The sequence below is a fragment of the Cupressus sempervirens genome, chromosome 11 (assembly GCF_028749045.1).
Source record: "Cupressus sempervirens isolate cs-2001-9-10 chromosome 11, ASM2874904v1, whole genome shotgun sequence".
In the NCBI taxonomy this organism is placed as follows: Eukaryota; Viridiplantae; Streptophyta; class Pinopsida; order Cupressales; family Cupressaceae; genus Cupressus; species Cupressus sempervirens.
The window spans coordinates 612,169,212-612,241,300 of NC_143128.1; the positions used below are offsets into that span (position 1 = coordinate 612,169,212).

The 72,089-nt window shown below is 31.4% G+C and overlaps 1 pseudogene; it reads left to right on the forward strand.

Moving 5' to 3' along the window:
* Window positions 1-28,058: 28,058 nt before the first annotated feature.
* LOC149531176 (cysteine-rich receptor-like protein kinase 44) lies at window positions 28,059-55,330 on the forward strand (annotated as a pseudogene).
* The last annotated feature ends 16,759 nt before the right edge of the window (window positions 55,331-72,089 follow it).

Here is a 72,089-nt window from a genome sequence, read left to right on the forward strand (position 1 = left end):
CTAATGCAATATTAGGTCTTGTATGCACTATATACTACAATTTTCCAATCATTGATCTATACACAGTCTTATCTACCTCCTTGGACTCATCAATTTTGGAAAGCTTATGTCTATTAGACATAGGAGTTCCAACTAGTCTTGAGTCTTCCATTGAAAATTTCTTTAGTATCTCCTTGATATATTTAGATTGAGTAATGTAGATACCATCTTTCTCCTACTAGATCTGCAATCCAACAAAGAATTTTATCTATCCAAGCATAGACATCTCAAATTATTTACTCATTTCTTCTAAAAATTCCTTGCAAAAGTCATCATTTTTTGTAAATAAAGTGTCATCCACAAATATTTCTAGCAACAAAATCTTCTTGGCTTGTCCTTCTTTGATATACAAACTGTTGTTATCATTTTTTCTTTGAAAGCTAATCTTTATCAAGTAGTTATGCAGTCTTTCATACCAAGCTCTGGGAGATTTCTTGAGATCATATAATGATTTGTGTGATTTACAAACCATATCTCTTTTGTTGGGATCTACAAAACCTTCAGGTTGTTCTATGTAGACTTCTTCACCAAGAATTCCATTCAAGAATGTAGATTTAACATCCATTTGATAAATTTTAAATCTTCTATGAGATGCATATCCTAGTAAAGTTCTAACACCTTCTAATATCAAAATAGGAGAAAAAGTTTCACCATAATCAATACCTTCTTCTTGAGAATAACCTTTATATACTATCCTTGTTTTGTTTCTAGAAATTTCTCTATCTTCATTTAGCTTATTTCTAAAAACCCACTTTGTGCTTATTAAATTTTTATCCTTGGGTTTAGGAACAAGAGTCAAAGTTTTATTCTTCTCTATCTCTTCTATTTTCTAATTCATTGCTTCAATCCAACTTTCATTATCCAAAGCATCTTTAACATTTCTTGGTTCAAATTCAGCAAGCAAACATGTACCTTTCAATCTATTTCTTGTCACTATTCCATTTGAGTTGTCTCTAATGATCAGATCAGGTGCATGATGTCTTCTGACATATATTTATAACATAGGTACTTTGGATTTGGAGTTGGTTTCACTAATTTCTTCACGATCTTCTATATCAAGCTTGGGTCCCACTATTTGAGATTTAGGTACATCAAACTTGGTTTACTCTAGCAACAGCTTGGTAGCTTCTAACTGTGACTTGAGTCCTTCATATTGTGACTCAGGTTGCACTGATTGCAACTAGGTAACTTTTGGTGATTTTGGGAAGTTGGCAGGTGAGGCCCTCCTATCTTTCAAGTAGATTTGGTAAAGTATCAAGTTCATAGTAAACAAATCTTCCATAATCCGTAGGTTCTTTTTTGCTTTCTTCTTCTCTCTTTTGTACAAACTCATCAATTCTCACATGAGTACTTTCTATGATCTTATGAGTAGATAGATTCAAACATTTGTATTCTTTACTTCTATGTGATCCCAAAAATTCTAGAAGGAAAAAACACAATAAATATATATTTTTTACAAGAGAGAAATATGAAGATATTGATATATAATCTATCCTTAAACTTGGAGATGATAAAGTTAGATGATGGAATGAAGTTTGTCCCACTTGGAATCTAGATTAGAAGTTCCTTATGAGGTGGTCACCTAGTTGCTAGTTACTAAATGCAAGATTAAGTTAACATTTTATTGTCATAAGCCCTTTATCTTCTGCACTTAAATTGAGACACTCTGATGTGCGAGTGAGATTCAAATTTGTGTTAATGTAATTGTAAAAGTTCTAAGGATTATGAAAAAAGATGTTTTCTAATTGACCTAAGTGCTTTATCAACAAGTTTTCCTACCCCAACCATATTCTCCCCATTAATCATCCATTTCATTATTGCATAATATATATCCCCTAAACCCCTTACACTTCACCACCTTTTTTGTCTTGATCACTTTGATATACTACTATTAAAATATTAGATGCTTCTAACCAGGCCCCGATATTAGTTATCCATTGGATTATTTTATCATTATTATTATTTTAACATATACATATCTCTATACTAGTACCTATATGTAGTTTGTTGAATTACAAATATTATCTTATAAGTCGAATGACTAATCACTATATTAAAACATTATTCTTCATTATTTATCAAGAAATCCTAATACCCTAATTAATTAAAAAAATCCCAATTATCGTTTCTAAATGACATATATTATTAGTTAGTCAACTGCAATCACATAAGAAATTCAAACATAAAAGAAAATAGTTACTTAAACATTGCTCTACCTATAAACATCTTAAATCTCATTTGATTTATTACTAGAAAATACCTATACCTTACTTAACACATTATTTAATTTACCCTAAAGTGCACTAACATTAATTAGGATTTATATTAGTTAATATTACTACTATCCCTTTCTCTCTTCCCATGTGGGAAGGAGGAGGGAAGGGTTACTTGCCTAATAAGGCTCCCTCCCCCCTTTTATTAAATGCCCCTCCTATTAAGAGAAAGGCCACCAGGTATGGGGAAGGGGGAAAAGGCTTCTCCTTTCTCCCCCCCAACTTATATATATATATATATATATATATATATATATATATATATATATATATATATATATATATATTAAAAGCAAGTTGACTTTACATTTTCTCCAACCACCTTGTATAGGGAGAATGCATTTTTTTATTTTTTTCTTCTTTTAAGGAGTACTTGTTAGTATTTAAGGCCCTGTCTCCTCATATACGAATATATATAATTTTCTTGTTGAATGCTTTCTTATTTATTGATTTGTTGACAAAGTACTAAGCCCCTTCATTTGGTTAATTTCTTGTAAGGCTATATCACTATGATTGTGACTTAATGTTTTTTTATAATGGTATAGGGTGGAAAGTGTTTATTTTATTCTATTTGTATTATTTTATTGATTGTATTTTGAGGAGAGTTTTGTTTGAAAGGCCATATATTTTCCAGCAAGCAAATATGCACCTATAGGCTACTTTTGAAGTTCTTTTTTTTTGGCTAGTTTTCTTCATGGATTCTTGTGATGGAGCTATCATATTTTAACATTGTATAATCCAATCCAAAGCATATTCAATAGAGTAAATCTATTGATTGTACTCATAACAATTATCTTATTGCTATTAACTAAATTACAAGAATACTTCTATATGAAACATAACTGAAATCTTTTTGCCTGCAACTTCAGGAATAGCAAGTATTCAAATTTCATAATGATTTCCATTTCATGATTTAAACTAAAATATATATGAAACCATTATCTACTAAATGAATACTCTACAACTACATATAAATCAAGATTGATCACAAAAAGCATCTAATTATTCTATGAGCATGGAGAATAATAGAATAACAATGGATAGCCTTATTTACATCATACTAATGCTTACATTGATTCTTAACTCTTCCCTTCAATACATTCATATTCAAGATAATGAAACAACATCAATACAAGGAATTTATCTTTCATGATCATCTCAAGCTTACATCCAAACATTTATCAAACATGCACATAAGGTGATGAAATCACCATATCAAGATATACAAATGGAGACCTTTTTACAATACATAGATGATTTAGAATTTCTTAAATGACAAATGAATGAGAATAATGAAAACACCCTTACAATACAAGCTAATGCACATAAAAAGATGGAGATTGTTTCTCTGTTTCAACACAATACAATAGAGTATTCTGTCCTATGCAATGAATAGACTACATCAATTCCTAGTTTCCAAGATCATCACGTAAAACCTAAAAAATAGAGACAAAAATGGGGAACCATGGAGGCTCACCTCCCAACCTAGGCCTCAAGGAGGCCACCCACCGAGCTTGGGGAAACAAGGCACAAATGGTTGTATACTTCACATTCACATATCATGCATAACCATATCAACACAACTCAACACAACACAATACAACCCTTCCCAAGGCTTGCACATAGATTCAAAAATAGTATCATGATATAGGGTGAAGGTGGGCTCTCACCATGAGAAGAATTTCAAATCCATGAATCTCATATAATCACATATTCCCATAAGTAAAATTCCCTTTCGAGGCTTAACAATATCTTCCCCCTTCATACACCTCCTTATACCTCCCAAGAGTGCAAGAAATCATGAAGTCCATACTCCATTGAAGCAAATCAAAATCATCTCCACACATGGGAGAGTTTCTCAACTACATGGGTGAGCCCAACTAACCCCTTCACCCAAGCATCTCCTCCCTTCCAAGGTTGAGTGATGCTTCACACCCATTTTATACAAATAATCAACATCAATAGACAAGATTCAAGAAAGAAATCTCATAAAACTTATCACATTCAACACACATACAAAGAGATTCATCACAAAACCACATCTACACCATAACAAATCTGCTATGCATTGAAGAAACATCATACCAATCCTAAAATGCAATGAAGAAATGCCATGGATCATGGATACCAACCTCACTCCAAGAAATGGCAAATGAAAGTTGTTGTTGAGCTCCTTATCCTCTTCCTCTAAACCCTAAAGGTCTCTAAAGTTAGAGAGTGGGTAAGTGGATTTCTAGTTTGGCCTTGCCTCTATATATGACTCTCATTTTCGGATTCAATATAAAATGCATTCCTTTTTAGGTCTCCTAGGTCTTCTAGGCACCCTAGTGGTCACTATTAGCCCCCTAATTTTAAGTATTATTATAGGTAGGGTTTATTTTAATCACAGATTCATCTTAGAGCTACTTTTTGGCCCTCACAATGCTAGGTAAAGTCCAATTGAAATTTCTTATGGGAGTAACCTTGTTTCCCTTACTAAATCAAGGCAATTAAGTTTTATTCTTGATTAAGGAATTTAACTTGAGATAAGGTGGCTACATGATCCATCTTAAGAGAACATGCCATTTTCACATAATAAGTACATGTGTCAAGTGACACACACAAAATTCACTATACATCACACATGACATATTCTGAATCTACTCATGAAATACATACTATACACATACATCTCATGTTTACAAAATAAACACATCACAATGAGGTTTACAAATTTTCTAAAGATTCACCTTGGCAATGTCATATTAACATGTGTTTATACCTTGTTTCCCTATTATATTTTCATGGTTCCTTTCTTGCACACTAAACTCAAGCATCACTAATGTAATAAAAGTCACATATAAAATAAATATGAAAGTAAATATACATGATAATTCTGTTATTCTACGGTTCGCATATAACACATTTCAAAATTAACTTCCTATCCTCCATCATTTTCTTACAAAAATTTAATCATTAAACTTCAAAAATCTACATATTACATTAAATCATAAATCATCATAATCATATTATCATAATCTAATTCTATCATGTCGTAAAGTTGCATCCATATGTGTTTGATCATCCCATTCACAATATTAGGTTCTAAAATCTATCCTTTAATACTAACATTATAATTTGATATTTCAAGCATTTCTACAATTTTAGTTTCTATTAAAGCAATTGAAATGATTTAGGACATGAAATAGAATCATTAATTATATCAATTAAGTCCTAATGTGTGGATCATCAAAATGCAGATATTAAAATGACATAACTTGGTAGTCTCAAAAGTGTTTCAAAATGTTGAATTAGAAGCATCATAATGAAAATTTGTCATCTATACTATGATAGTCTAGGTGAGGCCTGACATTCTACAAGAGTATCTTAGGAATATGCCTTCATCACCTTTGACATCAAATTTACCTTTCCTAGATTCTTTCAAGATATAACATCTACTACCAAATACTTTCAAATAACTTACATTAGGTATGTAGCCATACCATAGTTCATAAGGAGTTTGATTTGAATCTCTCTTCAAGTATACTCTTTTCAAGGTACGCATTGCAGTACTGATTGCTTCCATCTAGTATTTGATTGTAATATTATTTTTTATCATTAATGTTCTTGCACAATCCATGATGGATCCATTCCTTCTTTTTTCTATACCATTCTATTGAGGTGTACCAAGGGCTGATACCTATCTCTTAATTCCTTTTTCAATGTATAATTCATTGAACTCATTGGAAATAAATTCACCACCTTTGTCTGATCTCAAACATTTTAGCTTCTTTCTAGTTTCTTTTTCTACTCTTGTTAGATACCACTTAAATTTTTGAAAAGCTTTAGATTTTTTTTTAGATACATTACAGTTATTATTCTAGAATAATCATCAACAAAAAGAATGAAGAACTTATCTCCACTATAACTCTCTATTCCAATAGGTCCACATAAGTCTATATGTACAATCTCTAAGACTTCTTCACAATGATAGCTTTTCCTTTTGAAACTAGTTTTTCCCATCTTATAAATTTGACAATTTTTGCATAGACCCATATTGAGTTTTCTCAAGCTAGGAATACCTCTTACTCTTCTATTTTTTCTTATCTTGACCAGGCTATCAAAGTTTACATGACATAATCTAATGTGCCACGACCAACTTTCTTCTACTTGAGCAATAAAATATGAACTTTCACTAAAATCTAGATATAATAGGCTACCTTTTGTTTGTCTGTTAGATACAACTAGATTTCCTTTTCCATCTAGCAATTGGCCTTCCTATTCTTGAATTCTACCCTAAATCCAATGTTATTCAAATGTGCCACATTTAGTAGATTATGCTTGGTAAATGCTTAACATGAAAATCTTAAGATATTATCTATGATTGATATAACTTTAACCTAGTTGCAAACACATAAGAGAAATGACATGAATACAAGATTTTAATGTGGAAACTTAATTTGGGAAAACCACCAATTGCAACTAGTTACTAATTTTCACTTTTTTGAAGTGAGCCCTGTTAGGAGCCAACCCTATTAAAGGTTACAAAACAAAACACATTGTTAGGTGTGATCCTATTAGAGGATTTAATCACCCAATTAGGAGTGACCTTGTTAGAGGTCTTTAGACAATTCAATAGAAATGCCACCTTGTTAGATGATTTTAAAATAGTTGTTAAGCCAATTCTATTAAGAGATTTAGATCACTTCTACAATGTTTAGAGAGTAACAATGGGATGACCTGATTCCTGATGCAATTGAATTGCTTATTATAGATCTCAATTTTGGCTTGTATACTTGATCCTTATTAATTGAATGAATCTTTGCATCTCGACAAGGATATTCTTCTTATCCTTCTAATTTGCTTCCTCAAAGCATCATTAAATTTTCAATTTATGTTCCACACATTCAATGCTCAACTTGACCTTATATTTATATCTTAAACATTGTCTAGTCAACTTGAATACAACTCAGAATAATTAATATTCATCTTCTTAGTTGACTAAAACCAATAAAAAATTCAATTGAACTCAAGATGCCAAAACAAGAAAATCCTTTGTTAACCGACCCTACTCGGTAGATACTAACTCAAAGTGATTTTCCTATGTTAACCAAGTGAACTTAGTTAACACTGCATATTAATAAAGTTCCTTTGGTAACTGAGTGAGCTTGGTTAACACTTGTTCCATCCAACATTTCCTTCATTAATCAAGTGAGCTCGATTAAATTCAACTTTTGTAAGCTTTACTTTGTTACTGAGTGAACTCGTTAGACACTGTCTCTAAACTGGGCAAACTCTAGAATTCCCAGTAGACTTAGGAAACTATTTTCAATGCTCAAGTAAGCTCAACATACACTGACTAGTAATGATATGACATTTTGTGTAACATCAAATATAATACATAATTAATCAATTGTTTCCAATAGCCACATAGTTGGTGTCTAGGTACATTAGGCCTGAGTCTCCAATGGTTGCTAAATGCAATCTCATGAGTTCATGCCATGCCTTGAAGTTATCAATGTTCAGCTTAGGGATCTCCCTTCTATAAGACATCTTGATCTTTAGCTTAGGTCCTTGAAACCTTCTCTACTAGCACCAAAAGATTTGATACCAATTGTTAGAAATATAAGAATAACTGAGAGGGGAGGGGTGAATTAGTTTTTACAAAAATATATCCCAGATCCCTTAGATGTCAATACAAATAAAAACCAAACTCTACTGAAAGTAGAAAATATTGTTGTAACTTGGTTAGCACTAAATCACTAAACAAACACTAAGAATCTTTGTTACTTGGTAATTACTAAAATATTTATTTCTTAAGGTGCTTAGTGTTATTAACTAAAATTAACTAAGTTGCATAAATAGAAAGGAAATAACATGAACACATATGACACGAGGATTTAATATGGAAACCCAATTTGAGAGAAACCACCAATTGCAACTAGTAATTTTTTTTCACTCTTCTGAAGTGAGCCTTATTAGGATCCAACCAAGTTAAAGCTTACAAAAAACATTGTTAGTTGTGACCCTATTATAGGATTTAAATCACCCTATTAGGAGTGGCCTTGTTAGATGTCTTTAAAAACATTAATCTAGAAATGCCACCTTGTTAGAGGATTTGGTAAATAGTTGTTATGCTAACTCTGTTAAGATATTTAACACACTACTACAATTATTAGAGAGTAACAATGATACAACCTGATTGTTGACGCAACTGAATATGTTGACTTCAAATCTCTACTCTTGCTTGAATTCTTGATCGTCCTTGATTAGATAAAACTTTGTAGCTTAGTCAACTAAGGATAATCTATTATCCTTCAAATTTGCTTCTTTGATTTATCTTCTCAATCTCATGCCTTTCTTCAATCCTACAACTTGACTTTATACTTATATATTTTTCCTTATCAAGTCAGCTTGAATAAACTTACACATATTCAATATTCATCCTTTAAGTCATCTAGACTTAAAACATATAAATTCATCAAAATAAATATATTGATTCAAAAAATTCTTCGTTAGTCGACCCAACTCGGTCAACACTAACTCAAAAAAAACTTTCTTCAAACTTCCTTTAGTAATTGACTAAGCTCAATTTACACTAGTTCCATGTCAACTTCTCTTTGGTGCCCAAGTGAACTTGGTAGACATTTTCTTACTGCAAACTTCCTTTTGTACCCGAGTGAGCTTAGAAGATACTATCTTCAAACGTGATTAATTCTTGAATGCTCAATAGATACTAGAAACTATTTTTATTTCCTGAGTGAGCTCGAGAGACACTAACTAGTAAAGACTTGAAATTTTGTGTAACATCAAAGATAATATACAATTGAAAAATTGTTTTCAATAGGTAGCACATGATTTATGTAATATCACTTGCTAGTTTTGTGAGAGCTTAGCCCTATATAAGAAACCACAATGGTAGTTGTTGGTGTGAGAGAAAAGCACAAATGCAAAAAGGAAAGTCCAACAAGACAAGGCTTGACACATTAGCCAAGGGAGAATTTGTGAAGGTTGGAAGCATGACATGGGATGTGTGGATTCATTCTTGTTTACATGCATTTCTTGGTTGTGGCTATGGCTTTGAAGGCTTAAATGGTTGTATTGCAATGGTGTTTTTGTTGAATAATACATGGCAATAGATTCTTTTGGATGCTGGGTTTTTCCCTCAATGAGGGTTTCTTAGGATATATATCTTGTGTCACATTTGAGTATGTTATTTATTCTATTGCATGTGGATTTTAATTACATGTTTATTTCAAATCTGTTATGGGTTTTGTGGAAATGGTAATATTTGTGGTTGTAGGTTTCCTTACAATTTTAAGTATTGTGGCTACTAAAGATTTTCATTTAGAGCTACTTAACATTAAAATAAATTTTCTTCATGGTGATTTGGATGAAGAAATATATATGGTACAACCATAGGGATTTGAGATCAAAGGTAAGGAGAACTTAGTGTGCAAGTTGAAGAAAATTTCATATAGCTTAAAGGAAACACCTTGGTAATGGTATCTAAAATTTGACATTTTTAAAAATGAACATGGTTATACTCTGTGTCATTCTAACCATTGTGCTTATTTTAAGAGGCTAGATGGTGATAGTTATATTATTTTATGTTTATATGTTGATGATATGACTGTAGCTAGGTATAACATGGATCATATTAAGGGGTTAGAACAATAGTTAGCACATTCATTTACTTTGAAGTATTTGGGGATAGCAAAGAAAATCCTTTGTATGAAAATTTCTAGAGATAGAAAGAATAAAAAATTGAAATTATCACAGGTTGATTATATTGGGAAGGTGTTGCAAAATTTCTCTATGGAAAATGGAAACGTTGTTAGCACACATTTGCTTGGTCATTTGAAATTGACTACAAAGATGTTTCCAAAGATAACAAAAGAGGAGGCTAAAATTTCCAAGGTACCTTATGCTTCAACTGGAGGGAGCTTAATGTATGCCATGGTATGTACTATGATAGATATTACACATGTAGTGGGAGGTTTTAGTAGGCATATAATTAATCCAAGGATTCAACATTGGAATGCAATTAAATGGATTCTCAAGTATTTGAGAGGAACATCTAGTTATTGTTTATATCTTGGGGGCTCTACTATTGATTTATAGGGCTATGTTGACTCATATTTGGAAGGGGATATTGATACCAAGAAGAGTACTACAAGTTATGTATTTACTATTCATAGAACAACAATGAGTTGGATTCCTAGGTTGTAGAAGGTTAATGGTTTATCCACTATAGAGGTAGAGTATGTTGTTACTACAAAGCAAGCCAAGGAGATGATACAATTTTAGTTATTCATGGAAGAATTAGGACACCCATAGAGGGATACTTATTTGTTCATAGATAGCTAGATTGATGATATTCATCTTGCAAAAAATTATGCTCTACTTTCAAAGAAAAAAATATAGTTGGGGTATCATTTCATTTGGTCAATTTTTGATGATGGATAGTTAAAGCTAGAAAAGATGCACATAGATGATAATCCAAGAGATATATATACCAAGGTAGCAAAAAGGGAATAGTTGAGCTCCTCTCCAGCTTCAATTAGTCTTCTAGACTAAAATAAATAAAAGAACAATAAAGTCTAGGGTGGTTTGATATTCCAATAGGAGCTATAGGTTTAGCACTGCTAGAATCAATCTCCAAGTGGGAGATTGTTGTGATGTGGATCATAATTACACTCAAAGATATATTTTTTCCCGTTTATTCAACATAATTTCCCCCTATATTATCAATACAAAGATTTGGGGGCTACACCCTCAAGACGTGGCCTAGGGGCAACACCCTTGGTGTGCTCCCTGTTGCAGTATGGGGTGGGGTCAAGGGGTAACACTAGCACACCTAGGTTTTTTGGGAAAATGACCACAAAGAATAAAATGAATTTGATATTGTAAATGATATCAACTATTATTTTTCTATTAGATGACTCATTCAAACCCTAATTTTTCAAGTAGCAAAATACTTGTATAAAATGGCTTAGGGTTAGGGATTTCATAATGTATGATGAGATTATAGCTTCTTGCAATAGTATTGAGATGTAAGTGATTACATATTGTAATCACTTGATAATAATAGTATTAGACTTGTTGTTGGTGGACGTATGTCAGGGATTAGATGAACCATGTAAAATCTATGTGTCTTGTGTTCTCTTCTATGCAATTTATTATTTTCTGATATTGGTTATATCTGTATATAATTGTCATTTATGTTTGTGGTTAATCCTAACATGTTGAATGTGTATGCACTTGTGACTGGCTAGCTCATCAATTAGGATGAAAACTCTATTTATTTGGTGTATAGCCCATATGATAGACAACAAAATATCTCTACGATTTTGAGTTGCACAATTAATTCCTTAACTAGTTCTTATCTAGGTGGCCTTCCTTTATATTTTAGTCCTTTATATCCTTTTGAAATTTCATTATGGAAAATTTTAATCCTAAGCTAGTGGGTTGGAAAGGTTATTTTTTTGGCTACTAGTTTAGTTAGGCTCCTCAAAACCCACCAAATGTTGCAGCAAAAACATGCGCAGACAAGAAATTGGACCTAATAAACATGGGTGATTCTTTGGTCGAATCTAAGAAACATGGTTTCCTCATTAAATTGGACTTTTCCAAGTCTTATGATAGGGTGGACCAGGATCTCCTATTAAATGGTTTTTTGAATCTTTTGTGTTTGGGCTCCATACCATTCAACCAACCAACAAATTTAGTTTTACTCCTACTTCATTTTCCATTATCAATGACTCATCTTCAATGTTCTTAAAACCATATAGAGGCTTGAGATAGGGAGACACCATCTTTCTTATCCTTTTTTCCATCATGGTTGATTTCTTAGGTATATATTTGGGTCTTCTAGGGTTTAAGGGGTCATTTATGGGTTGACACCCTCTTCTTAACCTCAATATTGTAGCTATGAAAAATTTATAGATGACACTATCCTCGTGGGAGAGACTTCTATGAGGGAGTTCAAGGATGCTTAGGATTCTTTGAATTCTCATACTCTTTTGAAAGTAAATCTCATTGATTAGGATAAAATATCTGTTCATTTTGTGTATACATTAGAGGATAGATAACAAAATATCTCTACAATTTTTGGTTGCATAATTGATTGCTTGATTGGTTCTTATCTCGGCCTACTATTATAATTTAATCCCCTAAGACCTTTTGGAATGTCATTTTGGATAATTTTAATTTTAAGCTAGCAGGTTGAAAAGGTAATTTTCTTAGTTAGGATGACAAAGTTACCCTACGTATAGATATCTTTAGAACATCCCCATTTATCCTTTAATCCTTTTCAAAAATCCTTAGAGAATATGTTGTGATCTTGGAAAGGATTCAAAAGAACTTTATATGGTCATGGATGGAAGGACAAAAAGGAATTCTCCTAATGGGTTTAGATCAAATTTGTAGACATAGGGCTAAGGGTGGAGTTGGTGGTAGACCAATCAAAATCCTAAATAAGGCTTTCATCACTAAATAGATATGGCGAATGTATGGAAAGTACAATGATTTACCTCTATAGCTCTTACTCTCTTGATTCTTTCCTCTCATCCCTTAATATTTATAATGCATCTTGTATTTAGAGCTCTATGTTGGATGCTAGGCATCTAGATAGCATCAGGGATAGATCAAGATTAGGTAATATATAAAAAAGATCGAATAATGGGAAGATTCTTGTCTTAATGACATTCCATTGAGGGAAGGTTTCAAAGATCAAGTTCTGATTTATTCTTGCAAAATGTTTTATGGTAGTATGATTTCAAGCTACTGGATCAATGGTAAGTGGATGAACCTTACTTCCATCAATCTCAGTCTATCAAAGATATAGATGTGGCTTAATTCTTAGAGGATCAATATGGATGATTATGACTCTCTCATTTAGACATTTAATCACAATGGTTGTTACTTTGTTTTCTATGACACCTTGTAACTCACACCTAGTGACAACTCTCCCTTCTAGGGCTCTTGCTGGTTTATAGTGTTAATTCATAAAATTGGAAATTTCTACTAGAATGTGTTTCAAATTCAAATTATTTCTATTGATAACATCTGTAAGAGATACTCTCAATTGATAAATAGATGCTTCCACTAGAAAATTTATTTGGAGACCACCTTCTACATGTTCTTCCCCTGTCCTTTTTTCTTGGGAATTTTGGGATACTATATTGGTTGGTTGGAATTTAAATTGGGTGTTCTTGGGTAATATCAAGGATTTCACAACTCAATGGATCTATGCAGCATCAAATCACAATGCCAAGTTTATATGAAACTTGATTTTACACCATCTATTCTGGAAAATTTGCAAGGAACAAATCCCCAAAGTGTTTAGTGATTAGGAAGGGTCAACCTGGGTTACTCCAAAAATAGTATTAAAGCAATAGAGGAAAAAATTATTTCCATTAAGAAATATGGTGATTTGGATGAAAGATGAAATAGAGACAAGTTATTCTGGTTGCACCTTTTGAAGTATTGGATGAAGACTAATTTTGACATTGATGCTAAAGAAAACCATCATCAAGATGGATACAGGGGTATTATTAGGGATATTAATGTTACTATGACTATGTTTTCCCCTTTAGGTATCGAGATGAGTCATATTTTTAAAGCTAATGCTACTCTCTAGGCTAATATTGCTATGCCACTTCAATGTACATAACTTTGAACTGAGGGGGATTCCAACAAAATTATTAGATACCTACTTGGAAAATCCTTTTGGGCTAGGTAAAAGCATAAACCTATATAAAATTGGTGATATTATTCAGAATTGGAAAATGAAGTAAACCAATGAAATGTGTAGAAATTGATCAATTTTTTATTTATAATTTTTAACAATTATTTGGAATAAGAATTGATATATTTTCATATTTTTTATAGTCAATTTTTTACTTGCTAAAAAAAAGCTAAAAATTAGGGGTCTAGTTCCCACCACAAAATTATATGGACAAAAACATATTTCCCTTTGATCTTAGACTATGTTATAGGTAACATATATATCTAGAACATTAAAAAAAAAATGGCTTTAGACCTATATTATCACTTTTATAATGATTCAAATTTCAACTCACCTAAAATCAATAGTTCTCATTTCCCACCACATTTTTCAAAAAAAATCTATTCTAACTAGAATAAAAATTATACATTCTAGAAGAGGACTCTCTCCTTTAGAAAGTCATATTATTTTTAATTTTTTAATATGATTTAATATATTTTTTAATTTCTCAAAATTGACATCTTTTCGAGTGTTAAAGTGCATTCTTGTAGAATTTCTTCATTACAATATACTATATCTAATTAAAACACTATAAAAAAGCTATATGAGTATATTCTTGACTTTGAGCTCTATAAAATGGTGTTTATAAGTTATTTAAAAAAGATGATAAAAAATAGTAAGAGTTATTGAAACATCTATTTTTTGAAATAGTTATATTTCTTTAGTAATTGGATATAAAATAGTATAAAACATGCATTCAATAGACATTTCCAATTGGAAAAATGTCAGACCATATATAGCTTAGCTAGAATAAATTTATCTAGATCATATGTTTGAACAAAAATTTTTTAGATATAAATACTCAAATTTAGCTATTTTGATAAGTCAGCCTGAATGGTGGCACAGCTTTGTACTTTTACCCTTGACGACCACATGAATGGTTGATAACATAATCAAAAAAATTGAAATCTATCATTAAATTTTTTGAGAATATTATCATTTCTCATTCCTACCAGGAGGCCAACATGTCTATGGATTGGATAGAATTTTTTTTGTTTCATCCTAAGAAATTTTTCCTTTGGAAAGGGAATCTAAATTTAGATTTGAGCTTAAGGAAATAATTAAGGCAGATATGACACATAATGACATGAAAAATATAACAAATAATGATAGAAGTGATAGAAAAACCTAGGAGGTAGTGGCATGCCTTTCTCAATAATTTTGATTTGCATGTTATATCAATGATTATTAGTTTAACTACTACTATTTTTACGTTAGGGCACATTTTGAATTTGGACATTGGTAATAGAGATTTGGTTCATAAGATTGATTTTAGAGATACGGATTGTGCTCTAAAACATGAGGAACCAAGCTCTTGTAAAGAATGGAAGGATTTTTTGACTATATGGGAACAACTTGAGATGGTTAGAGTAAACATTTATCTAGAACTGGACATGGGTTCAAGTCAAAAGCTACTTCAAAGCTCTTCAAGAGCTAGAGGAAAGATACATCTATCATGTATGGTATCTCATTCACTCTTACTCTAGGCTTTATTTCAAAAAAAATTGTCCTCCCTTGTGATGTCATGGATTTTGACAAGAAAAGGAAGGCCATAGACAATATTGTTGCTTAATTTTGTAAAAGTGACAAGGAGAGGAGTGCTCTAATAAAATATGGAAATTACTACTCAATCATACAAATTAAACCTATTTGGAGTAAGGTGCTATAGAGTATTAGGTCATATCTCACCTTGGATGGAAAGTTTTCTAGAGTCCATAGTTATAAATTTTATTTTATGAATCATTTCCATAATGGTGAAAGGGTCTCTTTCCCATTTTATATTTTGAAGCCCATAAACAATAGTGTTATCAACTATAAAAAAAGGCTAGTAGGAAATTCTACCCAAAGGGCATATTATTCCTTTTTCAAAATAATATAAAGTCTCCCCCCTTAACCAACAATAATAAAATAATAAGAAGAGGAGGATCAAATGTCATATGCAGTGAACAAAAAATCCCCTTGGGGTTTGAAAGTTAATAAAGTGGGGATTGTATTGGATGACAGTAAAAGTGGGATAGAAAGTAGGAAATATTCTAATAAGGGTTTGATAGATTTTATGGATGTTGGAGACTAGGGCCCAGATGTTTGGAAGGATGGTCCCAAGGTATTGGAGACTAATGTTTAAGTTTAGGTGAAAGGTAAATCTGAGTTATGGGAACAATGAGGGATTCTATCTTTATCCTTTATAAATAAGAAGATCCAAGATAAAAGTTAAAAAGGGGAGGATGAAGAAGCTCTTTTTGATGGGTGATGCAAGGAGGGAACAAAATAGCCGGGGCCAATGGCACACCTAACTATCCAATCACTTTGTTGAGTAAACACAATGGAAGAAAAAATCAAAGAGAACAACAAGAAGGAGTGAAGGAACAAAAACACTTTATTGATTCATTCAATTATCAGCATACATGCCTAGCTATAAAGCCTTCTAGGTTACAACCAAATACAAAATACAACTTCAAATCCATAATCTAGCTTCAAAATATGATATTCTAGAAACTAAGTTCCTCTACTTTGATTTCCCATTTAGACTCTCTAAGCTATCTTAACCTAAACCAAATACCCCTTTTATAATTGCCAAAATGGCTTATAGAAGTTTCTAGATCATTACAAGAAGGAAGACCGACCCTAAAATGGTGTACACGCATCCAAAGACATAATCCTATCATTAAATTCTTGATCCAAATTAAATATATATAAGTCAACTCAAACTAGAAACCAATCACTATAGAAACTTAGTTGAAGAAGGAACTAAGCATCAGTAAATAATATGTTCACTCAACACTTGAACGAATGCTCAGTCAATAGTACTAATATGCAATTGCTATAACTTGGGTCAATACTAATAGAATGAATAGGATAACATGACAACCAACAAGAAAACATGACTCAAAAACAACTTCAACTTAGGTGATACTGAATAGACTGGCACTCGATAATGATTGCAACTTGACAACAACTCAAAGAATGAGCACATATGAGTATGATAACATGTCAAACAAGGATTTTTCTGCATCAAAATACCAAAGTAGAAAGAAATCATTCTCTTGAATCATGCAAGTATCACAACCTAAGTTGAATCAAACTCAGATTGACAAATACATGCAACATCTTGATTTGGTCTATTCTTCCATGTCCCCAAATATTCATATTAATCTTTTCCTCTTGTGCTCTTAACTATGATCCAATATATGTTCAACGTCTTCAATCTACTTCTTAAGTTAATCATCAAGCACAAGAACTCCATTTTTTGATGCATTATACACATACAAATCAACAATATTAAATATAGTAGATATATCCATGTCATCAAGAAACTCAACTTTATAAGCATTACCACTATCAAACTTCCTCAAGATCTTACAAGGTCTAGAATTCTTCATTTTTAGCTTACTATATGTTCCAACAAGAAATCTTCCTCTCTTCAAATGAATCATCACCTCATCACCAACTTCAAAAAACATGATGTCTTCTAGATTTTGTTTCTAGGGTTTTGTAGTGAAGTCAATTCTATTAGATCTACTGACTTAGTGCAAATTTAAGAGCATATTCATTGATTTGCATTGCTTCATGTCATATATATCACTACAAATTCCTACCATTGTATCTTTAGTTTAATTCAAGGTTAATTCCTAAACTAGGGTTTGACCAAGGCAAACTACCCCAATAAAAAATAAACAAACTCTGTGTTTTGCAACCTTCAAATATCCAATTGATGAATAGGTTATGTAATATAATACCCTTTTTGGCTCTTTGTGAAACTGAAAAATTAGAATTAGTGACACATACAATCAATTAGGTTTGTAGCACAACCCTAGTGATCCATTTTCCCCTGATTATCTTGTTCAACCCTCATAGATCTCTAAACAATTTTTGGGTTTTATTTTGCTTTCAATTTTTAGCCTACATTTTGGATTACAATATCTTATGACATCATTCAATAGTATATTTTCAAGTTTATATTCTACAAGGTATATCATCTATTACTTTATATTTCTATTTCCCTTATTGCATTATTATATTTATCCTTTCTGCTTCAATCCTCCTAAGGTGTGGGTGAGAGGGAATTAAACCCATGCTCTTCATTCTTCTTTTGTCCATTAGGTTTACATTGACATTTCTTCTTGTATCAATCTAATATAATCAAAAGGGGTAGATCTTTTTCTTCCCGCTTCATTTAAATGTGTGGTTGGTTTATTTGCATTTTCCAATCATACACCTGGGTATAGGTAGGCATTGTCAATCTATGCTAGTATAGGTCAACTTAGTCCACCTATAACAAGATTTTCTTGAAAGGAGATAATCATGAGGTCTCAAGGAAGTTAAAAAAAAGAATAAATAAATAAGGAATGTGCTAAAATATATTATGAAAAAGATGAAATAATTACACTTATGAGGACCATGAATAGAAATGGACAATAATCTAGAGGTTTGAGAAAAAAATGGAAGGATAGAAAAGGGCCCAAATACTAAGGAGAGAAAAAGGTATCAAAACACGTTCTTCCATTTTAATATGATATATTTATCGATCATTTTAGTGGGATTATGAGGCAAGTTATAGTCTTGATAAAGGGAGAAGAAAAGATAAAGAGATAAGTGATAAATTACAATGAGGAAAGACATCACCAAGATGAATGATCTAATCCCCTCAATCTTGGACCCTTAAGTCCATTCCCATGTACAAGAGCATGAAAAAAAGAAAGAAAGGAAAACAAGGGAAAATCATAAAAGAATGAAAATACTTAAAAGGGATTAGTACTTAAAATAGAAATCAACTAGAGAAAGAGACCCTGGTAGAAGAATCATCTTACCCACTAATATCATATTTGGAAAGCTAGTAGAGAGAGAGAGAGAGAGAGAGAGAGAGAGAGAGAGAGAGAGAGAGAGAGAGAGAGAGAGAGAGAGAGAGAGAGAGAGAGAGAGAGAGAGAGAGAGAGAGAGTATTTCTCAAGAAGATTTATGTGCCTTACTGTGCATTACAAAAACTAAAAATAAAAGGGTATGATTGAATAGTTTAGAAGGTTTGTGTGCCTCATAGTCAATCTTGTGGACAAGTTGGTGTCTTTTGTATGCATGTGTACACCCATGTATCAATTTCCTTGCATCACCATGGTGTTTAAATATGTTTGCACTCTTTATGGATGAACATGTGTCTACAATGGATATAGATACTTGTTTGTGTGAAAATGCATTTTATAGGGATGGAAAAGAGTCACTTATACACATTAGGGACTGGCATGTTTCAAAGTAAAAGTAAAAGTCCATAGAAAGTAAAATATAGTACACAGATGGTGTTGAGTAACCCTCTATCCCTCATGAATTTGTCAACATGATTGGGACATAAGACATTTTGACAGAGGCATATGTTTTAGTAGATTTGTTAAATCCCACTTGGATTTAACCCCTCTCCCTTCTTTCTTTGATTCCTCTTCTACTTTGTTGAAAACTGTATGCTACTTATAGGCATTTGTTTGGGTAAGGCCACCCATGGAGGCCCATTTATATTCTATGACAACCTAGAATGTTAAAAAAATTTAGGGTGGCTTCCAGAAATATGGAGAATCTCTATAACTTTCAAGAGAATCTTTCGTAATTACATGAAGCTTTTAATTTTTTCATGATTGTTATCATGTCACAAAATTTGTAATTTTTTCTAAGGAATTTTTTTTCTTCTTTCTCAATGTTAATGAGAAATAAAAAATCTGTAGTTTTTAAATAGGAAAAAAATAATATTAATAATTAAATAGTGTGTTTTAGTCTACTAAAATTTAATTATTTACTTTAATTGGCTCATTGGCTTAGTGAAACGAGAAAATATGCATGAAATGAATGCATAAGTTATCCAGTCATAGGTAAGAACTAGTAATATTGGCTAGAGGGACCATTCATGTTTTACAAAATAAATTTAAATCATAACCTACTTATTAATGAATAATTAGCCAACCCCTATCATGAAATGGATTTTTTAATGCATTTAAAGCAAAATATCTATCATTTATAATGCAATTAAAAAATATTCCTAAAAATATTACCAATTTTAGAAATTAGGCTTGATTAGAAATTATCAATGAATCCCTTGTAACCATTTTTAGTAAATACAATTTTTTTTCTTTTGAAACAAAATTCGTGTGTAAAAGCCTTAATTTAATATTTTTTTGAACATTTATAATAGATGATTTTGAAATAGTTTCAAAGGAAAAATTCAACGATGAAACTTTTAAGGTAAAAGTCAAGCTCATAATGGTGTGGTCACATGCAATCCTTTTCATAGCCTCTAATACAAATTTTCAAACAAAAAATATTAATGACTTTTAAGTTATTTTCAACAATTAATATTAAGAAACTTAAAATTATTAAAATAAATAAATTCAAAGTTGAGATCTACAAGTTAAAAACTTAAGCTTCATGAAGAAGGATGGATGCATCACTATCCTTCCTTTTTTAATAATGAATGAATACAATAGAAGTCTTTTTTTCATTTCAATATCTTTTTTTTAAATAGTAAAAACATTTATGTTGAGGTCTTTTACCCATTTATAACATAAGACTTTCAAATAGCTTGAAAAATAAATTCTAAGAGATGATTCTAAAATTAGGAAGTGGGGTTTCATTAGGGATGGTCAATTTCCTCACTTGTGATCAAATACTTTTTGAGAAAATATTACAATGGTATTTCCAACAAAATTAGATTCATTTTTAGCCATTTACAACATAAGACTTTCAAATAGTTGGAAAATTTCATTTCAAAGATGTCATTTTAAAATTATAAAGTCAAGTTTAATTAGAGATTATCAATGCACCACTTTACTTCCATGTTTCTTTAGGAATAATCAATATGTCACTTGTAATCCTTTTCCATAAATGTCGATTTTTTTTCAAACAATATTTGTAATGACAATTTAAGATGAACTATTTTCACCCATTTATTGCATAAATGTTTAGAAAATTAAATTCAAAGATTTTATTATCAAACTAACAAGTCAGACTTAATTAAAGATGATCAATAGTTCACTTGCAATCCTTTCTCATAAACACCAATATTTTTCAAACAAAATTTATTATGACTTTTAAGATGAACTACTTCTCATCAGTTATATCATACAACTTTCAAATAATTTGAAAAATAATAAAAAACACAACTATTAAAATGAATAACTTAATCTTTACAAAAATAACTTAATCCTTATCACAAATTTCAACAAGTTCCATATAGTGGCTTATATTTGATATAAATATTCATAATTTAATTTTTTTAAATTATTAAATAAATTTAATAAATAGAAGTAGAATATAAGTACTCAAAGTTTGATGGCAAGAATTCATTTAAATGAAATGATTATATAGTGTTAAAATAATCAATTAGTGTGTGGAATATTATTTATAGAAAAAATTAAAATTAGAATATGAAATAGTTAAACATAAAAATATAAATTAAGATGAATAGATATTAGAACAAGAAGAGAGATAATAAATCTTAAAAAAATTAAAGTTTACATATATTTTTACATATAGAAGCATCCTAGAATATTGTCTCATAATACAATAATGTTTCCTCTGAATCTGCTCCTATAACACTGAAATATATTAGCTATTATAATAGTATAGCCTATGAAAAATACAATATAGAATCATAAGATTTAAATCTAACATGCCCGGCCCACATAGTAGCTTATATTTGATATCAATTGTAATAATTTAAACTTTTTAAATTATTAATTAAATGTAATAAATAGAAGTATAACATAAGTACTAAAAGTTTGATGACAAGAATTCATTTAAATGAAATGATTATACAATGTTAAAATAATGAATTAGTGTGTGGAAAATTATTTCTAGAAAAAATAAAATTAGAATATGAAATAGTTGTACATAAAAATATAAATTAAGATGAATAGATATTAGAACTAGAAGAGGGATAATAAATCTAAAAAAAAATTAAAGTTTACATATATTTTAACATATAGGAGCATCCTAGAATATTGCCTCATAATATGGTATTGTGTTTCCTTGAAATTTGCTCCTACAACACTCAAATGTATTAGCCAATCAAATTGCATTAAATTTTTTTTAATGATTAAAGAAATAAAAATTTTGCATATATACTATAGTAAAATGAAAAGTTAAATTAACAAGTATAAATGCTTACTTGTAACTTGCTGAAATCAAAAATTTTAATCATTAATTAATCACAAGCGATTGTAATAGTATAGCCTATGACAAATATAATATAGAATCATTATATTTACATCCAACATGCTTGGCTATAAGGACTTCCAAGTTACAATGATTAAAAATAAGAATAGAACTCAATCCTCATATGTGAAGATCTACCTCCTAGCTACCATCCCTTGAGATGCTCCTAGTTTCTCCATGCTCCACTCCATGATTAATCCCCAACTGATGGAGTAACTCTAGACATCACAAGACACTCTACTCATACTAAACCAAGATTTAGGCCAGCCTAGCAAGTTACATCAAAAAAATACTTACATTAAATAAATACTCAAGCCACAAGTTGGCTTGGTAGATTAAATAACTCTTAAGACAAGCCCAAAATTTACAATCATAACTAACTCATAAGATAAAATAACATTATGCAGCCTTCAGGTGTGTCTCCAAAAGAGATGACCTATCCCCCAACAAATAACAACATAGAAGAAATATAACACAAATATTCAAATCCAAAATAACATGTATTCTCGTAATAGAATCATAAGATTTGCATCCAACATGCCTGACTATAAGGCCTTCCCAGTTACTACCAATACAAAGGAGAATACAACTCAATCCTCATATGGAAAAATCCACCCCCTAGCTACCCCATGATTGTAGACACCACAAGACCCTACACTTATACTAAACCAATCCATAGGTTGGCCTATCAAGTTACATTAAATAAATAATCACATTAAATAAACACTTAAGCCACAAGTTTGCCTAGGAGACTAAATAACACTTCAAACTGGCCCCTAGTTTACAATCATAACTACCTCATAAGATTAAAAGAAAACTATCCAACCTAATCCATAGGCCCACATGCCATCTAGTGATCCATATATAAGAGCACACAAGATCACTCCTATAGATCAATGCTCATAGAAAAAATCTCCAATTTTTTCCCAAGAAATATGAAATATGTTACTAGGAACCACCAAAAGGGCTCTAACTCAAATACGATCAGTCCAACCCTTATGTGTACATAGGAAAAGTTCCACCAATATGACTTGAATCTAAACCTAACTACAAAAAAGCTAGGGTCCAAAAAATATGATGAGTTCATGATCATGGTCTATTTATGTTGATCATTTTTATATAGGTGGAGCATACTAGGGAAAATGATATGGACTACAATAACCTAGAGAATGTAGTTTTCAAGTGGAGGAATATGGAGTGACTATTAAAGATGTAAATAATGATCCTATGGAACAAGATGATTATGTAGTAGAAAACACAACTGAAGATGATGGTACAAATACATTGATCCATGACTCATTTATTATTGGAATAGTTGAGCATGATGATCAATATGCCTTTGATATTTTTTATGATTTACCTCTACTCGAGAAAGTCTACGATTACCTTTACGAAGGCTCCCAAACAACTCTCTTTTTTTGTTGGTTAACCTAATGGTTGTGAATGGTTTATCCAACATAAAAATATCATGTGTATTAAGGTATGTCATATATGACATCTATTTTCATAGACTTTTTTTTCACCATAGTTAATAAAGGGTGAAACCTGTACCATTAATATTACTAATATTAACAATTTTGCTTGTTTGTTATAGATTGATAGACAAGTATTTTTTCACCAAAATCAAATATTGTACCTCACATGTATTAAGAACATATACCATCATGAAATATATCAAAATACATTATCAAAAAATAGATGTATATCCCAGTGCTCATATTATATATCATAAACAAGATGAATTTTCAACAAATTGTCCTAAATTTCAGATCAAGAGATATTGAATAGAGCAACTATATAAAAAAAAGGTTCCTCAGAAGGTTGTTAATTATATTCACACTAATCCATGTTTGCAACAATTATTTCTATGTGAAATCTTGAGACAAGTTATGGATTTCCATGCATGCAATACAAGTCAAGGTGACATTCTTAAAATACCTTTGGGTGATTCTACATTTATGGATTACATGAAAAATAACCACGCATAAAGAAGAATCTTGTAATCTTAGGCTCTCATTAGTTGTGGATGGTGTTAATTTATTTGGAGAGATGAGATCTATTTAATCAGTGTAGCCTATTAATTATATAAATAATAACATGCCTCCATGGATGTCGATAAAGAGGGAGTGCACAATGTTATAAATAATTGTTCTAGGTAGTTTTTCATTTAAAATTTATCTACATTCAAAAATAAATATTGTAGTAAAATGGTTAAAATAATTACAGCAATAATTTTGTTCATTCAACTAGGTAAGAACCAAGTCAAAGATATAAATGTATTTATTGAGTCTCTTATTCATGAGTTATTTGAGTTAAGGAACGGTGATACAATGAATGACACCTCCAGACCAATAATACAATGAAAATTTAAATTCCATAAAATGCTTGGATGGACAATTAATGATGTCCTAGGGATAACACATTTCTATGGTATGTTATAATTTTCAACTTGTACATACTTTTAATTATTATAATTAATAGATTTACTCAAATTATAGATGATTTTCTAGGACTTCCGACAAAGTGAAAATTTGCATGTCTATTTTGTGGTCAAAAGGTGAGATCTTGTCATTCAAAAAAATTAGAAACGAAGGTGTGTGATGTGCTCTTGGCCATTTCCTATTTTGCAAATATTCATTCTTTTGATGTAGTGTGACAAATATATGAATTCAATGGTGAATTGTGAAATGGAAAGAGGGTTATTAGAGTTACAAAGAATGATAGAAGAAAATGAATCTCAGATTTTTAAATTATTTATATTCTCTTTTACTTCCTCGAAACATGTTGGGCAAGCCTCAAATCAGAATTATCATTTCTTTTTGACTTAACACCCGAAGGGTAAGCAATTTTTTTTTCTCCACACAACCTCAATCAACTATTAATTTTTTGGTAGTTCTTTTGCTAAAACCCAAAGCATCTTGTGATTTTGTAATCCATTATTAATCTAGCAATGAGGTGATGTGTACAAAATGAACCCAATGATTGTTGAATGTACACAAAATGGATTTCTTGAAGTAGGTCTCTATAGAATTTCAAGAAAATGCACTTCACATATATAAAACCAAACCCCACAACCTTTTCTATCATCCTTCTTATGTCTATTAGAAATTCAAATGCATTTTTTTAAAACTCGCCAAATAGTTCTAGTTTATAGATATTCATGTATATGTCTATCAATATTTTAAATATATGTGTGTGCATTGCCTGGATTTTTCATTCAAAGAAATTGTATAGAACTTGGTGAGAACATGGGAGATGGATCTTTTTACATAAAACCAAACTTCAAGACTTTAATATAATTGATCCCCACAAGTTCCCGTCGAGTGTAAATGGTGAGCAACAATTTATCTTGTCTTGCAATAGTAGTGTAATATATAGCTCAAAGTATTTATGTTGTTTAGTAATGATTATGGTGAGTTGATATTAGGTGGGTTTTTTTTTCCATATTTAGTCCTTCTCTATTCAGAGAGGAGACACTAGAAGTGAGAAGGTATAATGCCTTTTTGTATTCTTCTTTTCCACAAGAGTTTCAATGCAACAAGACATCCAATGAAGCATTTGAGTACTCTCATGTGGTATTTAAGATTGCATTTCCAGCAAGTTTAGCATGGGATATAGCTGAAATTTGGGCATTGAGGTGTCATGGAGGGAAGCTTCAAAGATCATGCGCCCACTAGAAAAACAATCCAATTCAATGGAATAGCTATTGCTAAGGTTTTTCTCATCCAATTAATTTCCATACATATTTAGAAATTTTGGTTTTTGTTGGACCAGTTAAATTTCTCAAATGATTTTTATGGTAGTACTAATGTATGAAATTGTGATTATTACAAGTGAATGAGATACTAAGGATGGAGAAGGTGGACATATATCATGACCCTACCAAACTGTGTAGAGGACTTCTTAGAGGGAAGTCTAACTAAAACTATGGGTAGTATAAGACTAGGATAGACAATCTCCCTATATTTTCTTAATGTGTTACTATTTTAAGAGTAAAATACATGGTTTTCTAAGATACCACCTTTGACATGCAAAATTTGCTTCACTTTTGTTACTATTGTGAGGTTATTCTTTACTATTATGTTTACCTTTGGTAGGATGGCAATAATATGATCAAATGTGTCAATGGTCAGTATTCATGCAACTTGTGTTTATTAATTAGATTTAAAATCACAAGACCATTTTTTATATCCTCAATAGAAAATTCCTAGCCTAAACACAATGTTAATGTGTGAAATTATAATTTGGAATACAACTTTTGTTTTAAATTAATAAGGTGTATGTCTATCAATTTAAATCACATATATCAAGTGTTGATTTTGAAGCTAAAAGTGTTAAACATCTAGATTGACTATTTTTTTTCTATTTATATGTTGGTTTGTGCACTTTAAGAATAGTCCCTACTGTGTAGAATTTGGTAAGATCTTTGATCTCTTAGCCTTATGAGATCTTTGTCATGAGATTTTAGTGAGGGTTAAAGGTAGTTTGTTGAGGGATATCAATAGTTTTTGATATTAGATTCGTCTTATTGTATGTTCATTGTATGTTCAATAATGTTCCATTTTTTACAAGTAATTCAATCCAAACCACAACTCCCATTTGTGAGCATAAATATTTTATTATTCTATTGTTTAGTAATATGTTTAACTATAAAAACTCAATAGCTAATAAAAAATATAATAGCTTTTATTTGTTAATCAAATCACATTGTAGAAATTTATAGCATGCTAAGAATATTTATACTTTATTCCAGAGCATTAGTTAGAATATTAATACGAATTCTCATGAATATTTGCAGGTGAATACTCGAGAACATCAAAATATTTTAATTATGTTTGGGTGCGATTGTAATATGTACATGTCAAGTTTTAAAGTGATAATTTAGCGGTGGTATTGGTAATTTGAGTATGTGTATTACAATTTAGCTTTGTATAATTATTGAGCAAAGGAACAATAAATGAGTTAAACATCTTATTATATAAATGGGAATTAGTTTGGGATTTGATTTCATGTACAATCCTTGTTTTGAAGAGCTAGATGTAAGACTACAATGAAATGTGATGATCACTACTAAGTCCCAAACATTTTTGTTTATTGGGTTTCATATATTCTTTGCATTCTTCCATTAATCTTTGAAAAATGCCTAACAAAGATATAAGACCATGAATGTCACCTTCATTCAGTCAATGTATCCTTCAAGATTGCTTCTCATGATGCCTTCATATATCATATTCTTAACTAGCACGTGTCAACTTGGCATGTAAAATATCTTCATTTAATTATATAATGGCTTTGACCTATAACTAAGTCATTATTTTATTTAGTACCATTCAGATTTACATTGTTACATTCATCATTTAAGATTACATTGCTACCTCTTCCTCTTCATGATAGTAGAAAACCTCTTCTTTTCATTTTATTCAATTAGAAAAATCACTCCTATTGACTACTCATTGCTTATACATAAACATACAGCCACTAATCTTAATACATCCTAAGTATCATAAAATATTTGTCAAAAAAGTTAAAACCTTAGAATATGTTGTAAAATTAACACATTATATAACAACGTAAGCCTAACTATTATAAAAATGTTCTATTGTAAAATTAAAAATTATTGAATAGATAAGATCAAAGTACAACATTGACAAATCGTTCCATTTCCACCTTGACTAGAACCAAAGGAAAAGACAGAACTAAAATAATTCCTTAGATTATTAGAAACTGCATGATTGTTAGTTTTGTTAATCACAAACTAAAGTTGTCATAATTTCGACTTTTAGGAAATGTTATGCTACATGTTCAATCACTTTCTGCCACCGGCGGACACGGCAAAAAGACTAACTGGACAATTGACATGGTAAGTTAGGTTAGGTCGTATTTTCATATGAGCTAATTTTCTATTCAACAATGCCGGCTTGAATTACATCGCCGCGTGGTCCAACAGCCTACATCTCCATCTATGATTGGACTTAAACTGTCCCTATGATAAGAAAGTCATGCCCATTAAGGCCTAAATTTTCTTGCTCTGTTTAATTATTTTAATCCACAATTAGGTTTTGAAGATCTCATTTGAAACTGAAGATTTGAGGCTGACAGTCAACATTTGTATATAATTATTCTAAGGTACGTGGAAATCTCAGTGCTCACAAAACATGCATTACTAATCTGTCACCTAATATGCTGAGAAACTTCCCAACTATTTGTGAGAAGTTCACTAAATATCTAACCTTGAAAAGCCTTGTTTCTTGTGAAAATTGTGAAGGGGAAAATTTGTGAATGTCGTTTCTATATTTCATTTAACTATTCATCCATATAATTTGATTATCCCAACACGGTTTATTTTGCTTTGTGAAGAAGTCAACAGACATACCCAACACCATTTGAAAAATCACCAAACAAAATTTGCATAGTTTTGGGCTTGTTGTGAAGCCAAAAAACTATAGGATCCATGGTACGTCCACATTATGAAGCTAACTACGCAGAAATAAAACTTGAACAACAATGATCATTCCTCAAACAATGTACATGAACAATAAAAGGAAATTTGTATCATTGATGCAGGATTGTCAAAGTGCTCAAGATGCTCCTACATCAAACACCTAGACTAAATAAGAATTGTTGTCCACATCAGGAAACCTAGAAGCTCTAAGAAGTATCATAAAGATCCAACTCGACTTCATAATTCCATGAACTATCTTCAATAGATTTATTCTGCCACTCAACTAAGTACTCTCTGTAATCATTTCCTCTGGTGCTTTTATTTATTCTGGTATCCAAAATCTTATCAATTCCCTTTGTCTTCTTCTTAGGATAAGCATGTTTATCAACTATCCCTTCATTAGATTCATGATACTCAGAGATGTTTGAAATATTGAACATAGGTGAAATACCCATATCCGTGGGTAATTCAAGTTCAAAAGCATTACTGTTGTCATGTTTCTTCAAGATTTTACAAGGTCCAAACTTCTTCAATTTTATCTCACTCTACGTACCAACTGGAAATCTATTCTTCTTCAAATGTACCATTACCTTATCTCCAACCTAAAGAGTCTTATGTCTCATCTTCTTATCTTCTTTGTCTTTATAGCCTTGATTACAGTCATGTATATTATTCATCACTTCTTCATGCAAATTATTCATAAAGTCCACAAATTATTTTTCTTCAACACTATTATTCCTAATTAGTAGGTTTATCTCCAATTAAACATCTCAAAAAGGTTACCCAAAATTTTGTTACCAACTTCATTTTGTCCATCTATTTATGGATGAAATGGAACTAAACTTAAGCCTCGTATTCAACTTCTTCTATAGTGCTCTCCAAAACTAACTAGTAAACTTAGTATCTTTGTTAGAAATAATAGTCTTACAAATCCATTTAATCTTAAAATTTTCTCTAAAACATAAGTCTTCTATGTGTACTACATCTAATGTCTTCTTGTAAGGTATGAAATGTGCCACTTTAGAAAATCTATCAACCACTACAAAGAAATAATAATTACTTCTTTGAGTTCTAGGTAATCCCAAAATAAAGTCCATACAGATATCATCTCAAGGTCTACAAGGAATTGGAAAAGGTGTATAAAATTCAACATTCTAACTACTTCCTTTGGCAGCTTGACATATTTTACATCCTCTTTACCATCTTTTGAACATACTTATATATATGTGGCCAAAAGCATCTCTTTGAAATCAACTTCACTGTCTTATCAATCCCAGAATGTCTTACAAGTCCACCAATATGTTTTTCTTTAATGACATTCTCCTTCATAGACCGTTTAGATATACACACCTAAACTCTTTTAAAACAACATGTCTTCTGAAATGAAATTATCAACCCATTTATCTTGTTCATCAATTACAAGGTACTTACAAGCTTTCCAAGGTCCTGTAAAACTAGGGCTAGTTTCATACAAGTTCTTCAAATTTTTGAATCCAAGCACTTCAATTCTCATCTCTATAAACAAGAATCTTCTTTCTCTCCATGTATTTTCTACATTATTTGACTATCCACTCTTATGTTTCGATACAAAATAAAATTTATGCATGTATTCAACCCACTTTACATGTCTTTGATTTAACTATTTTTGACTTCCCAAATACTTCAAAGCTTGATAATCAATATAGAAAACATATTCTCTAGGAATCAAATAATGTCTCCATCTTCAAACATGAAATAATTTTATAATTTTATTTTTTTTTGTCACAGATTGGATATTTTCTCTTAGCATCATTCACCTTTTCACTCTAGAAAGCTATAGGCTTACCTTCTTGACTCAAAACAATGCCAATCTATGAAATGATCTAAGTTCTCCAACATTCTTAGGTGTAGGCCAATCAAGAATAAATTTTACTTTTTTCAAACTCAATCAACAAAAATCACAAAACCAAGAAACACAATCTCCTCTCTCATAAAAGATCATTTCTTCAAATTTATTTACAACTTCTTCTCTTTCAGCCTCTACAAAACTTGTCTAATATGTTCAAGATGTTCTTCCCTTATCTTAATGTATATTACTATGTTATCAAGATAAAAACATTCTTTAGGACCTCATTTACCAATCTCATAAAAGTGCTAGGTGTATTAGTTAGACCAAAAGGCATAACCTACCACACATAAAAACCTTCATTATTCTGGAAAGAAGTCTCTCATTCATCCCCTTCTTTGATCCTAATTTGATGATAGCCAATTTTCAAATAAACCTTTGTAAAATACTTTTCTCTACTTAATCTATCCATAATGTCACCCATTCTAAGCAAAGGAAATATGTACTTAACTATAATTTTATTTTTAGCTCTAGAATCAGTGAACATTCTCCATTTTGTATTCTTATTAGGTTTTAATAAAATATATACCACAAAAGGATTCTAACTTTATTTGATCGAACCTCTTTCAAGTAATTCTTGCACTTGTCTATTCAATTCTTCATTTTTTGCATATGTTAATCTTGTGGTTCTTTATTAGGAAAACTAGCTTCGGGTATCAAATCCATACAATGACTTGTACTTCTCATAGGCAGTGATCTATTAGGTACATTACTAGAAATAATATCTTGAAATTCAGTCAACAAAGATCTAACCTCATGTGCATGCTCAAATTTATCTTGTTTCTTAGTCTTTCTAAGAATCAAAGCAAAATAAATATTCCATCTTTTCACAATTTGATTTCCTTCAACTAAACAAACTCCTATGGTAGTACAATGATTATCTTCAAGTTTCCTTTTTTTTTTAAAGAGGGGTAAATGCTTTGACCTAGAGCTATGAACCAGTGAGGCCACAAATGGGGGACCTCATCCCCATGAGATTTGAACCTTGATGGCAAGGATAACAACATAACAACTTAACCATCACAACATGCCACTATTGGCAATTATCTTCAAATTTCTTAATCAAAGGTAACAAGATTTGTTTGATTCAATTTACCATCATGTAAACCCCTTCCTATCATACCGCCAAGGTCTTCCCAAAAGTATATGACAATAATCCATAGGCATAATATCACACGAATCTTCATCAAAATAAGACATTATTTACTTACCTCTAATTTATATTCATCCTTGGTCGAAGTAATGTGATAAGGGTTACCGTGCTTGAATCTCTATAATTTCAACTTAGGTACCAACTCTTTAGATACCAAATTATCAAAACTACCACTATCAATAATCACTCTGCAAAATTTATCTTCAATCTTATGTCTGGTTTTAAAGAGACTTTTCCTCAAAATAGGTTCATTATCCAACTGTTCATTCCACAAAGTTCTGTCATCCCTGTTTGCAATGCGAAAACGATTCAAGCATGCAGCTTTATGGATGCTGGGCCTGTTAAGAAAAGTTATTTTCGCTGCAAGATTTTGTTGAATTTGTAAGTTTTTCCACTGGGTGCATTTATTATCCAGAGAATCGGCCAGGGGCGAGAGATAATCTAGATAGAGAGGTGAATTCAGCGATCGGCAAGGAGAAGGGGATACCTTTCAATTTGGAAAATATTAATGCTGCAACTAGAAATTTCCATGAAGAAAACAAGCTTGGACAGGGAGGATTCGGTGATGTATACAAGGTAAACTAACCCTCACCGACTCTGTTTCTTAATTTAAGACAGCACATTGAAATATACAAGTAAGTTTCAGAAGTATGTTTATCCATTCACTATGCCCATTTTATTATATTTTATTGTGTTGCAGGACTTTTACAGATTTACAAACTATTTAGTTACATTATAATTACAGCAAATTACACAGCCACCAGTTCTATGGTAATCCTAAATAATCTCCCAAATAGATCTCCTAAATAATCTTACAGCAAATTACACAGCCACCAGTTCTATGGTAATCCTCTTCTAGGGCAACAGTTTATTGATCTTTAAACTGATTACTGGGTTTGACGCCATAAATAATATCAGTCATTTTCTATGTAACAAGTGGGGTTTGTCTTTTGTTGTTGCTGCTGCTAACCGTCACTGTTTTCTCTCTGGTTTGGAGTTTCCGGGCAACATGGAAATAAGTACTTTGGTGGCCTACAGCCTCTTTATGTCTCAGATCGGATTTCCTACTCTTCTTTCTCTAAATGACTATTTTATTATTCTTCTGAGATCAATTGCTTTGCAGCTTCTATCTGTAATAATTGGTCCAATTCCTTGCTCTGTTCCAGAGTTCATTGCTTCAGGATTATGCCTGAAAGAAATATCAAATTGAAATGCACACAAATCAATCATGGAGGATAACCTTAAATGATGGATGAATTATAATTGTTTAATTATATCTGAAACTTTTATAAAACGTAGCATGAAAAATTATATTATTAAAATTTATTAAAAAACTGAAATTTAAAAACATTGTGAGGAATTGTTAGATATTCTAACAATGATATTATGGTTTCTTTTACTATTCAGTCTACTTCATTTATGTTGGTTGTTTGGAGTTTCTTAGGTATTGTGCCTTTGACTTCAGGGTTTTGGACTTCTTTTACATATTTATGTGTTTTCTTTTGTGTCAGGTTTCAATGTCAAACGGGACATAAATAGCTGTAAAGAGACTTTCTTTCCAATCATCACAAGGAATGAAGTAATTTCTACGGGAGGTTAAGCTGGTGGCAGCAATTCCACACCGTAACCTTGTGAAATTACTTGGCTGTTGTGCAGAGGGCTCAGAACAATTACTTGTTTACGAGTTCCTCCCTAACAAGAGCCTTGACAACATACTTTTTTCTAAGTTTTTCAGTCTTAATTTAACATTGGTATCAGAAAATGTTTGTACTAAATTCTTTTTGGAAAATTTAATGTCATAAATCATTGATATTGATTGAGAGGTATGGATACAGATCCGGAGAGGAGAAAAGAGCTCTATTGGTCAAAGTGATTAAACATCATACTTGGAATAACCTGTGGGCTTCAATATTTGCACCATGATTCTCAACTACTGATCATTACTCATCGGGATATCAAAGCAATTAATATCTTGCTTGATGAGAGAATGCAGCCAAAGATATCAGATTTTAGTTTAGCAAGGTTGTTTCATCTAGATGAGACTCATGTCAACACAGGCATTGTGGGAACCCTGTAAGAATCCTCCTTATTTGTATTTTTGGTTTTTTTCAAATCTATCTTGTACACCAAACAAGTTTTCTGGTAGCTCTTCTTTAATATTATTTTTCAAATCAAAGTTTTCTAATATTTATTTCCCATTATATAGTGGCTATATGGCCTCAAAGTATGCTTTGAGAGGTAAACTATCTACTAAAGTAGATATCTATAATAGTTTTGGCATCGTTGTTTTAGAAATTATATGTGGAAGAAAGAACAATGATAATAAATTGTCTTTTGAATTTCAAAATCTCTTAGAATGGGTAAGATTTAATATGTTAAGTAATACAATTAACTTTTAGAAATTACGGATCTTATTAAGGTGAGTATTATTTATTTTTAATATAGTCATTGCAATTAAGTTTTAAAAATTATATATCTTAACAAAATGAGTATGATTTATTCCTATGTAGGTATGGAGATTCTACAAGAAAGGAGATATTACGATGTGATTGACAAAATAATAATAAAAACTTCTCATGAACAACCTTCAAAATGCATTCAAGTGGGTCTTTTATGTACACAAGCAAATCTGTCACTTCATCCACCAATGTCTAATGTACATGCAATGCTTTCAAACCATTCTATTACAAACTTACTAGATCCCACAGAACCTGCTTATGTAATTAATATCCAAAAAATGGTCAGTTGTTTTCATAAGTATGATCATCTAAAAGCACTTCTTCATACCCATCTACCAATGGTGTAACTCTAATAGATTTAGGTGCTAGGTAATATCACTCTTTTAGTTGATACCCAAACAAATATTGCACTATGTACATCTGTACATCAACAGTAGCTACATCAACCAATCATGAAAGTATATTAACTAGTTATTAGTACTTGTCATAGGATAAGTACTATTGTGATACTTTTTGAATTTCATGCGTTAAATTTATGATTAATTATTAAATAAGCTCTACTCTACCAATTTTTTAACTCTTATTTTTAGTATACTCCTTTAATTAAATTAGTTAATGTAATATTTATTATATTATATTCTTGTATTTAGTGATATGAATATTTATCTCTAAGTATGTAAACTCACAACAATATACAAAATAAATATTTAGTCCATTAAATGATATTGGAAAGAACTCTATAATAAACTATTATCATATCTATTCACTTATGTATATGACTATTTGTATTATATAAAGTTTTATAGCAACATGTACCCTACATAGTGGATGATTGTGATAAGTTTATCATAAACTTTTTGTATTACCTCTTTCTTGTGATTAAAACATTGTTTTATTTTTATTAATTGTATTAAAAAATGTGTATGTATGTATGTATAAAATGCATGACATTTTTTATTTTGTCTTGAGTTTACTTTTAATGAAATGATCAAACATAATCATTTATTAAAAAGTTCAATTTTGCATAATTAAAATTTTATGTATTATTTTTTTATTATTATATTTAAATGCATATTATCTTTATGGAACCATATAAACATACTTTGTTGGTGCGCTTGTGCATACATACACATTCGTACATCTATTATACACATTAAAATTTATAGCTATTTGTTTAAAAGTAATGGTGCAATACATGAAATCAATCCCACACCATGTGAAATTGATCCTAATCCTCATGCAATATGTTGTTCATTATTTATGAATATGGAGTGCTATTAGACATGCCTAAATTACCTTAATATTAATTTTTTTTCTTAAATTTTATTCAAACTACTATAAGAACCATTCAAATTAGTACAACAAGAGAGATGATAGATTTTAATTCTTACTATAACTTAAAAAAATTCCTTATTAATTATTTTACTGACTAAATAATCTAATGTAGGTATGTGTCCAAATATATTTTTCAAAGCTACCAATCCTTAATGGTCAATGGATAATAAATATTTCATTGAAGTAGAATTCATGAGTGTGAAATCTCTCAAATTAGACCTATCATTTACAATACAAATTTAAATTATGTTAACACAAGTTAGTTATAAAACTTAACCCACTACAAGGTGGGAAAGTTATTCTAAATCTTAGATAAAGTATCGACTGAGGAAATAATGTTTTTAAAGGAAAATTAGATTCATTTCATACTTATAGTTTTACCTTTTACAATCTATCCACCCTATTTAATTTTGTAATATTTTCTTTTAATTATAATCATTTGTCACTGATTTTAATCTAAATTAATTATCGCAATTAGAAAATGGTCAAATCATCCACAAAGTATTGAGATTAAGTCCCTCCTTTAATATAGAGGTGGCACCCTTCTATACTAAACATTACTAGCACTTAACTAAGCTTATGCACATCATACTATCAACGAGGTCTTACATTCATGTTATATTATCTCTTTTTTTCAACAATTTTTTTTTTTTTTTTTACAATAATCTTCAAATACAAAATTATGTGATAATAATGTGATCTATCATGAAGTACCAATAAGAGCAATAATTTTGATATACAATATAGTTAGACAAAAGAATAATAGTGAAAGTGTTGATAAAAGAAATATCTATTTGTATATGGTTCTAAGGACCCTTTAAAACTTCTTTGGATGTTAATCAAAAATAAATTTTAGTAACCCCATTGAGTACAAAAAGACAAGGACTTTTGTTAATTCTTATATTGATGAAGTAAAAATAGTAAAAACAATAATTTTAATAGGTAATGATAATAATAATAATAGCTCAAAGTCTCCAATTGAATTCTTGTTTGCACATTCATAACACAATTTTCAAAGTTAATATTGCAACTCAAAGACACAAAATGCAATTTTGAGTATTGGATTACTGATTTATATTTTTAGTTGACATAAAAACAATATAGGTGGCTCTACTTGCAAAAATAACCCATGTGGATCAGTGAAAAGGGAAAGGTTCTCATCCAAGTTTCATACAAGCTTATAGGGATATTAATAATGCTGCATGCATTTTGAGTACTTTGAGATTTTATGGAAATGGAAATCAATTTGATATTATTAGAGATCCTGAAATTTAAGAAAAAAACATCCCACTAGGGGCCAACGTAGATCAGAAAGTTCAAGGTTTTGATGGAATCCAAGTACTAGAATACAATTAAATGGATAAAAATGATAGGAGATGGAAGAAAGTTATTAGCAGAAGGGAGAAGTAGGAAAATAAGAGAAGAGTGGAAGGAAGAATTTTTGTAATTCCTTTATCAACTATAACACATCCCTTAACAAAAGGAGGAAAAACATTAGTGTTATATTGTAGAGTAAAGAAACATATGTGCCATTATATCCACCCATTATTAATAAGAGCCATCCTCCTCTCCACAATCCCTTCTAGAGATTAACCCCAAAACCCTTGGGACCTATATATGTTTATTAACTAACCATATCAAAACCCTAAGAAAAGGGTTTAGAAACCAAGAGGAAATACTAAATCTAGATTCGAAAACACTAGGGACCTATATAAGTTTACTAACTAACCATATCAAAACCCTAAGAAAAGGGTTTAGAAACCAAGAGGAAATACTAAATCTATATTCACTCTCTAAAATTCTAGCAAAAATCTAACCTTTGGCCCTCAAGAAGATCTAAGTTACATCCTCTGGACTCAATCAACATTATTATGTAGAATAGGAACATAAGTGGTACACACAATTATCACTAAAATCATAGGATTTTCATTAAATGGTTGGGGTTAGATTTTCCAATAGGGGACTAAGAAAAATGGTTTCAAAATCAATTTGATCACCAAGTATAGTGATTTTTAAGGATAATTTCATGTCCATAGTCTATTTTTGTATTTTCATAAGAAATATTTTTTATGAGGTAATTTCCTTCCATTTAAGACATGTTTCCATATTTTAAACAAATAAATTTTGTGTCAAATTCCTCAAATGATTAGTTCCTCAATATCTTCAATTTGATAGACTCATTCACATTTTATCAAATTTTCCCAAGTTTTTAAAAAAGGGTGATACGTTCAAGATTTATTCATCAATGAATTCATAAAGTTGGTTAAGTTTCCTTAAACACTTACAAGATGTAAGAATTATATGCACATATATTTTTGAATGCTCACCTTAGAAAATTCTTGAACTTGTTTGAAAGCCTAATTAAATGGTAGATGGACAAGGAACCATTCAATTAAGTTTTCAAAAATCACTTCAAAGACCAAATAAGAAAGTGCAATATTGTATTACTCAAAGAATTTTTAAAGCTCGGTAAGTAGCCCAAGTCATTGAAATATATTTGGTTAACCTTCTTTACAAAAATTGGCCATTATACCAAGCTCTTAATATCTAATTGGGAAAAAAATTCCAACTTAACAAAATGATGGCAATATGTTTTGAAAGTTAGTGACATATAGTGAGGAAAGGAATTCCAATAATTTGAAGGAAAAAATAGTATTTTAAACTAAGTTTTAAAGTTTTTATTTGAATTTGATAAGTTACAAGTAGTATCTAGGCACAACATATGGGAAAATTAACAAAGTTGGGAAAGTCATCAAGTGAAAATATTGATGATCTAATTCATTGAGAATGTGATCAAAAAATTCCAAAGGCTTTGGATGGTGTTTGAAGATCCAATATTTTGACGTTAATCTGCTTATTTTAATTAATGAAATGAACTACTCAATATGATAGGAATTGGTTAGTAGCTATCACTACTTCAATTTTTCTTGATATGCTTCAATTGACTAGTTTTCTAACAAAACATGTGAAACTATTGGATCCTTAACTTTAAGAAATGATTCATCAAGGTTTTCTATAGGTATTTCATATTCTCTCTTTGATTGTTGTTGTTATTCTCATCTCTTCTAAAATTGTTCAGATTCCTTCTAAATTTTGGGGTTGTTGTGTAGTTCCTCATGTTGTTTGACATACTCATATTGTTTATCCTACAAAATTTAGTTGTATGACCCAAGTTGTTGCAAATCTAACATGATATCACATTATTTTCATATCTAGGTTCTGACTAACTGATCTATAATTTACAATCTCTATCAACATGTTCAAATTTGTTGCACTTATAACACATGATACTATTCCTTACAATATTGGTTCCTTTAATAGGTCTATTATTCATTATTAAATTTAGGTTTCTTACATTCAATAAGGGTTGTGTAGTTCCTCATGTTGTTTGACATATTCATATTGTTCATCCTACAAAATTTTGTTGTATGACCCAAGTTGTTTCAAATCTAACATGATATCACATTATTTTCATATCTAGGTTCTGACTAACTGATCTATAATTTACAATCTCTATCAATATGTTCAAATTTGTTGCACTTATAACACATGATACTATTCCTTACAATATTGGTTCCTCTAATAGGTCTATTATTCATTATTAAATTTAGGTTTCTTACATTCAATAAAGGTTGTTGTGTAGTTCCTCATGTTGTTTGACATACTCATATTGTTCATCCTACAAAATTTTGTTGCATGACCCAAGTTGTTACAAATCTAACATGATATCACATTATTTTCATATCTAGGTTCTAACTAACTAATCTATAATTTACAATCTCTATCAATATGTTCAAATTTGTTGCACTTATAACACATGATACTATTCCTTACAATATTGGTTCTTCTAATAGGTCTATTATTCATTATTAAATTTAGGTTTCTTACATTCAATAAGGGTTTTTGTGTAGTTCCTCATGTTGTTTGACATACTCATATTGTTCATCCTACAAAATTTTGTTGTATGACCCAAGTTGTTACAAATCTAACATGATGTCACATTATTTTCATATCTAGGTTCTGACTAACTGATCTATAATTTACAATCTCTATCAATATGTTCAAATTTGTTGCATTTATAACACATGATACTATTCCTTACAATATTGGTTCCTCTAATAGGTCTATTATTCATTATTAAATTTAGGTTTCTTACATTCAATAACTTTATGACCAAAACCATGACAATTATAACAATAACTACAGATAGGTTTAAAGTAATAACATATATAGTCATTCTTCATGTAGCCAAGTTCATTGCATGAATAACATCATCCTCTAAATAGGTTCCTTACTTCTTTATGTGGTTCATCTTGTTTACATTCTTAGGTACATCTTCAGATTGATTTGACTCAACCTTATTTAGATTTTTTTTCTTGCTCGGGCTATTGGATCTTAATATTTGATTCCTTTGTAACCTTGTGTTTCTTAAATAATTCTCCTTCAAAGTATCCAAGACCATTCTTATCATAATAACATCTCTGCATATAGATCTACTCATCAAGGGTTTCACTACTTGAATACAAGTTCTCAATATGTAGCTTTGGCTATGTTAGCTCTCCTTCCACAATCACATTGTACTTCTCAAGTTCCATATATTGTAATTTTGATAATTCAAGTTTAGATGTCATCTTCATAAGTTTTGATTTGAAATTTGCATTCTCTAATCTCAAATTTGATTCAATTTCCATGTCATCATCCTTCAGACTAAACTTCAAATTTGTAATCTTTAGCTCTTGTTTCAAAATCTAATTTTCTCTCTTAAGCCTTGAAACTTCATTGAAATACTTGATATGATCTTTAGACTCTTTCTTAGATCCGATATATTTGATCTTGTCCTTCATCTTCTCATTGTATCCTTTAGCATCTTCATACTTGTCCTTGGGAGTATCTTTTTCATTTTTAAGTACATCAAGCTATTTAAGAGCTTATTCTAAGTTCTTTTGTAACTGATCCATATCCATAGATATCTTACTCAAGTTGGTAGGTTTTTCCATAGTAAATGTGCTCTAATACTAATTGTTAGAAATAGGAAATACTGAGTAAGGGGTGAATCAATATTTCACAAATATTTTCCCAAATACAAATATCATTAACAATCTTGTATCTTACATAAATGAATACAATGATTAAGTTGAATAATAAAAATAACCATAAACCAATACAACACATAACATTGTATTTAGTTAACTAAGGAAACCTTGGCCAAGGGGAAAACCTAGTAGGTATGGTACCCACAAAATGATCCACTAATCAAAACTATCTTATCAAAGATAGTGACCCTAATATGAGTCTAGTACATTAGTATAGTGTCGTGGTTCTTTTTAAAGGACTATGATTTGTTAGAAGCCTCAACCCTACTAGAGTTGTTATTACAATTACAGAATGTATGTAAGTTTAGCCCACTACTGAAACATGCAATATATAATGATATATAGTAGGGTAGAAGTACAAATTTGTGTCACCTTTTAGGCTGACTTATCAGAACAACTAAATTTGAGTATTTCTATCTAAAAATTATTTTTTTATAAATATATGATCTAGGTAAATTCATTCTAGCTAATTTATATATTGTCTCACACTATTCCAATTTGAAATGTCTATTAAATGCATGTCTTATACTAGTTTGTATCCAATTACTAAAGAAATAAAATTATTTCAAAAAAGTGGCATTTCAATAACTCTTGCTATTTTTTATGAAAGTTTTTAAATAACATATAAACATCATTTTATAAAGCTCAAAGTCAAGAATATTCTCATATATAGTTCATAGTGTTTTAATTAGATATAGTATATTGTAATTAAAAAATTCTACAATAATGTATTTTAACACTTGAAAAGATGTCAATTTTGAGAAAGAAAAATGTATTAAATCATATCAAAAAAATATTAAAAACATATGACGTTCTAGAGGAGAAAGTCAACTTCTAGAATGTATAAATTGTCTCCTGATTTGAATAGATTTGGTTTGAAAAATGTGGTAGGATATGAAAGCTATCAATTTTAGGTGAGATGAATTTTCAATCATTATAGAACATAAAATATAGGCCTAAAGCGAATTTTTATATTTGATTGTTATATATATATATATATATATATATGTTATCTATAACATAATTTGAAATCAAAGAGAAATAAGTTTATCTTCCGCCACCCCTAATATTCACCATTTTTCAGCAGCTAAAAAATTATCTATAAAAATTAGGAAAATATATCAAATCTTATTCTAAATAATTATTAAAAATTATAATCCTAAACTTTATTCATTTCTATACATTTTATTAGTTTACTTCATTTTCAAATTCAAAATAATAATACCAATTTTATGTCATTGAAGGTGAATAGTTGTACTTTTGTTAGTCTTTTTCTTTACAAAAGGGTGACACAAGTTTGTGCTTTTATCTAGTATACTAGATACAAAAACCTCTTTACAATTGTTGATATCTTTAATATTTGATATGACCTTTTTAGCTTGTTGTATCAACTTTGCATACTCTGCCTTTTACTTGTTTACCATCAAAGTTTTCCTTATAAAATAATTGCACACTTATCACAAAAATCACCAAATAATAGCACACAATTTCGCATTACAAAATATTTCCTTTATACTAGACTCCTTGTCTAATCGGCCTTCTTTCCTTTACACAAAATGAAAAACTATACCTTGCCCACTTAGGGTTAACATCTAGGAGGTTGTCCCTAATTAGTCAAGTAATTTTTTTTGTAAGAAAAATAATTTCTTAGCATTAAATATTTGATTCCTTAATTCTATTATTTTTAATCAGCTCATTACTACAATTGGAAAAATACAATAACTATGTATATACCATCTATACTGCCTCGTTCTCTTACCTATAGTATCGTCACAATTTTTACATCTTATACCTAAGTGTGCATGTTCCAATAGTGCCTATCTGAACCATGCCAATCAAAACTCTAATTGTACTGTCAGAATAATTGTATGATACTTCGACAATTTCTAAATGAAAGTATCAAAAGTTCATCTCCATACTTTTCTCACTTGACACTAATTATATGTTTTTATAAATAATAACTCCACTCTATATTCCTAGCCAAATTGCCAACATGGATTTCTATACATTATCCATACTAGTTTAGCTCCTTAATATTACCTTGTATTGAGATGTCCCTGGTCCCAATACATCCCTCATCTTTTTGTTTGCAAACCTTTCCCCATGCTAATAGGGATTTTTCTTTACTTTTCCCCTATTACCTACCACAAGAAATTTGTAAGCATTGTATCAAATTTATTTTTTTCCATTTTTCGTAGGAGATAAATACAAGATAATTGATAAATGGGTTGTGTTGAAAGGATAGATTATATCATCACTTCTCTACTGGTAGAAGAGAGTCATTTTCCTTTCTAGGATTAATCCATTTTTTATTGATCTTTTATGTTATTTGATCTCATAATCATTTTTCAATTTCCCCTTTTGTCTAAAGGGAGACCTAGAGGTATTTACAGGGTAAACTTCCACTTTTGAAATTTAAAATTTAGGAAATTTATTGCTCCAAATTAGAATGGGTATTAAAGAAGAATATTTTTGACCTCCCGGGGTTAATCTCTTGACCTAATGGATTGGTGTATTGACCTCATATTATTTTATTTGATTTTTCCTTCTCCATGATACATTGTTCATAGAGCATAGTGTCATCAACAAATTAGTGGTGGGTTGTCAAATCTAGATCAATGGTGATCATTATTCCTTTAATAGTTTTCTCATACCTAGAATTATTTATTCATCTTCTGAATGTTAATGCATTTAAGATGAAAATAAAAGGTGATAGGAAACCCCCGATCTAATTTCCCTAATTATTTCAAAAAATATTTTGGGTGATCTATTTACTAATATTTATAACTTATGGGAGAATATGCATTCAAAGATCAAATCTACCCATTATCTTGCAAACACAAAGGGTTCAAGGCACTCCCTCAAAAATACCCAATCCATTCTATCATATACCTTTTTAATATGTAGATCTTAATTAATATACTAGGCACTTTATTGTTTTGAATGGTGTGTATGGCCTCTTGGGAAATATTTACTCCATCAAAGATCGATCTTCCTTGTCCAAACCTTGCTTTTTCTATGCTAATTAGGTTTGGTAAAAGTTTCTAGATTCTCATTGCCATATTCTTAGTAAATACTCTATGAAGAGTATTGCAAAGACCTATGAGACAACAATCATTAAATGTCTCTAGTTTTTCTTTTTTTGGATAAGCGAGATAAAGTTATTATTCACCTCCCTAAGGAGCTTATCTAAATTTTGTACTCCTTCCAAGGCCTAAGTTACCTTCATCCCTATGAAGTCCTAACCTTTTAAATGAAACATATGGGAAACCAATCTATCCCAAGAGATTTATCTAGATTCATTTTGTTAAGGGATACACTTACTTCCTCAAAGGTTAATATTTCCAATGGTATTCAACTTTTTTTATTTCAATGTAAGCTTGTGATGTTCTTAATGATACTTTCTTGTACCCCTAGATTCAGGTTACCATTATTATTAAATATTGCATCATAGTACGTTATTGTCTCTTTTGTAATATCATCTAGGTCCTCTAGTTTTTCCGCATTCTTATTTTGAATGGAAGTGAGTCTATGAGATATTCTATGTTGTTTTGTACTACATTATGAAATAAGTTTTTATTTTTATCACCTGCATCTAGCCACATTTATTTTATGTTTTCTTAGGAAAAAAATTGGTTTGTAATATTTTTTTGTATGTTTTACAGTTTTAAACAACCAATGTAATTTTTATTATTATACATATATATTTTTAAATAGTTTATAAATAATTAAATAGTGTAATATTGGATAAGTTAGAAAAAATATTGAATTTTAGTAAACTTTAAACACTATTAGAAAAATTAGATAAATTGTAAAATATTATTTAAAGAAATTATAGAAAAGTAATTAGAAAATATTAGAAAATTTAGTAAATACTAGAAAATTTAGAAAATATTAGAAAGGTTAGAAAATATTTGTTAAATATAGAAAATTCTTTAGAGAAAATATTAAAAAAATTATATATTTTTACTTTTTTTTTTGTTAGAAAACATTAGAAAATGTTAGGTAAAATTTTAGAAACTAATGTTTGAAATATTTGATAAAAACCAAAAAAATTACAAAATAGTACAAAACTTTATCTAGCATAAGTAAAACTCTATCATTGAAGCAAATGAAACTAGTAAATGAAACACTTAGATTGAACTAAATCAAACTCTCTCTTATAGTGAGCCTAATTAAATTCTAATTGAAACCTTGACATTAAACCTAATAAATTATAGCTAAGTGGAACTTAACATTGAAGATAATTAAACCACAACATTAAACCTTGTCAAACTCTAACTAAAACTCTCACATTGAACCAAATTAGGCTCTAACTTCAATATTGAACCTTGAATCCAAATATGTTCACCTAATGAAACTCTAATTCAAACATTTAAACCTTCACCTCTCTCTAACTCCTAACCTTGTATCTATATCTTCCTCTAATTGCCAAGTCACTTTATCCCTCTAACTTTCATAACCTCTCTCTCTCTCTCTCTCTCACACACACACACACACACACACACACACACACACATTTTATTTCACAAGATATATCTATTTTGTCTCTCCTTTATGACCTTATTTTTTCCTTTTTGCATCCCTATATATCTGTATCTCTCTCTTTATATCCCCATCACTCCCTCTTTTTATATTTATCCACTTCTCCTCTATCTTCAATACACATGCACATTGTATGTTTCTTCCACACCCTCTCTCCATATTATCATCTCGACCTACTCCCATCCTTTTCAACTTCATCTATCTTTTACCATGTATGTATCTCTCAATTTTACCCTATCTTTTGTGCTCCTCTCCATTTATTTGTATAAATCTACATATCTATATTTGTCCATATCTTTCTCTACCTACCTAAAATTCTATTTGTCTATATCACTCTCCCATGACCCCTCTATCTATTTCTTTATATCCACATCATTCCCTCCCTTTATATGTGTCCCTTTAGAAATTATTATCTCTCCCTCTCTCTATATATTAGAAAAATGCATATCTCTACCATGGTATCTTCCCTCTCCTTCATTGACCACTCCATTAATTCCTCCACATCCTTCTCCATCTCTCTCACATTCTTCATATCTTTCTTCCATCTCTATGTACTCCTCTGTCCTCCCTATCTCTATCTCTTCATCTGCTCTATCTTTATCTCCATCTCTATCTATCTCTTGCTCAACCCTCTCGTCACCCAACATCTACCCAATTCAAAGAGTTTATTTTGGTTATGATTGAATCCTTATATAAGTAAATGCATAATTGATTTGAATCAATCACTTTTCCATTGAAGTATTTATTGTATAAATAAAATCATGGCCTACTAAGTGATCTCATGTACTACACAAATTTATAAAAAAATGAGGAGAACCATCACTTTAAATATGACTATTGATTTTTGTTATTTTGATTAACTAAATTCAATACTATGTTTCATAAGTTATTCCCAAGTACAAGTTTCAATGAGATGCAGGTTTAACCCAACACAAAAAATAGATAAATCCAATCCAATCTTCATGACAATAATGTGGACCTATTATCTTTAATCATGGTAATTATCTTCCATCATGTTAATAATCTTTGTGTAAGTGCTTCAAATTATAATTAATTATTAGGGTAAAAAGGGTTTCCACAACTTTAAGGGCCTATTTGTTTGCCGACATAGGAATAGAAAATTAGAATGGAAAATTAGAATAGGAACAAAAATTTTGAATAGGAATGCAAAAGAGAAATCCCATTCTTGTTTGGTTAACCTGGTATTTGATTAGGAATATGTTACTCCCTAGTTTGGTTGTACAAAAATGTAATAGAAATAAGGTGGAGTTTTGTATTTTTAAAAATAGATATAATAAAAAAAAATGTTTTAAAACACAAAAAATAAAAAACAATTAATAATTTTAAATAATAATAATAATAATTTAAAATTTTAAAAGATTTTTTTTTTTCAAAATCAAAAAAATTAAAATTAAATTATTTTTATAAAAAAAACCAATTTTTCTTTAAAAGTAAAAATTAAAAAAATAAGATTGGGAATAGGAATGGCCCATTCCAATAATAACTAGTTTTTGGAATGGACATATGTTCATTTTAGGGACAAAATTGAAATATGTTTGCCTATTCCCTATTCTAATATGGGGTACCAAATAGAGAATACATTTCCTATTCCTATTGCACCAAACAAATGGGCCTAAAAGAAAAATTGTTGATAAAATTTAGTGATTTTGACTTGAAAGTGGTAATTAAGATTCATATTTAATAAAATTCAAAATTAACACAACTGTTTATATTTAAAGCTAGAAACTCAATGCCAATTCATGGCCTCAAATCGACAAATTAAAAACATGGGCAACTCCCTTTGAATAGATGAATATTGTTGGGACAAAGATGAACTCTTTTTGCTCCAAATACTTCACATGAAGGAGAGCGCACAAATATACAATCAAATGCACACGTACATCATGAACTTGCAAAATCTCATATTTTCCAAAGAGTAACATGTGTTCTTCAATTTATCCAAATTTATAAACTCTAAATTTTACTCTTACAACAGGATCAACTTGGAATGAAATTTAATACATTTTAGCTGGAAAGCTTCCATAGGATTTTTTTTATTACAGATGTGTCATCCAAAATAGAAAGAAAATATATGAAAAGAATAAATCAATCGAATCCTCTACAATCAGATAGAAAACGAAAATGACTTTCATTGAAGCACCTTGAGACGCAACAAGGGATCGGTCGGCTTTCCTGGTGGTTTCGAAGCTCAGACACGTTTTCTTCCTTCACCTTCGTGAGAAAAATTTGTAGACTGCGTAGATTAAAAGACAGTTGCTTTTTGGCTAAAACTTTGAATGATATGATATCATCACCTTCCGATCAGACAAATGAAGATAGATTTATGGGCTTCCGAATTATAACAAAACTATGCACCTCAAACTTGCCCCAAATCATCCATCCATACATTTGTCATTAAGTCTCATAGAGAAGATTTAGACAATGGTGCCCCAAATGAGCTGTTATATAACAAGCCTTTGATTGTCGTATTTAATCTCAAATTAAATTCAATAGTATCATTGACCATGAAACTTTCCAACATTTCTTGATGATGGACTTAAGGCCTTCATTATAAATAGATAGTTGGATTTCACTTGTAGTTGTGGTAGAGAAGAGCACTACATTTTGATAAACTACTAATAGAAACAAAGCACACATAACAACACAAACACAGGACATAATAGAGTAACAACTGAGCAGAAAGACACAGTTAATATAATAGAGAAATAGTAAAACCATAGTATTATTAAATAATCACTACTAAGTTTGTTAAATACATAAGAAAAGAGGTTGGGTATTTATAAACATATTGTAGACCTGTAGAAAGTTCTTGTAAACTACAGTGGAGATATGGAGCAATTTGGATAGTTCAGAATGTTTCTAGACTATATATTAAATGTCAACTACCACTAATTGGAATACTCAACTATAAAGAAATAAATAAACATTATTTATTATAACACTCCCCATAATGTTTATTTTGAGGGGATAGGAACATCCTTGAGTTATAATAGATCTCTAAATTTAGTAAATTTTATAATAAACAATGCTTTTGTAAATATATTAGCAACTTGATCTTCTATTCCACAAAAGTGAAGCTCCACCTCTTGACTTTCAATTAGATATCGAAAAAAATGATGATGTACTTCTATATGCTTGGACCTTGCATGATACACCAAATTTTTTACTAGCTTGATAGTACTTTGGTTGTCACAAAATATTGTAGTTGGAGAGTCTTGTAGATGGCATACTTCTTCAAATAATCACCTAAGCCACAATGCTTCTTAAGATGCCTTTAATGAGCCAATATATTCATCTTCTGTTGATGAGAGTGACACCATTGATTGCTTCTTGCTACTCCATGAAATTGGTCCTGATCCAAGATGGAAGATATATCCTGAAGATGATTTTTTATCATCAATGTCACCTGCATAATCAAAATCTATATATCCAACTAAAGTAGGCTCTCCTCCATATCTATATTCGATGTCAAGCTGGTAAGTACCCTTAATGTATCTTAATATTCTTTTAGCCATTTTCCAATGTTCAATGTGCAGATCTACCATGTACCTAGATACAATACCAACTGCATATGCAAGATCTGGTCTAATTATAGTAAGATACAAAAGATTTCCAACAAGTTGCCTATACAATTTTTCATCCATCTTCTTGTGAGTGGAGTTAGTACTCAACTTCAATCCCACTTCACATGGTGTATTAGTTGGTTTAAAACCACACATATTAAATTTCTTTAGTACATCAAAAGCATATTTAGTTTGAGAAAGGATGACCCTTCCTTCTTCTTGTCATACTTGTATGCCCCAAAAATAGTGCATTAGCCCTAAATCAATTATTTCAAAAACTTGTTTGAGTTGATCTAAGTTAGTCATCTCAAAATCATGTGCATGATCTCCCATAATAATCAAGTCATCCACATACAATACAATGATATCAACTTTTTCATCACTATATTTTACATATACATCTGGATCAACTTTACTCCTTCTAAATCCAACATCTAGAAAGTACTTATTGATTTTTGAGTACCATGCCCTTGGTGCTTTCTTAAGACCATAGAGTGATTTTCTTAATCTACACACAAAATTTTCTTCACCATATTTAATAAATCCTAGTGGTTGTTGCTTATAGATTTCTTCTTTTAGGTCACCATGCAAAAATGCACTTTTTACATCCATTTGAAAATTTTTCCAACCAAACATTGCAGCTAAAGAAATTATTGTATCAATGAAAGTCATTTTGGCAATTGGAGCAAAGGATTCAATATAATCTATACCTTCTATTTGCAAGATACCTCTAGCCACTAACCTTGCTTTGTACTTTTCGATAGCTCCATCTGATGTAAAATTTGTTCTATAGGTCCACTTGCAACCAACCAAATTTTTTCCTTTTGGATGTGTTGTTAGTTCCCATGTTCCATTCTTTATCAAAGAGTTGTATTCTTCTTACATAGCCACTTCCCATTCATCTTTTCCTTTTGCTTCTTCATATGTGCTTGGAGTGTCAACTTGCATCACTTTAGACATAAGAGCATAGTTACAAAATATATTTATAAGACCTTCTTGATAAATTTCTTGGATTCTTCTAAATTTCCTTGGATTTTCATTATCACTTTCACTTGATTTTTCAACTTGAGTCTCTCCCCCAGTAGTAGTTTTCACACCTTGACTTTGACCATTGGTAGAAGTAGAATTTTCTTCATCAATCAAAATTGGAAAGAAAGATAATGTTGGATAGTTATCATTCTTAATATCTTCATCAAACCATACATTTCTTTTAATATAAATTTCATTTGTTTTAGGATTGTATAACCTATATCCTTTTGATTCCTCACTATATCTAACCATTATGCACTTCCTAAGTAGTCTTCCTTTCAAGTTTTCTCCTTCTTTAATTAGGAATATGAGAATATGCACTGCAACCAAAAATTATAAAATGAGATAATGTAGGCTTTCTTCCAGTTCATGCCTCTTTTGGTGTTATGTTCAAAACTACCTTACTAGGTGTTCTATTCAAAATATATACGGCAGTATGAACTACTTCAGCCCAAAATTTAGCTTCTAGATTTCTAGAATGAAGCATACACCTAGCTATTTCTATTATAGTTCTATTTTTCCTTTTAGCAATCCCATTTTGTTGGGGTGAATAAGAGATAGTTGATTCTTTCCTTATGCCATGTTCTTTACAAAAATCTAAAATGACCTTATTCATATATTTAGTTCCTCTATCAATTCTTATTATCTTTAAACATTTTCCAATTTGTTTTTCAATCAAAGCTTTAAACTCCTTAAACTTTTGAAACACTTCATCTTTATTTTGTAGAAAATACACCCAAATTCTTCTACTATAGTCATCTATAAAGGTGAGAGCATACCTTGATCCTCCAATTGAGGTTGATTTAAAAGGACCCATTACATCACTATGGACTAGATGTAGAGGAGTTTTTTCTCTCCATGATTTACCTTGTGGGAAACTTTTCACATGTTGTTTTCCCATTGCACACCCTTCACATACCTTGAGACTCAATGGTATCTTTGGAAGCCCATGCACCATTTGCAATCTCTCCATAAGTTTGAGACTTTTAAAATTCACATGTCCCAAATGCTCATGCCACAACTTGCTCATATTATCATATTGGACAATAGCACACATATGTTTATCTCCACATTTAGAAGTAAATTCTTGAAACTTATATAATCCATTCTCCATTTTAACAATTGCAATAGCTCTATAATTATCATTGACATCTTTTATTAATCACTTACCATTGTAGAATTCTATTTTATATCCTTGACTTGCAATTTGAAACACTAAAAGTAGATTTTTTTTTAACTCAGGGACTAACTTCACATTTTTGAAAAAACCATTATCAACTTTGACATTACTAGTCCCTTTAACTTCTAAAGCACTATTATCTCCCAAATATATTTTCTCTATAGTATTTTCACTTATTGATTCAAATTGTTCCTTATTGTGAGTCATGTGTTGTGTAGCACCAGAATCAATAACCCAATCATCTTTGAAAGTATTATTTTCTTTAAGTGAAACACAAAATGCATTTATTTTAGAATCACCAAATTTGGGAAAATTACTTATCTTCTTCTTTGTATCTCCTTTCTTCTTGAAACATTCATTTTCTTTATGACCCATTTTTCCACAATAATTACATTTCCATTTACTACTATTATGATCTATAGATGAAGCAACTTTATTTTCATACTTCAAGTTTCTTTCTTTAAATTTATTATCTTGTGACTTCTTATAATATTGCTTTCATTTCATTACAAATGCTTGACATTCACCATCAAATGATTTTTTTTCTTTAACTTGTCTTTTCTCTTCTAGAACCAACTTAGCACATAATTCTTTAGATTTAATACTTTTTAATTTATGTATAGTATCTAAACCCCTTATAAATGATTGATAAGATCCAAGAAGACTTTGTAGTATAATTTGGACAAAACCTCTACCATCTATATCTTTTCCAAGAGAAGCAAGCTCATTCTTCTTTTCCTTTAAGTTACTTAAATGTGGGACTATCTCTTGTGAGCTTCATAATTTCATATTATATAACTCAGTAGTGAGAGACAAGATCCATCCATCACCTGAATTTTGATATAGATTCTTCAAAATTTTCCATACTTTTACTCCACTTCTCTCATTATGAACTTCTGGAGAAACCTCTTCTAAGAGTGTAAGCTTGATTAGTGTTGCTATCTTCTTGTCCCTTTTATCCCAATTATCTTGATCCTTTTCTAGATTTGTAGGCTTCTACTCACTACCAATCACAATATCATAACAATTTTGAAGAGTTAGAGTGATTTCAATATGAGATACCCAATCATAGTAATTTTCCCCATTTAATTTAACTATGAAAAGAGTAACACCAAGTGATTCCATTATCAAATTCTCTCCTTTTTGGATGAGAATGAAAGAGATTTCAAAAAAAATTTAATGTCGAGATTGAAATTGAAAATCGATCACCAATTTGTTGAACAATGTCTCTTTCTTTTGTTGTTGTATAGATCTTTTCACCACAACAATTGCTAATGCTACTCACTCCCAGATTATAGCCTACAAGTAAAATATTTAGCCAAAAAAAATTCATAGCCCAAAGAGCAACTAGGCTCTGATACCATGATAAACTACTTAATAGAAACAAAGCATAGATAACAATAGAAAAATAGGACATAACAGAGTAACAATAGAATAAAGGAACAACTAAATAGAAAGACAAAGTTATGTAATACAAAAATAGTAAAACCACAATATTATTCAATATTCACTACTAAGTTCGTTACATACATGAGACAAGAGGCTGGGTATTTATAAGCATACTACAGACCTCTAGAAAGTTCTTGTAAGCTAGGAAGGAGATATGGAGCAATCTGGATAGTTCAGGATCTTTCTGGACTATATATTAAATGCTCAACTACCACATTCTAGAATACTCAACTACAATGAAATAAATAAATATGATTTATTCTAACAAGTTTCCTATGGCTTGTTATCTGTTATAACTTTTTTTGTACTTGTACATGTTCCACATAGTTCCAAACATTTAGAACACATAAATTAAACATTGAATTGACATGCTAGACATTGTCTGACTCACATGAGCTTCAGTTGAAATTTTAAATTTTTGAATTTTACTTACCTAGTGAGAAATTCAAAGAGTGGATGAGATGAAAGAATGGAAGACCTATTCCTGCTAGTAATTTGAACAATATCTACCAATTTTCCTTGAATGTAATTAAAGGGAACAAATTTTTGAAAGATTCTACTAGTGTGACCATTAAGACCATATCATTTTAGGTATTTTGTATGACATTAGATGATGACAAAAAGCTAAACTAGGCATCATTGGAAAAAAGTTAAAACTAGTGACCAACAGACAAGATTAATTTGATGGCCGTCCATGCCTTTTAAAGATTCTCAACCATCAATTGTATAAATCAAGTCACACTATTCAAATCTAACTTTTTTATTATATATAAATAACACATGGCCACAAGGAATCAATTTTATAAAATACACCTCTCATTTAAAAAAAATGAAAATAACATATAAGTTAACTTATATTATATTGTCAAAAACTTATACTATATTATTTAATAAGAAACTTTATAATCTAAAATATTATTTAATACATAATTTGAAAATAATAATTTTATTATATAAATCTAGTTTTTAATATTTTATTTACTATATTTATTAATTATTATAATATTCAATATAACTATTGCTATAGATTGCATGTTACAACAGGTACATGTCACAATGTGACACTTGTTTTAATTATATTTAAGTCCTTCTAAGTGGATTCACATCAATTTGAATGCTATTACTTTTTCATTTACAATGAGATCACAAGTTACATCATCTTTTACTAAATAGTTTATTTATTGACTTCAATATAACACAAATTTATATAAAATAAATATCAATTTTTTTCTTAATCAGTCATTCATATGGCTTCCACATACCTATTATATAAGAAGATACAATTACTAATATACGAATATATAATAAAACTAAATATTGTAGAGCCACCTATTTTTTACTACATCCATGATCTAAATTCCCATTCTATAGGTAATGTTGATGAACATACCATCTCTATTCCAACTTGCAATTGCAACTGTTTTTGTGTTGCATTAAATATGAGCCTTTACTTTCTCCCGCAAATTTAGTCAAGTTGTTGCTTCATTATTATGATTGACAATTTGATAGCCTTCTTTAAAAGGATCGAAACACCTACTTTAAAAAAAAAAAGTCCTCCAGAGAGCCTCATCCTTCTATTATGATGATAGATATTATAGTTTTTAATATTATATAACACTAGCACTTGTACTCCAGAGGTTCAAGAGTTATGTCGATTCATCATGTCACAATCTTGATTCTAATCTTTTAATTAAATGCATTATTGGTTTATAGCTTACAAGCTTAAGTAAATAATTTATTTCCATAAACTCACATTCTTTATAGGCAATAACCTTAACAAAGACATGTGAATATTCCATGAAAAATTCTATTTATTCATAGCGAAGACAGAATAATAGAAACACAGTGTGCTCTATTTAACACAAAAATATATATAGAAGCATGAAAGCATTTATTTTAGTAAAAGATATATTCGAAGCTGGTTATTTAATACAACGTCTGAACAAGGTTTTTCTACAAGAGCAGAGGCCAAAAAAGATGTTCTAGTTTTTAGATTTATACAATTGTTTTCTTAATCTATGCAAAAAATTTGCGCCACGCAAATTCCAGAAAATTATGGAATGCACGTCGGAGTGCACCAAAATCTCCCATGGTGAAGTGTTCATCATATCTTATTTCCCGTTTGAGAAGGCAATATTTTTCTAGTGCTCGATATGCCATGTCAAGTCATTGCACAGCAGTTTCAATTTTCTCTATTTCATCGTCCAGTAGGCTATGTGTATAGTCATTTACCTGGTTGAGTCCCTTTAATATTTCCTAGCTATCAGTAGTGATATTTGTAGTCACTACTGCAAATCTAAATATTCTATAAATATAGGATTAATAGGTGTTTCAAGATGCACAACCACATAATTTTAAAAATCGATCAGGCAGAAATGATCTAAATCAAACATAACAGTCGATGAAGAGCAAGTTCTAAGATTGGATCAAATACAATATATCATCGGTTACAACCAAAATTCATCAAAAATGAAGAATCTGAAACACATGAGAATAACTCTTACATAATAATTGTTAAGGGTTTCTTCCAAAAACTTATGTAGCTCTGAATCTCTTGCTACAACTTAACTTTAGCTCAAGAGCATGCATTCAACAAAATCAAAACTCTTGAAGAAAGTCAGAGGAATTTGGCGAATTGAATTCGTTGGAGCACCTCGACTGAGCATTCTGTGGAATGCTATCAAGCACCTTTGGCAACCTGAGAAATTTACATTATCTCAATCTGAACCGCTGTAAGATGTTGAAGGAGTTACCAATTTTGTTTCAGAACTTGGTTCGTCTGCAACATTTCATCTTAGTGGTATGTTCAACACTTACCCTTAGGTCAGACGGTTTCGGAAATATAACAAGGCTGCAGATTTTGAACCTTTCTGGGTGAGTGCAAGTGGAGGAGTTGCCTACTGATATCATAAATCAAGCATCCCTGAGAGATTTATTTAGATGGTGTGAAGAGGTTGAGGGACTACCAATTGAAAGGGCTAAACTAAGCAGGCTATGCAAGATGGCTATAGGGAGTGACTTGATAAGTTTGCCTGCCACTCTTGGAAGCCTTTCCTCCTTAACTTTCATGTCAAGAATGTCCCAGCCTGGAATCTTTACCGACGTCCCTTGAAAACTTATCATCCTGAGAGAACTTATAATTGCTGATTGTCCAAGCCTGAAATCTTTGTCAACCTCTCTCGGAAAACTGTTCTCCTTGGAAGAAGTTACAATTCGTAGATGTCCAGAGTTGAGAAATTTATACATATGCCAGAGCTCAATCAGCCAATTGGATTTTGGACCAGCGTCTTCACCTTTTTCTTTAAGAAACTTGATGAAGCTGGAACTACAAGAAACAACAGTGTGTAGGATATCAATGTCTGAATGCCTTTATCCCCATCTTCGGACATTAATTCTTGCTCACAATAAACATTTATCAGAGATCGAAGAACTGTCGGCAAACCTTGAATCTCTGTATATACGGAGCTGTCCAAATCTGGAGGAGCTTCCAAGCTTTACACAATTGACTTCTCTGAGAGAATTAAATGTAAGACGTTGCAACCTAAATAGAAAAATTAAAGGCTTTCAACACTGTACAAGGTTGAAAAGTTTGATATTACACACGTAGTGGGAGCTGCCAGGCATAGAGTCTTTGGAGCAGATGGAGAAATTGAAGAAGGTGGAGCTGACAGCAAACAAGGGGTCAGCTGTTGAAAGTTGCATTCGAACATTGCAGGTAATAAAATAGTTGTTTCCGGGAACGAAATACTTTAATTTATCTTCATCTAATTGTGCACTGGCTGAATGTCCTATGCAAGCATTTTTGCAGAAATGGCGAGAGAAAACGATAATATCTACGCGGGTTGTGCCTGATGCGTCCTCACTGGTAGACTCCTTGCAAGTTGGGCTCTCTCCGACTCTCTCTCTTGTTGACTCCGTCTCTAACAAGGCATCTAAATTGCTGCTGCAGAGCCAATTCTCCAATCACAAAATAGAACACACTCAAAAATTTAAAACACAAACACATTGTAATCTGTATTGATCTCCCATTCCGATTACATATTTCAGACTATTTTTTCAAATGCCGAGAGGACTGAGAGCTTATAGCTCCTAATAATAAGCGTTAAGTCGACTATTTATCTCTCCTGCATTTATGCAAGACTAAAATATATTCAATAATTCCTGCTAGTTTTAGCTGTGCATTAAAATTGACGCGAAATAGCTATAAGATCTGTAAAGAAACTGATTTGAATTACAGGCCACTGAGAATGTAAAGGACCTCATAACAGAGGCAATGTAGGGTTCAGATTTTCAGAATCAAGAAAGAATATATTGTGTTTGTGTTTGAAGTAGTGTGCTCTGTTTTGCTCTGTTATCCATTGTTTCTCAGACTCAATAAACACCCGGACCTGTTGAGAACAAGAATGTGGGTATCAAACCGTTATAGCAGGCTATGCAATAGAGAGAATTTGTGAGGCTGTCAAGTAGTTAAATAATGTCTTAATCCGCAGATTGAAGATGTGAAAATTGGCAGAGAAGAAAATAGTTATCTAATCCAGGGATGAGAAAAAGGTGATTGTAAGGTATTCATTTCCTGCTCCAGAAGCGTCAAATTACTAGAAAGGGTGTTTTTGTAAACATACGGTGGTGACATGCGGTACTCCAAGCTCTGATACGCCAAAGCCATAGTTGTCGCATATAAAGCCTGCAATAGACCATTAATCTAAACTAAATAAATTTCTCCTAACCTTAACGACACAATCAAACACTCGTCACTTTTTTCACACACATCTCCCTCACAGTTCCTCCTCCTCCTGCTGGCGCCGCCGCGACCTTAATGTCCATTTCTCCCCTCACCAATCCAAAAGGCATTACTTATTAATTATTGTTGTTCGAATATTTGATGAAGCATTTTAATGGCACTCCTTCATGAAAATTGAATCCACTTTCGTTATGATTCTCGTCCTCATCGTTTTCCTTCATTTCCAATCACCTTTTTCCATTCGATTCCTTCCCCAAGTTTTCCCCAAACCCCCTAAGTATCACACGTCCATAGCCCCCCAAGACAACAGTTGTTCACCCCCAAAAGACCACAGCCGTTCACCCATGTTTACTGCCCGACATCAATCTTGGAGTTCGATGGCTTCAAACAAAAATATGGTAAGCGAGGACGTCTTCGTTCCAAGCAAGACGAAGCCCAATGGACTTACAGGTATTAATCCATGGAACAAAGGACCACACTCTCAGGAAATGCTACCAAATGTTAGAGGAGGAAACCCCTTCCTGTCCGGCAGCCAAAACATGACTTACGAAATGAGCAACCTACATCAGCACTAACATGTGATAGTACAGGAAATAATAAGTATGAACCTGTAAGAAATGATGATAGATTAAACATCCGTAACCAACAAATGCTTCAAATCTTGAGGGCTAACATAGATTGCCAACTGATTATTTCAAGAAAATTAGTCCTTAAATACATAGCCAAGTACGCTGCAAAAGCGGAGAGGATGTCAGAGACATGCACACATATGCTATCAAGGATGTGCGAAGGCCAAGATTTAGATACTCCGACACTAACAACATATACAAAATTCATGGTAGAGATAATTGCAGAGCGCGATGTGGGGGCACAAGCAACATGCCACATGCTACAAAAGTTGTTGCTTGTAGAATGCAGTCCTCCTTTTGCCTCCCTAAATGAGGGTGGAAAGGTACTCCAGCGAATAACAAGGATGACAACTACCACAATAGTGGAGAATAACTACATATAGAACTACATGAAATGGCCACCCGAGTTAGAGACATTGACACTATTTGATTCTGCAAGGTTATTTACCTACTTTGCAAAACACAAACAAAGCCAATGGAGAAAAAGACCAATTGAAGCCATCATCTATGTACACCCCAAATTTTACAGCATTCCAAAGGAAGACTCAGACCAATTTGAAATATTTTGCTAGACGGAATTTCTCCTATACAAACATTTATGCTGCATTGAGCACGATGTGGGCCTCACAAAGGATGGGATTGAAAGAAATTGGTGAGAAGTGAATGCAATGAACTACATTGTTTGTCGTATCCAACATCTTGCTTCAGAGGCAATGACAAATGTGGATGGAGAAGGTGAGGAAGAGAACAATACTATCAACAATAGCACTCTTGAGATCAATGAATGGGAAATGCTATTGCGGTTGGGGCCAACATCAAATAATCACTATAATGACATTGACATGCTTGGCAAGTGTGATTTTGATAACAATAATCGATGGGACCAAAACCTAGTTGCTACCCACCTTCACCAAATAGCAACAAACTTTATAGAGATTGCAAAAAAGGGTTCATTGACCATGGACACACTATTCTTTAGTGACAACCATGCAAATGCATTATCTATTTACTAGAAACAAGCTTTGGACATAATTGTTAACCACAGTAAATGTACCCTTATCATACCATTATACATGATCACAAGAGGCACAACGAGTATAGGGAAATCATACTTAATTAATTCCATAAGATTTTCACTGAATGGGAGCACACAACAAGAAACAATCTAGCTGTTAACACGTGCTCCAACAGGAGTTTCCACATTCAACATACACACATCAACAATACACTCTGCACTGTGTATTCATATCAAGGAGATCCAACCATTGCAAGACCAAGCATTGACAACCTTTGAAGAGCATAAGATACATCCTCATTGATGAGATGAGTTTTATAGGGCCAAAATTATCACTAAAGATTGATAGCATGTTACATTAGGCATTTTTCGTACAAGAGTCACCTGTGTTTTGGTGGTGTCTCCATGGTCTTAGTTGGAGACCTTGCACAATTACAACTTGTAATGGGCATGCCTATTTATATTACACATGCAAGAGCATGATTATTATGGGAAAAGTTCATGATAGTTGTCACGTTAGAAATGTTGTACCGCTAACAAGGAGATTCAGATCAGCAAATGCAATTTCGTAAGACACTAGAAAACATATGGAATTCAAGTCCAACATAAACAGTTTGGGAGCTCCTAATGGCACATGGCCACATGAAAATTCCACTCACTAAAAAGAAGGAATTTGAAAGTGTGATACACCTATTTGCTACTAATGATTTTGTCAAACACCACAACATAAAAATGTTGCAATAGTTAAACCACCTAGTGGCATTGAACTTGGCAACAAAAACAAGGCCTACAACTAATAGTACTACAGATGATGAACAATTAGAGATAGAGGTGTTACTTTGTAAAGGGTAGCAAATCATGTTAACAATGAATATATGGACCCAGGAAGGGATTGTAAATGGAGCATTGGGTGAGGTAATAGACATTGTTTATAGTACTGAACCGAGGCCACCTGATCTCCCATTGTATGTAGTCGCAAGAATGGAGAAATATGTTGGGCCACCATGGAATGCTGCAGACCCCACATTGGTACCAATAACACCCATCTCTCTAGGTAGTTGAAGGTAACTACCAATTAGAATGGCATGAGCAATGACAATACACAAGTCTCAAGGGATAACCCTATAGAAAGCTATGATCGACATTGATAGGATAGAAAGGCAAGGGTTAACATTCAAAACACTATCTAGAGTTAAGAATTTAGGTAGCCTTTTTCTCCAACCAGTATTTAGCTTTCAAAGGCTTGTTAGAATGAAAAACCAATCGTACACAATGCTATGAATAAATTAGGAAGCTTGATTTCAAAGCATGTCTCTTTCCTAAAATTTAGTTGCACAATGGTATGAAAGGTGCGTTAATGCACAATAGTCTCAACAACCCTTGATCTTTAATAAATATGCTAGATCCATTGAGTAAAGTTCATTACTATGTATCAATATGCTTCTCAAAAAAAAATTTTCAGGTCAATTTAATGATTTTGTTACTTTCAAACTACTATCATAACACTAATATGTTACAAATTCTTTTCTTTCCAGCAAGCATCATTAGACAATGAAGCAATTACATGGATGCCTACAATGTCTACATGTGGCATCAATTATTTTCTTGAGAATCTTGCTTTGTAACCCTTTAGTCGCTAAAATACTCCACATTAAATACTCTTGTGATGTTAATAATTGAGACCCAAATTTCCCTAATGAAATTCTAGATCACATAGCAAAAGAACTAAAGATGATTGTATATATTGTCTTAGCAACCCTGTTGTGTTACATGTATAGTTGTATGCCCCTGAATGAGAAAAATAAAAAGACACATTTTGTAGACATTATTGTAGTTCCCTTTAATTACACATATTCTTTTATTTAAAATTTATCTATGTATTATAGTATTATTATTCATCTATATCTGCACAAATTCTAATAACTAGCCTTTTGTTTTCAACTTACGTATATGCATATTGATTGTATAAGTGGGGTGTGAGGTCTTTGTTTGCATTCAATTACATTTTCATGCAGCACAAAATACTCTTGCAATTTATGCTTCTCATGTTGTTGTTGAGTATGTGTTATTCACAACATCACCTCTTCTACCAATGACATCACTGATGTTATTGGATTTCCAAGAGATTTGACAATGAATGTGTTATCCATTTTCAGAAAATCATTATTAGCATTGTGCAATCTTATCTGTTATGGTGTTACGATGACAATCACTGCTGACGTTCCTTATTTTTTGGGCTTCGTGTATGAATATATGGTTAAATTATCGTTATTTGAGAACTTTTTTTAACTACATATAATAGTTAGCGAGTTTGTTTAAGGTTATAGTGTTATTATGCATCTAATTTTGCACAAATTGTACATACTATAGTTTTGTTTTCAAGCTAGGTTTATGCATATGGATTGTATAAGTGGGCTGAAAGGTCTTTGTTTGTAGTCAATGACATTATTATACAGCACAAAATATTTTTGCAGCTTATGTTCCTAATTAGTTCTTGATTGATATTCTTAGTTGATTCTCCAAACAACAATTAAGTTAACAACATGGATGACATAAACATTTCAGTAGTTCAGCTCCAAAGAAGACAACACAAAAATTACTATTCTCATCTACCCCATTTACTAGTGCACTTGTTGGAACACATATTTAGAAAGCTTCCATATTTAAATTTGATCTTCTCATCTCATTTAGTTTCTACAAAATGGAATGCAATTCTGTCATCCCATACCTTCCTCTCTTCACTTTCTCACTCCACCCCATGGTTGCTTCTCTTTAATGCTGAAGGATTATGTACCACCTATTGTTTTTCTATGCAAAAATGGATTACAATACCTTTCTTCTTTTTGCACAATCAGGAATCCCCATTGTGTATATTGTCTACTTCCTAAGGAAGATTACTTGTAAGATGCCCTTTACAGTTATACATCTACAACCCACTTAGGAGGATTTATAGTGAGGTACAACTAGACCTACAATCTAGGCTCATAGGAATTGCACAAGGAGCACATGGAGAGCCTTACTTAGTACTAAAGACATCAGACAATTGGAGTTGGGCCTCCAATGTTTCTATATAAATTTATCATTATTTCAAAGGCCAGTGGAAAATAAAGTTCAAATATTCAATAGATTTGAAGATTTTTATGTATTACGATGAGATGGTCCAATGCAATGAAGTTCTTTTTTGGAGTAGGTGCCCAATTATCGTTGTGGGTTTTAAAATCCATGATGAAGGATTTACTCGAGTGAAAATAGATGAGCTCCAACTTGAAATGATAGTCACAGATAGGAATTACCAATCATTTACTATTGCATATGGGTGCTCTATTTTAGTGGTATTCTTAGTAATTGAGGATGAGAATATAGTTATCCTATAGTTTCTTCACGATGAGAAAGATCTGTTGTTTTGTAAATGGAGAATGTTTGCAATGATTCTTGCTGCTCATATCCCACATTATTTTGAAATAAGCTACAAGGAAAGTTGGCTTTGTCAGTGTGTTTGTGTCGATGATCAACTATGTTTCAGCACTGTAGGTGATGTAGGAACCTCAATAATAGCTAAATATGATTTGAAAAAATGCATCTAGGAATGCTTTCCACACTTTCCACACAAAGTAGTCTTCTTCAATATGTTTTCATTTACATCCAACCTTCTAGAATTTCTATAGTTAGTTTTACGTTGACTTTACTTTAATTCACAATTTTTTGTAGTTGTTCTATTTCTAGATAATAAAATCTTATTAAATGCTTACAACTTAGACATTGAATAAATGTCCCACCTGTTCAATTGTAACTAGCATATTAAAAAGTGTGAATTCTTTATTTTGCACTACAATCCAGATAACCAATTTGAATCATGAGGGTTTCATAAACAACTCCAAAAGTGAAAGAGAGAGCCTTTTTGTTACTCTGAAGACTTCTTCTTGGGTACCAATTAGATCTACTTTTATCAAAAAAAGAAGTTCCACACAGCATATTCATAAGCATTGTCAACAACTTAGAAAAGTATTTGCAAGCCTATAAATAGACTACCACAAATTTCACTAGAGCTAGCTATTTCAAATTATATTTCTTTGTAATAAATTCACTACGAATTCTAACTTACACCAATATTTGTAATTATGCAAACTCCACTTTCAACAACTAATGGAAGCAACACCGACATCCATCTTGTGGCTGGCCCAAAAATAACAAAAAATTGTAGGTAAGAATATGTCATATAACTAGTAAAGAAGATTGTCGAATTCAATAAATAAAAGACACATGATCAGAACATGCAATAAAATGACTTGGATTTAAATCTCAAAAGATTGGGTATTGTTTATCTCAAAGATATATGAATAATGTCAAGGTACATCTCAAGAGGTTCATGATGCCATAGTGAAAAGGAATTAGTTTACAAGTCCTTTGAATCACAAAGTAGAGAATGCCATTATGTCTGTTGGTTCAAAATTTGATAGGTGGTTGTAATAGTCACTTGGTTGAAATCTAGAACATATATAAATTTTTTGGACTTCAGCTATCAATACATGGTTCAATTCTCATTATCCAATCAAACAACAAGAAAATGATGGAAGCATGGAAAGTGCTCATTTTCATAATTAAATCAAACCTCAAATATGTTTCATTGAGGTAGTAGAATGTTGTTTTTCATACCCTTCATCTTCTATTTAGTAGTTCATAGATCTGTTGTTTGTCAGTCTAATAGCTTGGATGCTTACAATCATCTCCTAGACCTAGCCCAGTCTTTATTGTTTACATTTTTGTAAATTTGTATTATCTATTTCATTATTTTAGGATGCTTATGTAATTTCTTTTCTTGGATTCTTGCTAGAGCAGTCAAATTAGTTCTAATTTTAATGAATATTGTATTGACTATGCACTATAACTATAACAAGTGGTGTATACAAGCTACCCAACATGGAAAACAAAAATGTACCCAGCAATACCACTACCATTTCAAGCAGCATTTTAGAGTTAACTTACCCCCTCCCAATTGCACTTCAGCATGAGGCCTCTACAACAAGCTCCACTTCCACAAATTGGATGATATTAGATGAAAAACATATCAAGCAACTCACTGCAAATATCACTACTGATAGCTAGGAAATATTAAAGGGACTCAACAAAGAAAATGCCTATACATAGAGCCTACTAGATGATGAAATATATCAAATTGAAAGAGTTATGTGATGACTTGACATAGCATATCTGGCACTAGAAAAATACTCCATTCTCGAATAGGAAATAAGATATGACAAACACTTCACCATGGGAGATTTAGGAGCACTCTGGTGTGCATTCCAATTTTTTTGGAATTGCACAAAATCTCTACATAGATTAAGAAAATAGCTGTATAAATCTAAAAACAAGAAAATGTATTTTGGCCTCTGCTCTTGTAAGAAAACCTTGCTCATACATTATATTAAGCAACCAGCTTCAAATGTATCTCTTGCTAAAATAAGTGCTTCCATGTTTCTGTATATATTTTTAGATTAAATAGATCCTACTGTGTTTCTACTATTCTTTCTTCGCTACGAATAAATATAAATGTTCTTGGAATATTCTTATGTCTTTGTTAAGGTTATTGCCTATAAAGAATGTACATTTATGAAAATAAATTATTTACTTAAGCTTGTAAGTTGTAAATTAATAGCGCATCTAATTATAAGATTAGAATAGAGATTGTGATGTCATACATACATAAATATACATACATACATACATACATATATACATACATACATCCATACATACATATATACATACACACATGTATATATCTATATATAAAGAGATCTTTTTTAAGGTGCTAAGTGATTACTTACCTCAAGATCCTCCACAAAAATAATGTAGGCCAAGAAAAATGGGTAGAGCTCACAAGAAATTTTACAAAAACATATCATAGAAGATATTTTTAGAAAGAAACAAGCCATTCCAGAAATGAGAATAATTGCTACAAATTCTTGTGAGCTAAGGGACCCTGAACCTATGCTACATTTTCCAGAGACATGGAAGAAGTTACTATCGGCTTTAGTACTTCATAACATTCTAGATCATATAGCGATGTCCAAATTAACAATTGTAGTAGATACTTGGGATGCAAAGATCACAAGGGCACGAAAACAAATTCCTATAGAATTATCATCATACTAGGTACAATAAAATGAACGAGATCTAGAGATTAGAAGGGCATGACAATGACATGTAGAGATCACAAGGGCATGACAATGAAATGCAGTGATCACAAGGGCACGAAAAAATAATCCTATATCTCCACATGATATATACATACATACATACATACATACATACATGCATATACATACATACATACATACATACATACATACATATATACATACATACATACATATACATGTATGTATGTATGTCTATATACAAAGAGATATTTTTTAAGGTGCTTATTTACATCTTAACACAACAAAAAAATTGATCGAGTTGCATACATATTCTAGAATCCAAAATTAAACAATAAAACTCACTCAACTCGTGCTAAGTGACTTAGCTCAAGATAATACAGAGTTAATGGGCTATATATATATATATATATATATATATATATATATATATATATATATATATATATATATATATATATATATATATATATATATATATATATATATATAGATATATATATGAAGGGGAAATATAATAGCCATTAAGAGTGACATTAACTCTACCAATACATGCATGGTTACATCCTTGGCTTCCATTGTTGGGCTAGCATATGGAGCCTTTATATTCAACCATTTGTTATAAATTGGAAAATGTGCTTCATCCCCGGCATTCAAGCGATGCATCTGCATATGCAATTTTATCACCTTGGAAAACTATATTTAATCTTGCTAGCCAGGAACAACTAATTGTTTATTTTACTATACCTAATCTGATGATAGTTCTAGAGGAATTTGTAATCAACCCAGTTAATCAACAATTAGATCAATTTAACTAGGTTATGGCTCAGGCATGTGCTATTCCCATTTATCATATGGTTGTAATGTTAGCGGCAACATTTTTTATTTGTGTAGCCTATGGAGGGAGAGCAATGGTGTTGGCAAACGTGAAAATTTAGTAATGCCATATCACCTTGAGGAACATTTGTATGCTCTTGGCAAACATGTCATCGAAAATGTTCATCGTGACCATTTTTTCTTCCACATGTTTTTGCATGGAGCCTTCACATACCTAGTGTTCACAAATGTCTACTTAAGAATGTATGTGAACTTGTAGGATCTAGTTTGAAGCCGTAGTTTTTGAACCTGAATGCCATCATTTCTTTCCACATCAATCACTTGTAGAGTAATAATTTTTTCATATATATATATATGTGTATATATATATATATATATGTATGTATGTATGTATGTATGTATGTATGTATGTATGTATGTATGTATGTATGTATGTATGTATGTATGTATGTATGTATACATACATATACATACATGCATATTTGTGTGTGTGTGTGTGTGTGTGTGTGCAACAACATTTACGATGATTTATTCCAAAACAAATGCTTCATATCATATAATTCCATAACAATTCAATAAGTTTCTATATTACCTAAAGATAGGTGAATTTTATCCTAAATGTCATGTCAGCTTGAATTTTTCAAAGAGCCAACCATTAATATAAACCTTTTGTAGTCAATAATGAAAAGGGAAGAAAACTTGCAAAAATCTGCAAGAAAAACAACAAAAATTGAAAATCCTAGGTCTAGATGTACTAAGTATTGCTGTTTTTCCACTTTACACTTTGTGAGTCTGGTCAAAGCAAACTCAATTTATGTGTGTTGCTGCAGTTTGGTGGATGCATGTAAAGGATTTTCTCATGAACTATTTGATAAAATGCCTCTAACAAATTAAGTCTTAGGAAATTCCATGATCGAGGTATGTGTGCATAATGGATTTGTTGAAAGTACTTTAGAAACTAAAACTGCAATTGGCAGGTGTCCATCCTCTTTCTCTGTGCAGAAATACAAAGCATTGGAACAAGGTTTGAACATTGATCAAATCTAAAGTTCAGAGGAATAATTGAGGTGTGGAATTTAATTTTGTTCCTCTCTTCATTTTAATATTTGATGATCCCTATTTAATTCATGGACCCTCTGCTTCAATTCCTCAACAAAGTTGAATTTCATCAGAGATTGTACAACTTTTTTTGGTCTATAAAAAATGAACAAAAACAACCCATATGAGAAAATATAAAACAAGATGTTATAAACAAAACACAATTGATACCGTCCCATTGCGTTTCAAGAATAGACATAGATTTAAAAGAATTAACATAATAAAAGTAAACAACCAGAACAAACCTCTCAAGCCAAGCACCCAATCTTACTCCAATCTCATCTATGAATAAGAATCTGATTACCATATCCTCGCAAATGGCCAATGAAAAATGGTGGCAATGAAATTTATCTATTTATTGAAATTGTATAACTGGGCTAGAGAAATTAGCCACCAAAGTTGCACAGTGTCCTATAGGTCCTTTGTGTCCAATTTTCCAAACAACTCTGTATCCATGCTCACGGATTGCAGCTGTAGAGCCCAAGCAACTCAATGTATAGGTTAAGTAGCATGGCAAGAGGTTTGAAAGAGTCCTAAGGAAATAGATGGGTCTCTTTAGTCTGATGGTCTAAGGCTAGAGTCCTCTATAGCCTACCTAAAAACATTGAACAAAAATGAAAATATGCCAAATAAAGTAAACAGACACACCGATCTATTCCAGCTAGAAGCAAGGTTGTATTTGGTCAATCAATTAATTATATGTTGTAGTTTTTATTCAAATAGTGAAGTCCATGTATGGAATTCAACAGCCCAACCAATTATTTTCTATCTTCCCCTCTACAACCATTTTTAGGCAATTGGTCAAAGAGATTTTTAGAGACAACTGGAATTTTTTAACCATCAAATAAAGAACAATTCTATAAAACATTACAAATAAAGACATTTCTGAATACCAAAAACATCAGAAAAGATCTTCAAAATGAATCGCCACACAAATCAAAGACATGGAGAGAATCTCTAAAGGTAAAACATAGCACAAGAGCCTTAAACAATCTTCACTAAGCTTGCAAAAAAGTGCAATAGTGTACTGATGGGATTTCTATAGACTAATTTCAAATTTTTTGAGATACTTTCTTGTAGGTCCTTCTCATTTCAAATAGACTATAGCAGCCCAACTTAAATGGTGAGTGATTGAAAAAGCCCTCAATGCATACTGGGTGAACAAAAATCATTGAAGCTGAAATATACCTAGAAGAAATGAAAGAACTGAGCCAAGTAAAATGCTATTTTGAAACAAAACAAGAAGAACTGCAAAATGATAATGGTCATATAGGGCAAAGAGCTATCACTGTAGATGTAAATTAGCTTTATTGATATGATAGAAGATTCAATATGGATGTAAATGATTGTAAAATCTAATCTTTTGCTATCCCGCAATACTAAATCATACACCAAATAATATGTTCCTACTAAGAACGAGGAAAACTAGAACAAACCTTGTTCAAAAGCATATTCAACAAAAGGAAAATGACAAATGAGAAAGAATGCAAAATAAAAATGACCCCAAAATACCTTGTTACAGAGAAATCCTCAAATGCATAATGTGGTATGAAGCAAGAAAAAGCCCTACAAATATGCAGAATATGCACATGCCAAATGCCAATCCACCATGAATTGAAAGACCCATAGCAGGTCACAAATCAACTCTATCAACAGTCAACCATGAGAGTGGGAGGCCATAGCAAGTCCATGGCAAACACTGTAGGGAGGAAGTAGCAAGCTATGACAAATATGTCGCACCATCCATATCCACAAGTGAGTAGTATTCTGAAGCCAAGCATGCTTGACCGACACCTAAGAAAGGGATTCCGACTTGGACTGGACAATTTCCAGTTGAGAATCCCATAGTAAATAGCCTAATTGGTTAATTATTTCCACAACAAGTCAAATTGTGATATTTCTATTAGGATTTTACTGTGTGATTTTGAGTCAAACTCATCGACCCATGTTTCATGAGTAGTGATTCAACATGAATCCATCTCTCATGAGAATAAATGGAACACTTAACACTCATTGGATCTAGGTGATGCTCACCACAGTTGGTGAAGGTTTTCCAAATGGGGTTGCAAGTTAGGGTTTTAACCATGGAGGAAACTCCATAGTTAAGCGCGCTTAGGCTGGAGTAGTATTGGGATGGATGACCTCCCAAGAAGTCTCGATGCTTGACCCCTGTGAGCATCACCTAAATCCAATGAGTGTTAAGTGTTTCATTTATTCTCATGAGAGATGGATTCATGTTGAATCACTACTCATGAAACATGGGTCAATGAGTTTGACTCAAAATCACATAGTTAAATCCTGATAGCAATATCACAATTTGACTTGTTGTAGAAATTATCTCCTACTTAAAAATTGATTAGCTTAGGAGGCTTTCTAATGAATGGTTCATAAGGCACAACACTTGGTAAAGGTTTTGCAAATGGGGTTGCAAGCTTTGGGTTTAACCATGGAGGAAACTCCGTAGTTAAGCGTGCTTAGGCTGGAGTAGGACTGGGATGGGTGACCTCTCAGGAAGTCTTGGTGCTTAACCCCTATGAGCATCACCTAGATCCAATGAGTGTTAAGTGTTCCATTTATTCTCATGAGAGATGGATTCATGTTGAATTGCTACTCATGAAACATGGGTCAATGAGTTTGAATCAAAATAACATAGTTAAATCCTGATAGAAATATCACAAAATAATTTGAATCAAGTAATTCAAGAATTGTATTAATTGATTTGATTTTAATAAACTAATGATAAAATTTTTATTAATAATAAATGTAAAAAGGATAATTAATTTTTTTTCGAACTGCGAGATTAGGTAATTATATTAAATACTCTAATCATGAGCAATTGATGGAACAGCTTTTCACAAAAGAAAATTGCCTCGCACTTCCTTGATTTTTGGGTTCAATTCAAAAAAATTATTGCCTATGATGGTCTTTCGAAAAATTTGTTGCAATTTGGGTTTTCCAAAATTGATATCAAACATAGACTTGCAGCTTGGAAAGTGAGATGGCTATAACTATTAGGGAGAATCCTATTAGTCAAAACAGTGTTAACAGAAATTCCAAATTATTTTTTGCTGTCTTGAATACTCCTACCTCTATTATTAGCCAAATTGAGAAACTAATTAGAAGTTTTCTTTGGTCGGATAATATGTCTAGGGATAACAAGATTCCCCTAATATCTTTAAAAGAGATGTCTCATTCTAAGTCTAAAGGAGGTGTGGGCTTGCATGAACTTCTAAGTAGAAATAAAGCATTTGGAGGAAAACTCATTTGGTTTATGTATGAGAAACTAGATAGCAAGTGGTGTTCTATTATGCGTAAGAAATATTTGGATATTGATGACCCATTCCGTATCTTCACTTTAGAAAATCCTCCAAAGGGGTCAGCAATTTGGAATTTTATGATGGCTTCAAGAGAGGTAGTCTTCAACTACATCATGTGGGAAGTACATAGCGGGTTATCTGTTTCTTTCTGGTTAGATTCTTGGTTGGGCTTCCCACCTCTTGTTAACTCTCCCCAAGCTTTGGAGATCATGCATATCACTAACCAAAATTAGGGCTCAAGATTGAGTGATTTTGTGGTTGCAATTGAGTTACACTTAGGCAAGGGTATTTGGAAGGATCCGACATCCTTACCGCTGGACAATAATTAGTGTTGCATTTTATTGGGAGTTTTGAAGGAAAGAAATATTTATTTTTCTCAAGATAAGGATGTAGTAAGATGGGATCCTTCTAAAGATGGTAGGTACTATGTTAAAGAAGGTTATAAAGTATTACGAAATCTGGCTGAAATTAGGCCCACACACTGTGCTTTCAATCTTTGCTGAAATAATGTTGTGCTCCCCAAAACAGGTTGTTTCACTTGGCTTGCTTTAAAAAAATGGATTTTAACTAGTGATAAATTGTCTAAAATTTCAATAGCTCAGCCATTTAAGTGTGTTTTGTGTGAAGAAACATGGGAGACTATAGATCACATACTATTACAATGTCCTTATGCACAATAGTGCTGGTTACATGTGCTCAAGAAACTCAATTATGACATGCCACTTCTGAACAGCTTGTGGAATCTTTTTCAATCATGGCCCTTGCTTTATCCTAAGTCAATATTTCATGGTATTTGGAAGTGTGCTCCTTCAGCTATTGTTTGGGCACTTTGGTGGGAAAGAAGCAAGCGTATCTTTCGTCATGTTTCTTCACATATGAGCAAGGTGCAAGATCAAATTGAGAAATCTATATTTGAAAGCGTTGATTCTTCAATTGCTTCTGCTAGTTTTAATCACTATTTATTAGCTTGGGATAGTATTATCATTCAGAATTGGAAAGCTATTCGCATTCCTATGGGTACTCATTCAAATCCAAAATTGTCCGTCAAAGTTGATAGATCAAATGTCAAGTGGACTCCTCCATTATCTGGTTTTGTTAAGATTAACTTTGATGGTGCATCACGTGGAAACCCAGGCAAATCAGGAATTGGAGCTTGCATTAGAGATGATTGTGGAAGGGTTTTAGCAATTAAATCTCAACCTTTACCTCCAAGGATAAATAATATGGTAGAGGCACACACTTTGCTAGCTGGTTTAATACTAGCAAGAAGAAATGGCTTTCATTCAGTTCATATTGAGGGTGACTCAATGATTATAATTAAAGCATGTCTCTCAAAAAAATCTTTCAATTGGAAAATTACTTATATCCTAAAACAGATTTGGGGGTTATTGGATTCATTTCGAGAGTATTAGATATCTCATATATATAGGGAAGGTAATTTTGTGGCTGACTATTTAGCGAATATGGGATGTGATGATCAACATGTAGAGTTTGTTCCCTCGGCTTCACATCCCAATCTTAATTCTCATCCAATTATTCTGTCTACCTTTCCTGTTCTAGCACAACTTTTTATCTAGGACTCAGATTAATGTCTCCAATTGCAGCCCTTTGTAGTTTTTGTTGTCGTAGGAGAAATCTTTTGTGGGCTGCTTTTCTTCTGCTTATTTCTTTTGTATTTCAATGAGGAAATGTGGTTTTCTTTCTAGTTCTTTCCCCATGGAGTTATCGAACTAGCTATTTTAATATATAGTTTGTGGCCCTGTCCACATTTGCCAAAAATAAATAAAAATTGATATCAAATGATCCTTGCAATTTGGGTTTCCCAAAATTGATCTCAAAGCTTAGAAAAGTACCTTTAGCGAAATGTG